This window comes from Acomys minous (assembly GCF_964271855.1).
Source record: "Acomys minous genome assembly, chromosome: 5".
Taxonomy (NCBI): Eukaryota; Metazoa; Chordata; class Mammalia; order Rodentia; family Muridae; genus Acomys; species Acomys minous.
Window position 1 is genome coordinate 80546906 of NC_140494.1, and position 72089 is coordinate 80618994.

The following is a 72089-nucleotide window of genomic DNA, read 5'->3' on the forward strand; positions in this document are numbered from 1 at the left end:
ATAATATTGTATTGGGAACTCTAGATGTTAGACACGTATATGATTAATTTTTTAAAATATATGTTAACTATTGTTTCTTTTGTGTTAAATTTAAAGATAAACCGTTATATCAAGTCTAATTATTTATTCCTAGTCTTATTTGCTCTTTGTTTGTAATCTAGCCTAATTTAAGCCTTGTGTCTGTGGGTACATTTTATAACTTAGCTTAATTAACTTTCTGCAAACATGAAATTTTAAAATATGTAATTGTTTTCCCTTAAGTTGAAAATGGCCTTAAAAGATAGGCAGTTTTTTTATAGGCCCCCGTATGCTTTCAGTGTTCATAAAGTCATACACTGAGGTAAGTACTAAGAAATAAACAAAAACCTAAGGTGTATACATGAAAACCAACCAAATATATACTAAAAATTAAAATTAAAAACAATGTTATATACAACAGCTCCCTACATGATATAGACACATAGAAAACTAACAAAATATATGCAGTGTCTGGTAAACAGAACACTATATACAAATCTAATGAAAGAAAGCCACATTAAACCTAGATAAATGAAGTGTGCATGGGTTGAAAGATTTGCCATGGGAGGAAGGCTGTTAGTTATGTCCAAATTTAATTAACCCAAAGTCATTCAAAGTCCTGGAAAGAAATCTTATTTCTAAACAAGTCAAGCCTAAATTCCATGTGGAATTTCCAAGTTTTAAAACACTAGAATGAATTTGGATAAATCACATAATTTACTTATAAACCATACTATAAGGGTAATAATTTAGTTAGGTTTTGTAATGCTGTGATAAAAAAAAAAAAACATCATGGCCAAAAGCAGCTTGGGTAGAAAGGCTTACTTGAGCAAACACTTCCATATCATAGTCCATCAGTGAGGCAACTCAGGGGAAGAACTCAAGGCAGGAACCAAAAAGATAAACAGTTGTTCTTAATATTGATAACTCCATTGAGTTTTCAGTTAATAATACTATGGACCTGTCATACAAATTTTCAAATAGTTTAACAATAATTCAGAAGAAATCCTTTAACAATTTTATTCCAATTATTTTACAGACCTTATCTATGTTTTTGTATATATAGATGTGACTACTAATTCTGTAGCTTTACAACACACACACACACACACACACACACACACACACACACACACCTCTTTTGTTTCCCAGGTACCTCTGATTTTCTTATCTAGAAATATTTTACTTAGAGCCAGTTCTCTTCCACTGCCCTGGTGAGGGAAGGGTTAGGGTTAGGGTTTAGGGTTAGGGTTAGGGTTAGGGTTAGGGTTAGGGTTAGGGTTAGGGTTAGGGTTAGGGTTAGGGTTAGGGTTAATTTTGGTTGTGGCAGAGTCATTTTGTTTTGTTTAAGGATAGAGGATGAAAGGGCAGAGGGCTGACATGAAGGGACAAGAGGATGAGGGGATTGGGGTACATGTTGTTAAATAACATAGAATCAATAAAAGATTTTTTTTTAAAGAATACATCAAAATGTAGTAAACATAATGCCCATTGAATTTCCATTATAACCATTCCCTTTCATGTTTTTTTTTGATAGGTCAAATGATTTTTAATAAAAGTAAGGACATACACATACTGATAACATGAAAGTGAGACTTAAGCTGCTTATGGTTTTGAGTAAAATGGAGTATAGAGATTTAGGAAAATGGAAAAAATGTACAAGTTTAATTGAGACATTGATGCATGTTGAATTTTAATAATTAATACATTTTCATGAATATTAATATGCTGAAAATTATGGATAGCTTTCTTTTTTTTAAATACATTTTTATTAATTTATACATATTACATCTCAGTTGTTAGCCCATCCCATGTATCCTCCCATTCCTCCCTTCCTCCCACTTCCCCCCTACTCCCCTCCCCTCCCCTAAGTCTGTGTCTGAGGGGGACCTCCTTCCCCTGAATATGCTCATACGGTATCAAGTCTCTCCTTGGTGACCTCTTATCTTTCCTCTGAGTGCCACCAGGCATCTCCGTCCAAGGGACATGTTCAAATATGGGGCACCAGAGTTTGTGTGAAAGTTAGATCTCCTTCTCCACTCAACAGTGGAGAATGTCCATCGGCTAGTCCGGGTAGGGGTTCAAGGTTTTTACTGCCTATTTTTTCCTTGGCTGTTGCCACAGTTTGCGGAGGGCCCCAGGGCCCAGACTCGCCTGTAGTTTTCCAGGACCCACTGGGTCCTTCCATTTCCTCTTTCTCCCAGGCTTCTCACACCTAAAGTTTCAATAGGATGTCCTCCCCTCTTACCCACTATTCTGGTAGGTACAGTTTTTCATGGGGACGTACACCTTGGACTAGTGTCTCGATATAAGTGAGTATATACCATTTAGCTCTTTTTGCTTCTGTGTGAACTCACTCATTATGACAATTTCTAGTTCAATCCATTTGTCCACAAATTTTGGAAATTCCTTGTTTTTAATAGCTGAGTAGTATTCCATAGTGTAAATGTACCACAGTTTCTTTATCCATTCTTCTATAGAGGGACACGTAGGTTGTTTCCAAGTTCTGGCTATTATGAATAAAGCAGCTATGAACATGGTTGAGCATATGTCCCTGTTGTGTAGTAGTACATCCTCTGGGTATATTCCAAGGAGTGGAATAGCTGGGTCTTGAGGAAGCCCTATTCCCATTTTTCTGAGAAAGCACCAGATAGCTTTCCAGAGTGGTTGTACTAGTTTGCATTCCCACCAGCAATGCAGGAGTGTTCCTCTTTCTCCACACCCTCGCCAGCATGAGGTGTCAGTTGAGTTATTGATCTTAGCCATTCTGATGGGTGTAAGATGGAATCTCAGTGTCCTATACAATAAAAGATCCGCTGGAGGAATCTCCATACCTGATCTCAAGTTGTACTATAGAGCAACAGTAATTAAAACAGCATGGTACTGGCACAGCAATAGGCTAGTGGATCAATGGAATCGAACTGAAGACCCAGAGATGAATCCACACACGTTTGCTCACCTGATTTTCGACAAAGAAGCCAAATCCATTCAATGGAAAAACGACAGCATCTTCAACAAATGGTGCTGGTCTAACTGGATGTCTACATGTAGAAAAATGAAATTAGACCCATATTTGTCACCATGCACAAAACTCAAGTCCAAGTGGATTAAAGACCTCAACCTAAAACCACAGACATTAACCCAATTAGAGGAAAAAGTGGGGAAGAGTCTGGAACTCATAGGCACAGGAGACAACTTCCTGAACAGAACACCAACAGCCCAAGCCTTAACATCAACAATTAATAAATGGGACCTCATGAGGCTGAGAAGCTTCTGTAAGGCAGGTGACACTGTCAAGAGAACAAAGCAACAGCCTACAGACTGGGAAAAGATCTTCACCGACTCTTCATCTGACAAAGGTCTAATATCCAAAATATATAAAGAACTTAAGAAATTAAACACCACCAAACCAAATAACCCAATAGAGAAATGGGGCGCAGAGCTAAACAGAGAATTCTCAACAGAGGAATATCAAATGGCTGAGAAACACTTAAAGAAATGCTCGACCTCCTTAGTCATCAGAGAACCCTTTCATGTTTTAATATCAATGAAAAGATAAAGATTCTTTAAAATCTCCATATAGAAATACGGAGATTTTCCTACTATGATGAGTTGCAGCTCGATATTGGACTAGTTTTTATCATTTCTAATTCTCTTGTGTTCATAAACTACATGAAGTAAAAATCAGTGATGATTAATTAAAAAGAAAATTTGAATCATTTGACAGTGTGAACTCTATGCAGACATTGCAATAGGAATGCATTTTCCTCTCATTTAACCATGTTGTATGACTAATGCTTCTTGTAAATTTGTCTTTATTCTTGTTCATGTCTATAATGAACTAGGATCATATTTACTCCCTCTTCCCTTCCATCTCTCCCCATATGTTCCTTAGCGTGCCTTTCTAACTTCACACCTTTGTTTTTTTTATGACCCACAGTGCCCTTAGTACTTCTCAAAGTACTGCTACAGCAGAGTGAGAAAGGGCTTACTGAGCAAAAGACAGCTGTGTGATTCACTGCTCAGTAACTCCAGAGAAAACTGCATTTGTGGGCAACAGCAAGTTTCCTTATTCCTATTTCTGGCCCGACGTGCTAAGCAGTAGTGAAAGGGGAAGTCTTATCCAGACAAGAACTGCTTGGTTTCTAATATGTGTCAGGACAAACAAAACAAGCTGTGGAATCTCATCTGTTAAAATCCCCTCCTAAATCTGAATCAGACAGGAGGATATAAGGACATGGACAGAGCTATAGGTTTGCAGTTTCAGTTAGAATTTAAGGAAAGTGGAGTGGGAAAACATTCATTTATCATCTTAAACACAAGGAAAATAGATGTAGCTAATTTTTATCAGCTAATTCATATTAGCTCATTTAATCATAATAACTATTATGTTCATAATGTAAAATAAATAAAAGGACTTGTTAAAGACAAATTAGTCAGCCCAGAGAGTCCTATTGTTTTTGTATATGTATGATTAATTTGCAAATAACTTTATGCACCTTCATTTCATTTCTTCAATGAGAATACAAGTCTAGACATATTGACCATCAATACACAGCTAAGGAAGCAATGATGTTTCTTATCCAAGCTTTCATAACCCTAGAGTTTATCTGAAGCAGATAAATATTTCATATTTTACATGAAAAAATCACAAAGATGATTTCATCAGAGACAATCATTTGACTCAATCAAAGATTACAGTTAATGGATCTAAGGAGAGAGCTCAGTCTACCATGATGGCATAAGATCCTGGGTTGAGTCTAAAGAAATCACATTTTAAAAAGAGCTGGGAGTTGTGCCCCAGGCTTGTCATCCTAGTGGTGAGGAAGAGGAGAGGCAGGTGGATCTAGTGTTCACTAGCTGGCTAGTCTAGACAAATTAGGACTCTCCAAGCTGATGAAGAGAACTTGATTCAAAAATCAAGATAGACGGTAACTAAAGAATAATACCCAAAGTCAACCTCTGACTACTACATAAATATGTGCATGTCCTCACACACAGAGTCAAGCACACATGAATACACATATGCCAAAATGAATAAACATATATGCCAATTACACAATCACAATTAACATATTTATTTGCCATGACTGAGAAACAGTTGTAAGAGTTATTACTGTGCTCCAGGTAATAATACATTATCTGGGTGGCCAACCAGTGGTCTGAGAGTAAAGTGTGAAGGGTTAGACAATTGTTGGACTTTTCATAGTAGAATCTCTCAACTACCCCAGCTCCTATGAAGCTTTTCTTTCCACTACACATCTGTAGGGACCAAAGGGATTTTTCTTTTAAAAAGTCTATCCTCCAGGTTAGACTCAACCCAAGGCATAAACCACAGAGGATTCTCTTTGACCTTGCAGAACAGAAGAAGTGTTCTTTTGTCTGGTTGGTTTTTTGTCTCAGTTCTCTAGTTTTTCTCCAAAGGTGCTTCTCTCAGTCTGATTCAACATTGAGTGTGGAGATTTCTATGGATTTATGTAGACTTCAACCTTTGCAGTTTTATCATAACCAACATGTCTCACAAGATCTCTGGATTTTTTTTTTTTGTTATCTTTACTTTCAACTTTCTTCCTAATTTATTCTTGATAAGATAATATAAACTGGACAGAAAAAGATTCTAAGAGGAAAGAATAATATTTTCATGTAAAATTCCAGAAAGAAAACCATGTTTTCAGGGTATTTAGCACTAACAGGGAATGCATTTTGTTCATTATGCTTAATTTTCTTTTGTAGGTATTCTACTTGACAATAAATGAACCTAAAATCAATCAGAAACATTTGCATTTGTTTACAAACGACTGTAGCAGAGGAACAGAGTAAAGTTCATGATGTTTCTCTAGACTAGATACAGGGCTTGAAAATAAAAAAGAGGGATTGAAACAGAACACGGAAAACTGCAGCATGGGCTTCTCCAGTGGCTAATCTTCAGTGTCAACCCAAGAGACAATGCTTCTGAATGTGTCTGAGACAGTGTCTGCTAAGGTTTAACCAAGAAGGGTAAAACCTACACTGACTGTGGTCAGCACCATCCTGGATGAAACAAAGAAAACAAAAACAAAACAAAACAAAAAACCAAATAAACAAACAAAAAAAGGAAAATGTGAAGTGAGCACCAGCATCCATATGTTTCTTTCTGACTCTTGATGCAATGTGGCCACCTGCCTCAACCTCCTATCCCCATGCATCACACCCTAATGAAATGCACCTGCACTGTGAGATGAAATAAGCCTGTCTTTCTTTATGTTGCTTTGTAGTGTGTTGTGATCGTATGGATAAAAGTAGCTAATGAATTTTCCTTTAAGATTATTCAATGTGAACAGTAAAATAAAAGCTTCGTAGGGCTGTAATTGCAAAATATTATAGTTATTTTTAAAAATAGATACTTAAGCCCAATATGTATGGTCTAGGTTTGTAGAATGGAATCATTATTCATACATTATATCATTCCTTATATTGTGGAAATAAGGAAAGCATAAAAACAAAAACAAGATATAGCTATCTCATATGCAACCAGGGATAAACCAAAATTTCAGCTTACCAATACTTATCTCTAAATCAGGTGTAGCCTTTCACTAAGTATTGTCCTCAATTGTCATTTCCTCCAGTCATGTCTTCAATTTAAATATGATAGATAGATAAGTATAATTTTTAGGGGTGTGTGAGTGAGAGGGGGAAGACAGAACACGGATCTATGTTAATTGAGAAGTTTTTAGAGTTTTTACAAAATGATTCAGACGCAGGACAGTGAGCCAATGTTGAGGGAAATGGAAGGCATAGACTATCTAATTGTGGAAACTCAGGAAGTATATATACTCTGAGACATTTTGCAGTAGAATCTACGTTCTGCTTTCATTTTCAAAACAACTTCCTAGGCAAGAGTTGAGAGCTCTCGCCTGTGTTATCAGTGACCCACTTTTGTTTTTATTGGAACAAAGTGAACTCTGCCTCACTGGCCCCCAAGGAAAGCACAAGTTACTTGCAAAACCACCTTTACTTGTCTTGTATTTGGTATTATTTGTTTCTTACAAACTGAGGGACCATGTTCATTCAAGCTGACATGCTATTGTAGATTCTGTCTTTTTTCCAAAAACCCTGAAGGCAAAACAACCCCAGGGAAAACTAAAGATATTCTCCATTTTATATTTTCTCAGTTTTTCCATCAATTCTCATGACTCTAAAGCAGTAAATCTGTGAATGATGAAAACTTCCACCTTTTCAATTCTTTATTTTGCTTAATAATTCTAAAGTGTCCCTATAGAATCACTGTGTTGCTAAACGACATTGAGACAGAATATATGACACATATAACAGTAACTTTGGCCATTAGATTCATTTTTAACATTTTCAATTATGAGTCTCAGTTCTGTAGCCATCAGGTTTGGAGATCAGGCTCGTAATTCCAACTGCCCTGGCTGACCTATGTCCTTTATGTACTATGAGGCATGATTCCTAGTATTTAATTTTAACATTTTAATTCCATGTGATAAAATATTTTGTTTCCAGTTTTAAACATATTTCATCCCCACTAATAGGTGCAAAGCACTTTGTTTTAGCATTTACTGTCTAGGAACCAGACACATAGTACTAAATAACAAAGAAGAGCTATGTTCACTGTTTACTAACACTAATCATCAGAGAGCTGCAGCTTGCTTGGCTTCCTAATGGACAAACACTGCACTAAGTCACAAGCAGGCTTTGATTATTATTGTCAATTAGCTCAACCAAGAAAAGGAAATTTTTTGCTTATATTTTATTAATTTATTCACATTACATCTTAATTGTTATCTCATCACTTGTATCCTCCCGTTCCTCCCTCCCTCCCGCTTTCATCCTAGTCCCCTCCCTAGATCTATGGCCAAGGGGAACCTCCTCCCCCTCTATATGGTCATAGGATTTCAAGTCTCATCTTGGTAGCCTGCTTATTCTTTCTTTGAGTGCTCTCAGGCCTCCCGAACCTGAGGAGGTGGTCAAATATGGGGCACCAGAGTTCATGTGAAAGTCAGTCCCCACTCTCCACACAACTGTGGATAATGTCCTATTCATTGGCTAGATCTGGTAGGGGTTTGATGTTTACTACTTGTATTGTCCTTGGTTAGTACAATAGTTTGAGCAGACCCTGTGGGCCCCAATTCACCCATCACCTTGTTCTTCTTGTAGGTTTCTAGGACGCTCTGGGTCCTTTTATTTCCCCGTATCTGTCTTACCTAGAGTCCCAGTGGGATGTCCTCACATGTATCCCAATCCCCTGGTAAGTAAAGACTTTGATGGGACATGCCTTTTGGGCTAGTGCCCAATTATAAGTATACACCATGTGAGTCTTTCTGCTTCTGGGTTAACTTACTTGATATGATCATTTCTAGTTCCATCCATTTGTCCACAAATTTCAGGATTTCCTTGTTTTTAATAGCCGAGTAGTATTCCATAGTGTAAATGTACCACAGTTGCTTTATACATTCTTCAGCTGAGGGACATGTAGGCTGTTTCCATGATCTGGCTATTATGAATAAGGCTGCTATGAACATGGTTGAGCATATGTCCTTGTTGTGTGGTGGAGCATTTTCTGGATATGTTCCAAGGAGTAGAATAGCTGGGTTTTGAGGAAGCCCTATTCCCAGTTTTCTGGGAAAGCACCAGATAGATTTCCAAACTGATTGTGCAAGTTTGGATTCCCATCAGCAAAGAAGGAGTGTTCCTCTCTCTCCACATCCTCGCCAGCATGTGGTGTCACTTGAATTTTTGATCTTAGCCATTCTGATGGGTATAAGATGGAATCTCAGAGTTGTTTTGATTTGCATTTCCCTGATGACTAAGGAAGTTGAGCATTTCTTTAAGTGTTTCTCAGCCATTTGATATTCCTCTGTTGAGAATTCTCCTTTAATTCTGAGCCCCATTTCTCAGTTGGGTTATTTGATTTGTTGGTGTTTAATTTCTTGAGTTCTTTATATATTTTGGATATTAGACCTTTGTCAGATGTCGGGTTGGTGAAGATCTTTTGCCTGTCTGTAGGCTGTCACTGTGGTCTGCTGACAGTGTCTCCTGCCTTACAGAAGCTTCTCAGCTTCATGAGGTTCCATTTATCAATTATTGACCTTAAGGCCTGGGCTGTTGGTGTTCTGTTCAGGAAGTTGTCTCCTGTGCCAATGTGTCCCAGGCTCTTTTTCTTCTAACCAATTTAGTGTCTCTGGTTTTATGTGGAGGTCTTTAATTCACTTGGACTTGAGTTTTGTGCATGGTGACGAATATGGGTCTAATTGCATTTTTCTACCTGTAGCCATGCAGTTAGACCAGCACCATTTGTTGAAGATGCTATCCTTTTTCCACTGAATGGATTTGGCTTCTTTGTCAAAAATCAAGTGACTCTATATGTCACTTCTGGGTGACTCATTTCTGGGTCTTCAATTCAATACCATTTATCAACCAGCCTATTGCTATGCCAGTACCATGCAGGTTTAATTACTATCACTCTATAGTACAGCTTGATATCAGGTATGGAGATTCCTCCTGAGGATCTTTTATTGTATAAGATTGTTTTAGCTATTCCAGGTTTATTGTTTTTTCCATATGAAGTTGAGAATTGATCTTTCAATATCTTTAGAAAATTGTGTAGGTATTTTGATGGGGATTGCATTGAATCTGTAAATTGACTTTGGCAAAATGGCCATTTTTACTATGTTAATTCTCCCAATCCATGAGCAAGGGAGATGCAAGAAAAAGAAATGTTTATAACTTGCCTATAACTTCACCTCAGAAAAAGAAAAGTGCTAAGAATGTAACAAAGTAACCCTTCAATCAGCATTCCTTTGATTGAAGAATTGATAACACTTACTCAGCCTCAATATGTTCAATTACTTAAGTAGGCACACAAAATGCGACATATAATTTATATTAATGCAGAGGCATTTTATAAATTTATAAAAATGATTACTCGAGGCAGTCAATGCTAACTGAATCCCCTGGTACCTTTCTTGTACTTGAAAAATAGAAAATTAATTAAAATACTACTAATAAAAATAAACTTTTATTTAGTAATGTCAAACAGCATTTTCCTGGCAAATTAGTGAAATTATCATCATCTGTATTACTGAGGCTATATAAGGACTCAGATGTTAGAAAAGCTCATTTCATGCAGATTACTGAATGATTTCATCTTGTCTTGGAAAAATTATTAGCTTTCTGGCTGTTCATTTCATTAAATAGACACTATGAAAAGCTTCTGCAAAGGTTTTACATACCAGTTTGACTTAAGTTGCAAAGACAAATTCTCACATATCAATAGTGAAGTGGTATATTTGTGTTGTTATATAGAATTTCTCATATGGGTCCAAAGGTAATTTTATATGTATATATTCTGTATTAGCTATGTTTCTCATACCTATGACAAAATACAAATAAGTGCATTGGCTTACAGTTTGAGGCTGACATCCATATGCCATTAGAATGTCTTTTGGGATCATGATTTCATTTGTTTTCTGGACACTCAAAGAGATAAAAACCTGATACTCAGCTGCTTCCTCATTTGTTTACCCTTTATTCAATCTGGAACCTAGCACAAAGGAAGACCCTGACTATACTCAGAATGGGTCTTTCCTCCATGAAACTTCTAAAAATGCCTTCACAGACAGCCCCAAAGGTGTGTCTCCTAGAAGGTCCTAAATTCAGTCAAGTTACCAGTGAACATAAATCATCACATTTCATTTCCTGTTAACTGGACACTAACTTATTACTTTAAACCATAATATTTCCCCCTGATATAAAGTCTTATTTTCATCTCACAATTCAAGATATATGTTTATTATCTCAAAAGTCCTCATACTTTTTGATAATCCCCATGCTCTTCATAACTCCTGTCTAAAGTTTCTTGTGAGACTTTGGGTAAGTAACTGTGAGTCTGTATAAAATGAAATTCAAGTATCACTCCCAACACACAGTCACGAAGAGTGAACAATGTAGTTTCAAAAGTGAGGAATAGAGGGCTATCAAGAAAAGATCAGACCAAAGGAAACCTCAGACCCAGCAGGGAATGACAACCATATAGTTTCATACACAGAATCAAAGGTTGTGATGGACTCTTAGAGGTTTGTGCAGCTGAGTGTCCCAGCTCTTCTATCTTCTTCACACATAGACTCTATCTTCAGCAAGGCCCACTCCATGTGTACAGTTTCTTTTTCTTGATGTGTACAGTTTTTTTTTCCTTGGGTCTTCCATTGCAACTTAAGTTTCAACTTTTCAGCTTTATGCAATGGTCCCTCAAGGTCTTCTTTTACTGACACTGACCCTGCCACACACCATCTGCTAGAAGAGGCATTATAGAGGCTTGAGGAAAGTATTCATATCCCTTTCACTTTTCCCTCTCCCATGCTTGCAAACTGATTACCACATAGACGGCACTGCTAAGTTCTACCAACTGCTCAAATTATAGTTCAGTCCCTTTGGACATCTTCTATGACCTCTGTGTGTCTTACAAAAAGACTTCCTTGGGTGGTCATTCCAGGTTTTGTAATTCAAATGTTGATTTCTGTATCTGCCATATCTGTTTGCAAGTCTTGTTCTGAGAATCTCCTGTCTCAATGTTGTATAAACTATGTTGTCTCCTTCTATGCCAATAAAGCGGCTTACAGCTAATCAGTGATCAGAGGAGAGAATACGGCTGGATTTCTTGCCAGGTAAGAGAGAAGTTAGAAGAGGAAGTAAGGGATTCAGCCAGGGCATTCAGCCACAGACAGAGGTTCAAGAAAGATGAAGAGGATTCAGCTGGATTATAGGAAGAAGTACAAAGCAAGTAATGTGGGGATTTCGGCAAATGTGGAGTCACGATATCATAGAAGTTTAAGAACCACCTTAAGCTGGTCAAGATTATGTTGCAAAGATTTATAAACAAATATAAAAGTCTCAGTTACTTGTGTGAAAGCTGGATTAAGAGAGAAACAGAGAAACAAACACAGATATATAAAAATAACTGTAACACCAAGTAAATTTAGTTCAGTCTATGTGGATTTTCACCCAGATTATTCCAGGTAGATCTTCACCCACTCCATTACAGATAGATCTTTACTCACCCAATTTTAGGTGAACTTTCGTCCACCTCATTCCAGGTGTCTCTTCAACCCACCTTATTTTACATGGATCTTCAACGACCACATTCCAAGTGGATCTTCACTCACCTATTAGAGGTGGATCTATATTCACTCTTCTTTAAAACATTCTGGAAATGTTCTTGTAACTACACTCTATTTCCACAGTGATTCCAAATTTATTCAAGTTGGCAGCCAAGTTAACCATCAAACACTACCATATGGGCAGACACCTGTATTTTCACACAACACAAAAATGGAAGGTTGTGCTCTTAAATGCTTCCCATCTTCCTAATCCTGATGAAAAAGCTAAAGGCTATAAAGCTTGGGCTCTAATTGAGGCAATACGCAGTTAACCTCAGGACGGTGCTTTGTGCGGCTGCTTCCTGTGTCTTTGGTATAAACATATTTCACTAAGCTAGTGAAGACAGCCTAGGAAAACCCACTGGGGACTCTGTGAGGGACTAAAAAGAGGAAGAGCAGGGAAGGCACCACACTCCATCCTGAGTATTCCTCCGCTCCATTTGTTTCCAAAGCCGATTTTGATACTTTCTTATTAAGTGAGTCTGAGTTTCAGGGGCAATTATGAGCAAATAAGTCGTGAACATCTCCTTCCTGAGAGGATTTAGGGAAAATGCCTTAATTAAATAATTTAGAATTTATTAAGAAAGAAAGATATAGCTGAATCCTTATTAGAAAAAGAGATGCCATTAGAGTGTCTAAACTTACAACATGGTGATACCACTTGCAACATGGTGGTAGTTTATTGGGAGAAGATGACTAAATTTGCAGTGCATGACAGAGATAGGTGGTCAAAAAATGATGCAATGAGTCATCAAAAAGTGTACCATTTGTGTAGGAAAATATTGGTAGTATTTAGAGATCCTTACTGGCCCTTCAAGGAAGTCATGATTGCATCTGACTAAAAATCCAAACTTAAAGTTTTCTCAGGCTGGTCAGTACTAAGAAAAAAGCTTGGCTGGCTGGTCTGCTAAGGTTTCTTATGTCTGTTAGTTTCTCAGAGTGCAACTTTAAATGGTTGGTTGGAGATGAATATTTTTAATATACAGTCATAAGGAAGTGGTACTTTCCCAAGATATGATTAGCAGATGTTTCAGCTTAAATGCATTTGTTATTATCTCAGAGGACCCTAAATGTTTTGGTGCTGCATTAAGGAGTAGAAATGAAACTACTACTCCTTAGAGTAGTTTTACTAAGGTTGAATGCAGATTTGAAATCTCTCTTTTTCCCTGGATTTTCTGCCATCATTTCTATTTGTAATGTGTCTCTGATGTGTCTGTGCCTGCCTGGTATCTGTCTTTCTCTTCCTGTGTCTGTGTCCCTAATGAACTACTTCTGCTGTGCATTTACTGAGCAGCACATGAAGCAACAATTAGGGAGGAAATGACAGATACTTCACAGAAACCGTTAGGGGGCTTATACAAGGAATGAAACTCTACTGACTTAGGTTGACACAGATAAAAAAAACTATTACAAACATCACTAAAGACAGACTTCTCAACCCATATTCACATTGTTTTCAACTTTTACGACAAGCAGTTATTTTATATGGTTATCTCCAACCTATTTCCTATTTTGGGCATTTATTATCTCTATTATTCAGGATTATTTAAATGAACACAACAGATTAAAAATTATATATATATATATAATGTAAGAAAGCTATAAATATAATGCCTTATATTTTTTATAAAAATAAAATAACAAATATATTTTATATATTATCAATAGTACATGATATACTATATTACATATAATAAAATGATATTGAAATATATTATATTAAAGAGGGCTTTATTAAGGGGCTTGTAGTTTACGGCACAAGCAGCTCAACAAGGGCTACCTCTTGATGAAAGGCCATGAATCCTATAGATATCTAAACTCACCATCAATCTACCTTGGAATGATAAAGAAGTGAGTTCTTGTATCAGCCAAGGATTACAGCCGAAGAAGGATAGATAAGCTTTCCCATGAGAGTGAGAGCAACGAGACAACAAAAGGCTTCCTTTTGGGTGTGGTGTTACATGTATTTAATCCCATACAGGGCAGAGGAAGGCATATACCTCCTGATATACACAGTGAGTTCCAGGATAGCCAGGGTTCTCATAAAGACCCTGTCTCAAAGAAAAAGACAGGGGAAGGGAAGGGAGGGGAGAGGAGGAGAGGAGAGGGGAGGAGGTGGAGATGAGAGGAGAGGAGAAGAAAGGAAAGGAAAGGAAAGGAAAGGAAAGGGAAGGGAAGGGAAGGAGAAGAAAGGAAAGACTCTTTTTTTCATGTAGGTTACCACCACAGAGTGGGTGTTTCCAAATCAAATGAGCCAATTTAGAAAATCTTTTCATAATTTATAATTACTAGATTCTGGAAATAATCTAGATGTTGCTCAACTGAACCATGGACAAAGAAACTATGGTATATTTACACAATGGAATGCTACTCAGCTATCAAAAACAAGGAAACCTTGAAATTGTCAGGCAAATGAATGGAACTAGAAAAGATCATTTTTCAGTGAGGTAACTGATACCCTGAAAGACACGTATGGTATATATTCATTTATACATGGATATTAGCCCAACATAGATGTCCTCTGAGAGACTCCACCCAGCAGGGGAATCCAGGCAGATGCTGAGACTCAGTGGAGCTCTGAGAGTTGTATGGAAGAGTGGGGGATGGAAGGACCCAGAGGGGTTAGCAGCTCCACAGAGAAATGACCAAGGCCTGTGGATCTGGGACCCAGGCGGGAAAGAGGCCGCACAAACTGATGCACCAAGCAAGGACAGGGCCTGCAGAGTACCTAGACCTCTGTTCAGATATAACCAATGGACAGCTCATTCTCCATGGGGGAGGGGGGAGGAGATCAGGGACTGTCTTTGACATGAACTCTGGTGTCCCCAATTTGATCTATATCTCTTGGTGGGGAGGCCCTGTGAACACATAGAGGAAGTGGATGTAGGCTATCCTGATGGGACCGGACTGATAGGCTGTTGTCAGACTGTTGGGGAGGAAGGCAACCCCCAAGCCACCACCCCCATCCCCACTGGAGGTCTAGGGGAGGGTGGAAGAGGGTGGGAAGCAGAGGATGAATGGAAAGATAAGATGGAGGGCATAACAATTGGGACGTAATGTGAATCAATGATAACAAAAAAATTTAAAAAAAATAGAAAATCTTTCACAGGCATGACCCAACTGCTTAAATTTTAATAAATTCCAGATGTAGTCAAGTTGACAGCTAAGATTAGTCATCACTTTACTTTACTTTACTTTATTAGTCACTCTACTTTATTAGTCACTTACACACATGCATTGCTCTTTGGGCCAGGGGCATGGAAGAATACATAATTTGAGGTTAAAGCTATACATTATCTTAGGTTATAAAAGTTGACTGCATGGGCAATCTAAGACAAGTGAAGTTTGTTGTTAAAATGTTCTTTAAATAGTCAGAACTGAAGACATACATTCAAGTAACATTATACAGACTAAACAGGTTATATTTAGGCATATACATATATGAATGTAGCAATAGTTACTGAAAAGAAAAGTCATGAATTTCAAAGATAGCATGAAGGGTCTATGAGAGGGCTCAGAGAGAGGAAAGTGAGGGGGATATGATATAATTATAATTTTAAAAATAAAAGAAGCAATACAAACGCAGGTTATTGGGAGTAGAGCTGAGAGTTCTATGGAAGAGTGTGTGTGGGTGGGCATGGGAATGGAAGGACCCAGAAGGGTCAGGAGCTCCACAGGGAGACCACCAAGACCAGCAGATCGTGACCCAAGGGGCCTGCACAAACTTATGCACCAACCAAAAACAATGCATGCAGTGTATCTAGATCCCACTTGTTCAGTTTTAGCTGATGGACAGCTCATGCTCCATGTGTGTGGGGATGGGGGAGAAAGGGGACTGCCTCTGATGAACTCTGCTGATTGCGATTTGATCATTGATCCTTGCCCAGGCAGCCTTTGGGGCACACAGAGGAAGGGGATACAGGCTATCTTGATGAGACCTGAGAGATTGTGATCACATGGTGGGGGAAGCAGATCCCCCATCAGAAGTCTGGTGGAGGAATGGGGCAGAAGAGGGAGTGAGGGTGGGAACTGGAAGTTAAGAGTGAAGAGATAACAATATGGATGTAATGTGAATAATTTATAATAATTTTTTTTTAATTTCAAAAACACAAGTTAAACTGAGTACAGAAGAAGATACCAGTCTTAAGTGACCTCATTATGCAATTATTGATGCTGGCTATGAGGTTCCACAAAAGTTCCAGTCTCTTAGAATGTAAAAGATCTTCTCATAATAGTTCATCACCACAAATGTATATGAAGGGTTATGCAGCAGAATATGGAGTTAATGAAAGGAAGAATGAAGGTGTTTTCTATTTCTACCCCTTTGCAGTTTATCTTTTAAGAAATATCTACACATATAAGTGAAAAGAAAATACTCCTTTATCATCACACAAATGAATTTCCCATGTATATCCCAAAATATACTTGCCATCCCATACTTCTGCACCAGGTGATTGGTCCCTTTCAATTTCTCCATCTCCTTCTTGTTGTGGTGTCTCTTCTCAAGCATTTACTCTATTCCTAGAGGAATAGTTGCTGTCTCCTACTCTTCACCTCTAAGCTATTAGACAATATAGCTAACACTTTCTTCACAGGTGTTTTCAGGCACACATATGCACAATACACATGCACGCACACACACACACACGCACGCACACACATACACTCATGCACACACACACTTATATATTTACTGAAAGACAAACCTCTTTATTCTTTTTGAGACAGTTCCTCTGCATCAGTTAAAAGATAGTTTAAAAGTAAGTAAATGGTATTAATGGTGCAAGCCTGTAATTCCAGGCACTCAGAGGGCTGAGACAAGACACACTCTCGGCTGGCCTAGATACATGGAAAAATAGTACCTCAAAACCAAGAACAAATACATAAACAAAGGCACCAAGACAGAACTGTCATATCGGGAAAATTCTAAGGGAATGGACCACTCATTAAATTGAGACAAATAGCTAGTTACAAATCTTATACTGTTAATTCAGTGAGTTGGTACATTTAAACAGCCAAAAAAAAAAGTTTTGACCTTTATAACCATTTGTTATCATTAATGGTTTCATGGCTTTTAGGTTTTTTTTTTTCCAACTGCAGGATTTTTGCTTTTCTGTGTAATTGATTATTATCCAATTATCTTACTGTTTGGTGCTGTACTTTTTAGGGCACTCTATATTTTGGTGGAAACTGGTTTCCCTGTTTTATAATGAGCATTTTCAGTCATCTGTCTTACACTGCAGACACCTTTTCAAATGGATTCATTGCTTCTGTCCATATTGATAGTGTTTTTGTTCATTTCACTTTTCTACATATGGTGATTACTCAACATGTTGCTGTTAATTTTTTTAGACCAAAAATATTCCTAAAGTGATGTTCTTTTTTAACTTTAATCTGTTCTTTCCACGATTCTCTTCAATTCTTGATTTGTTTCTAATCTTTATCATTTTCCTTTTTTCCTATTCTGAGAAATATTTTGAAGGATTTAAAACAACATTCTATTTTTGAGTAACTACACTCTCACCTCCACAGGCTGAGAATAGAACCCAAGGCTCCAGCAAACTAGACAAATTGATTACCCTACACCTCAGTCTTGCTGTCCCAGTGAGAGCACTGTTACCTGTAGGGGCAAGACTGAGAAAGATGCTGCAAATTCTCAGATTGTTTTGAATGTGATTATGTCATTAATGTTCTACTGGGAAGCTTCCACATACTGAGGAAAAGGTAAGACTGGGAGAGCCCAGTCAGGCCTTGCTCTCTCCATATGGTACAGTTCTTCAAAATTAGTTCTATGGAAACATATTTTAATTTTTATGGAATTTATAGAAGGTTTGCCATATCACATATATTTAGTTCCTTGATAGTTTTCATTTTTATATCAGAAACATCTTATTAGGTTCCTGTAAAACACTGTAGTACATATATACTGAAACACTGCAGTACATGTATTTTCAATCTCTATAGTTTCCTATTGATGAGCACTGGGATTGCTTTCTGCTCTTCTTTGTGCCGAATGCCACCCACTAAAGTGCTCATAAAACTTGCATCCTGGTCCTTAAACAAATAGCCTCTTGTCAATGGCATGTGGCATTCTTTTACAGAAGGCCAGAGGATTTGTACTTTTGATTTTGATATTATTTGAATGGAATGATTCATATTACCACTGATTTGTAGGAAAATTTTGTGTGTTCTAGATTGATTCTTTCCTTTGCTGGACAAAATAGAATTTTACTACTCCCTGTTGTTAGTTCAGTTGTTCTATCTTCTGAAATTCAGAAATTTTAAATAACATAATTTTCTATTACTGGCTTTATATTACTAATTGTATCTCGCCTTTTAAAAAGCCTTCCCAAGCTGGGGAAATGGCCTGGGAGTATAGTGCTTGTCTCACAAGAATGAATTCCTATATTTTAATCCCCAGAAGATATATATGTGATCTAGTAGCATATATCTGTAACCTGTACTCCCAGAGGAAGATGGGAGATGGAGACAGGAATCTCAAAAGCTCAAGGACCAGTTATTTGTATACATGGCTACAGAATAGAGAGCCAGAACACAAGGATCAACACCTGAGCTTGCCTTCTGTGCACTATGACACATGCAGACACACATGTGTATCATATATACCCACAAACATTTGCAAGGCCTTCTCTGGTCCAGTTTTAAATGTACTGTATGGTACCTCCTTTGTGGTTCTCCTTTGTGCCGACTTCTTTAATAAATTAATTAACAGACACTCATTTTTATGATTTTAATTAAAGCCATTTCCATCATTAATAAAATCATAAATTATATGAGACTGACATTAAACAAGCCACTTAAGTGCAACATGAATATAAAATACACAAGATAGCTTAGAAGATCAGTCACTATTCTCACATCTAAGGCCAAACACAAAACAGCAATCAACTTAGAGAAGAAAGGGTACATTTTGTTTGAGGATACATTTCATCATGGTGAGAAGGCATGGGGCTGGAGTACATGAGGCCACCTGCTCACATATGTGCAGAACAAGAAGGGAAGATGGAATAGGAAATAGACCATCTCCCTTCCGTCCTATTCCACTGCCTCGAATTACATACATTTGTCAAGGATTGTACAATCTCCTCAAACAATGTGCCCAACTGAGGACAGGGTTTTCACACACATGCACTGTGAGGGACATTTTACATTTATACCATAACACTTTGCAAAACAGGTGGTTCTTCTTTTCTGAGAACTAGAAGAATATGGTCTCCTGAAGATGAAACCAAATTAAAGATGTTTTACAAAGGTAGACATGAAGAAAGCAGGTTTTAAAGACTGTCTTGGGAAAATTATATGCTTTCATTGCAGCTCAAAGAAAAAATATAATTCTGTTTACTTAAAAGATTGAAACAAAATACAGTCACATAGAAAGTTCTAAAAGTCAAATAGTCTATAATTGAAATTTTTAGAGGTAGAATTTGTGAAGTAGAAAAATGTCTATAGCATGACAGCGGAAAACAAAGTATCAGAATTAGAACTACAACTACATAAATGATAGCACACTGGAGACTGATCTATAATCTATTTTTGCATAGAGTCTTTGAAGAACCTCATCACACTTCCTATCTTACACAACCTCCCTCCCACACACTCTCTTCCTGCGTGCGTTGAAGACATCACTTTGGATTGTCAAATCCAGGCACGTTTGACATCACACACCTGTAATTCCAGCATTCAGGAGATAGAGAAGGCAAGGACTGCCTGAGTTTGAGGCCATCCTGGCTACGTAGTACAACCTTATCCTAAAGAAATAACCATTTCCTTCTGCTTAGGTATGTTACATTGCTTGTAGATATAGTATGGTAACATGAATGTAGACGCTCATTCCACTGCATAAACCACATGGTATTGATGGAAAAAGCAACCTATATATTACTAATGGAGAAGAAGCCAATAAATTTTTTGAGGATCAATAGAAAATTATCTTGCAATGTTTTTCTATTGATATTCGTAAGTGGGATGAAGTGCCATGAGCATATTTATGAGGAGATACTGTAGGGGAAGGAAAGGAACAATAAATAACTGGACATGATTATGTTTTTTAAGGAACTGGAAACCTCAAGCAAAGGAATCGTTAGTCAATCACATCAGTGTAAATTAAAAACAGTAACAAGAACCAGATAATGTAATTACTGGTAACAGTGTTTGCTATGGAAAGGTTAAAAAGTTATAAACAGGACACTGTATTTTATGCTGATTGTGATACATGTCGCTCTTCTTTTTTAATCAGTTAATTTATTTATTCTCTTTACTTCCCGATCCTAGGCCTTCCCTCCTCTCCTCCCATTCCCATCCTCCCTCCATCTTCACACTATCCCCTTTCCCACTCTCCTCGGATAAAGGGAGTCCCCCATGACCAACTCACTCTTGCACATCAAGTCACATCAGGACTTCACATATCTTCTTCTCCTGAGGCATGGTGAAGCGGCCTAACCAAGGCAGGCAACAGATTTCATGTCAGAGAAAGTGCCCTTTTCTCTTTCTAGGGGACACTTATGATGGCCACGCTAGCCATCAATTACACATGTGTAAGGGGCCTAAGGTGAGTCCACATACAGTCTATGGTTGATATATCAGTCTCTGTAATCCCCCCCTGGGCCTATGTTAGTTGGCTTTGTTGGTCTTCTGGTGGAGCTCCTTTTTCCTATAGGTCCTTCATTCTTCATCTAATTATTCCCCAAGATCCGTGTTCTGCCTAATGTTGGCTGTGAGCCTCAGCATCTGTTTCAATCCATTGCTGGGTGGAGCCCCTAAGAGGCCATCTATGCTAGGCCTCCATCTACAAGCATAGCAGAGTATCCTTAATACTGTGAGGGACTGGTTCTTTCCCATGGTGTGTGTCTCAGGTTGGATCAGGCATTGGTTGGACAATCTCTCAGTCTCTGCTCTGTCTTTATCACTATACATCTTGTAGGCATGGTGCGTTCTGGGCTGAAGTTTTTGTCACTGGGATGGTGTTCCCCTTTGTCCACTAGGAGTCCAGGCTACTTAGAGGGTGAACTCTTCAGTTTTCATGATCGCTGTTCGTAGGCGTCTCAGCTAAACTACCTTCCAGGACCCTACCTTGTCTTCGATCTCCTGTTGGTCTCAGAGATGCCCTTGCCATGTTTCCTTTTTTCTTTGCAAGCCTTCTCTTTCCTTCTGCATCCTCTCCCTTACTGTCTCATCTTTTAAACTGTTTCCACTGGGTCTTAGAGTTGTAGTATAGTTGTCCTGTAATATACGCCTAATATCTGCTTTTAAGAGAGTGCATACTATTGTGTCTTTCTGGATCTGGGTTACCTCATTCAAGGTGATGTTTTCTAGTTCCATCCACTTGCCTGCAAATTTTATGATTTCATTGTTTTTAATAGCTGAGTAGTATTCCATTGTGTAAATGTACCACAGTTTCTTTATCCATTCTTTGGCTGAGGGACATCTAAATTGTTTCCAGATTCTGGGTATTGTGAATAAGCTGCTATGATGAACATAGTTGAGCAAATGTCCATATTTTATGGTGGAGCATCTATTGGGTAAATGGCCTGGAGTGATATAGCTGGGTCTTTAGGTAGCACCAGATTAAGTTCCAAATTGAAGGACAAATTTGCACTCTCCCACCAGCAATGGATGTGTGTTCTTCTTCCTCTACAGGATCTCCAGCAAGTGTTGTCACTTGGTCTTTTGATTTTAGCCACTCCTATAGGTATAAAATGGAATCTCAGTGTCATTTGATTTGTCTCTCCCTAATCTCAAATGACAATGAGCACTTCTTCATGTGCTCCTTAGCCTTTTGAGATTCTTATGTTAAGACTTCACTGTTTAGTTCTGTATCCCTTTTTTAACTGGATTATTTGGTTTGTTGGTGTTTAATATCTTGAGTTCTTTATATATTTTGGCAGTCTGTCAGATGTAGGATTGGTGAATATCTTTTTGCAGTCTGCAGGCAGCCATTTTCTTCTATTGGCAGTGTCCTTTGCCTTACAGAAGCTTTTCAGTCTCATTAGGTCCCATTTAATAATTGTTAATCTTAGAGCCTGAGCTGTTGATGTTCTGTTCAGGAAGTTGTCTCCTGTGCCAAAGAGTTCAAGGTTCCTACCCACTTTCTCTATTAGATTTAATGTATCTGGTTTCATGTTGTGGCCATTGATTCACTTTCATTTGAGTTTTCTGCAGAATGATAGATTTGCAACTATTTGTATTCTTCTACATGGCAGATATCCAGTTAGACCAGCACCATTTCTTGATGATACTTTCTTTTTCTCTTTGTATGGTTTTGGCTTCTTTGTCAAAAATCAATGTTCATAGGTGTGTAGCTTTATTTTTGAGCTTTCAATTTTATTCTACTGATCAACCTACCTGTTCTTATACTGATACAATAAAGTTTTTATCACTATTGCTTTGTAATACAACTTGTAATCAAGGATGGTAATATCTTCAGAAATTGTTTTATTGTGAAAAATTGTTTTCATTATCTTGTTTTTTTCCATATGAAATTGATCATTGTTCTTTGAAGGTCTGTAAAGAATTGTATTGGAATTTTGATGTGAATGTTATTGATCTGTAGATTGCTTTTGAAAAGATGGCCATTTTTCTTATGTTAATCCTACTGATCCTTGAGAATTGGAGATCTTTCCATCTTCTAACATCTCTAATTTCTTTTTTCAGAGCCTTGGAATTCTTGTCATACAGGTCATTCATTTGCTTAGTTATAGGTAAACCAAGATATTTTACATTGAAGGCTACAGTGAAGGGTATTTCCTTACTTTATTTTAATTTTTAAAATTTATTCAGACTACATTTCAATTTCTATCCTCTTACTTGTATCCTCCTGTTCCTCCCTCCCTCTCTCTTTCACCCTACTCCCCTCCCCTAGGTCTGTGACAGAAGGAGTCCTCCTCCCTCACCATATAGTCTCAGCCTATCAAGTCTCATCTAGGTAGCCTACCTATTCTTTCTCTGAGTGCCACCATGCCTCCCTACCAAGAGAAAGTGGTCAAATATGGAGCACCATTTTCACATCAGAGTCAGTCCCTGCTCTCCACACAACTGTGGATAATGTTCTCTCTATTGGCTAGATCTGAGTAGGGGTTCAATGTTTACTGCATGTATTATCTTTGGTTGGTGCAGTAGTATGATCAGACCATCCCTGGGTCCAGACTCACCCATTATGATGTTCTTCTTGTAGGTTTCTAGGACCCTCTGGATCATTCTATTTCCCAATTCTCCAATATTTCTCTCACCTAGAGTCCCAATAGGAGGTCTCCTAGTAAGTGAAGACTTTCATAGGATATCCCTTTTGGGCTAGTGTCCAATTATGAGTATATACCATATGAGTCTTTCTGCATCTGGCTAAACTCACTCAGTATGATCATTTCTCATTTCATCCATTTGCCCACAAATTTCAGGATTTCCTAATTTTTAATAGCTGAATATTATTCCATGGTGTAAATGTACCATAGTTTCTCTATCCATTCTTCAACTGAGGGACATTTAGATTGTTTCCAGGTTCTGGCTATTATAAATAAGGATGCTGTGAACATGGTTGAGCATATGTCCTTGTTGTGTCATGGAGCATCTTCTGGTTATACTCCAAGGAGTGTAATACCAGGGTCTTGAGGAAGCCCTATGCCCAGTTTTCTGAGAAAGCACCAGATGGATTTCCGAAGTGATTGTACAAGTTTGCCTTCCCATCAGGAATGAAGGAATGTTCCCCTTTCTCACATCCTTGCAAGCATGTGGTATCACTTGAGTTTTTTATCTTAATCATTCTGATGGGTGTAAGATGGAATCTCAGAGTCATTTTCATTTGCATTTCTCTGATGACTAAGGATTTTGAGCATTTCTTTAAGTGTTTCTCAGCCATTCGATATTCTTCTGTTGAGAATTCTCTGTTTAATTCTGAGCCCCACTTCTTAATTGGGTTATTTGGTTTGGTGGTGTTTAATTTCTTGAGCTCTTTAAATATTTAGGATATTAGACCTTTGTCAGATTTAGGGTTGGTGAAGAGATTTTCCCAGTGTGTAGGCTGTTGCTTTGTTCTGTTACAGAAACTTCTCAGCCTCACGAGGTCCTATTTATTAATTGTTGACCTTAAGACCTGGGCTGTTGGAGTTCTGTTCAGGAAGTTGTCCTTGTGCTAATGAATCCCAAGGTCTTGCCTTCTTTTTCTTCTAACAGATTCAATGTCTCTGGTTCTATGTTGAGGTCTTTAAATCATTTGGACTTGAGTTTAGTCATGGTGATAAATATAGGTTTAATGCATTTTTCTACATGTAGACATGTAGTTAGACCAGCACCTTTTGTTGAAGATGCTTCTTTGTAAACAAACAAACAAACAAACAAACTCAAGTACCTGCATGTGTGTGGATTTATTTATGGGTCTTCAATTCAATTCCATTGATCAACTATCCTATCGCTGTGCCAGTACCATGTTGTTTTAATTACTGTTGCTCTATAGTACAGCTTGAGATCGCATATGGAGATTCCTCCAGAAGATCTTTTATTGTACAGGATTGTTTTGCTATTGTGGTAGGGATTACATTGAATCTGTAGATTGCTTTTGGTAAGACGGCCATTCTTACTATGTTAATTGTCCCGATCCATGAACAAGGGAGATGTTTTCATCTTCTGATGTCATCTTCAATCTCCTTCTTTAGAGAATTAAATTTTTTTTTCAAGCAAGTCTTTCACTTGCTTGGTTAGAGATACTCCTGGATATTTATTATTGCTTGTGGCTATCATATAGCTCCCCTAATTTCTTCCTCTACCCAATTGTCATTTGGATATAGGAAGGCTACTGACTTTTTTTTTTGAGTTAATTTTTTTATCCAGCCATTTTGCTGAAGGTGATTATCAGCTGTAGGAGTTCCCTGGTGGAATTTGGGGTGTCGGCTGTGTATACTATCTGTGAATAGGGATAATCTGACTTCCTCCTTTCCCATTTGGATCCCTTTGATCTCCTTTTGTTCTTTTATTGCTCTAGCTAGAACTTCAAGAACTATATTGAAGAGAAATATCAAAAGTGGGCAGCCTTGGCTGGTTCCTGATTTTAGAGGAATTTCCTTGAGTATCTCTCCATTTAATTTAATTTTGGTTATTGGCTTGCTATATCTAGCCTTTATTATGTTTAAGTATGTGCCTTGTATCTCTGATCCCTCCAAAACTTTAAACATGAATGGGTGTGAGATTTTGTCAAATGCTTTTTCTGTATCTAATGTGATGAGCATGTGTTTTTTTCTTTCACTTTGTTTATATGGTGGATTACATTGATGGATTTCCATATATTAAGCTGCCTCTGCATACCTGGAATGGAGACTACATGGTCACGGTGAATGAAATCTCTGATGTGGTCTTGTATTCGGTTTGTGAGTATTTTATTCGGTATTTTTTGCATTATTTTCACTATAGAAATTGGTCTGAAATTTTCTTTCTTTGTTGGATATTTTGGAGGTTTAGGTATCAAAGTGACTTTGGCCTTACAGACAGTATTTGGTAATGTTCCAACTATTTCTTTCTTTCTTTTTTTTTTTTTTTTTTTTTTTTTTTTTTTTTTTTTTTTTGGAGTAGTTTGAAAAGTATAGGTATTCATTCTTCTTTGAAGGTCTGGTAGAATTCTGCACTGAAACTGTCTGGCCCTGAGCTTTTTTTTCCCCTGTGGGCAGATTATTAATGACTGCTTCTATTTCTGTAGGGAAAATAGGATCATTCAGTTTGTTTATCTGACCTTGATTCAATTTAGGCAAGTGGAATTGATCAATAAAATTGCCCATTTCCCTTAGATTTTCAAATTCTATGGCATATGTCTTTGAAGTAGGATCTTATGTTTCTTTGTATTTCTTCAGTGTCTGTTGGTATATCTCCCTTTTCATTTCTGATTTTGTTAATTTGTATAGTGTCCCTCTGCCTTTTAGTTAGTTTGACTAACAGTTGGTCTATCTTGTTGATTTTCTCAAAGAACTAGCTCCTGGATTTGTTGATTCTGTGAATTGTTCTCTTTGTTTCTAATTAATTGATTTCAGCCCTGAATTTGATTATTTCCAGATGTCTACCGCTCTTGGGTTTTCTGCTTCTTTCTTTTCTAGGGACTCCATAGGTGCCGTTAAGTTGCTTATATGAGATGTTTCCAATTTCTTTAGAAAGGCACTTAATGCTATAAATTTTCATCTTAGCAGTGCTTTCATTGTGTCCCACAAATTTGAGTATGTTGTTCCTTCATTTATTGAATTTCAGGTAGGCCTTAATTAGTTTCTTTATTTCTATCTTGACCCAGGTGTCATTAAGTAAAGAATTGTTTAGTTTCCATGTGTGTGTAGGCTTTTTGTTATTTCTGTTGTTGAAGTCCAGCTCTAGACTATGGTGATGTGAAAGGTTAAAAGGTACTATTTCAATTTTCTTGTATCTGTTGAGGCTTGCTTTGTGACCTACTATATGATCAATTTTGGAGAAGGTTCCATGGGGTGCTGAGAAGACGATACAATCCTTTGTGTTGGATAGAAATGTCTGTTATATCCAGTTGATTCATGACATTAGTTAGTGTCATTATTTCTCCATTTAGTTTCTGTTTCAATGACATATCCTTTGGTGAAAGTGGAATGTTGAAGTCTCCCAGTATTAATGTGTGGTTTAAGCTTTGTTAATAGTTCTTTTACAAATGTGGGTGCCCTTATATTTGGAGCATAGATGTCCAGAATTGTAATGTCATCTTGGTTTACTTTACCTTTGATGAGTATGCAGTGTCCTTTCCCATCTCTTTTTATTAATTTTGGTTAAAGTCTATTTTATTAGATATTAAAATGGCTACAAGAGCTTGCTTCTTGTGACTGTTTGCTTGGAATACTTTTTTCCAGTCTTTTCCCCTGAGTTAATGTCTATTCTGTGCCTGAGATGAGTTTTTCTTAAATGCAGAAAAATGTTAGGTCTTGTTTATGCATTCACTCAATTAGTCTGTGTCTTTTTATTGGAAAATTGAGACCATTGATGTTAATGACCAGTGAGTGTTAAGTCCCTTGATTTTGATGTTGGTTGCAGTAGAGTTTTTGTGTGGTGATGTTTTTGTGATGGTGTCATTATCTATTTCCTGTGTAACTTTGGTTGTAGCTTGTCCCTTTGTGGTGGAGTTTTCCTTCTAGTAACTTCTATAAGACCAGGTTTGTGGATATGTACTGTTTGAATTTGGTTTTGTCACGGAATATCTTGTTTTCTTCATCAATGGTTATTGATAGTTTTGCTGCACACAGTAGTCTCCCTTGGCATCTGTGGTCTCTTAGGGTCCTTCTACCTGTTATGGTCTTTCCTCAGAAGTCAGATATAATTCTGATAGTTTTGTCACTATATGTTACTTGGCCCTTTTTCCTTGCAGCTTTTACTATTTTTCTTTGTTGTTTATATTTTGTGTTTTGATTATTATGTTAAAAGAAGATTTTCTTGTCTCATCTATTCTATTTGGTGTTCTGTAGGCTTCCTGTACGTTTATATATATCTCCTTTAAATTGGGGAACTTTTCATCTATGATTTTGTTGAAAATGTTTTCTGGGCTTTAGAGTCAGGTGTTTTCTCTTTGCTCAATGCTTATTATCCTCAGGTTTCATCTTTTCATGGTGTCTTTGATTTCTTGGATGTTTTATGTCAGGAATATTTTAGATTTAGCATTTTCTTTGATGGTTGCTTCAAGTTCTGTGATTGTGTCTTCAAGTCCTGAGATTCGTTTCTCCATTTCTTGGATTCTGTTAGAGAAGCTCACCTCTGTGTTGCTTACTTTCTTCTCTAAGCTGTCTCATTCCTGTTTTTCTTCTGTCTGTGCCTTTACCATTTTTTCCACTTTCATCTTCAGATGTTGAACTGTTTTATTGATTTTTCTTCATCTGATTGTTTGTATATTCCTGAGTTTCTTCCAGTGCCTCTTTATAGGCCTTCAGAGCTTAAACAGTTTTATTGATTTTCTTCATCTGGTTGTTTGTATTTTCCTGAATATTTTTCAGTGCCTCTCTATAGACCTCTTTTATCTCTTCCACCTGTTTGGCTGTATCTTCCTGCATTTGTTTATGGATTTCATTCGTTTTCTCCATTATCATCTTCATTACCAAGTATTTGAGGTAATTTTCTTGTGTTTTAATTGTGATTGAGTTCTCAGTGTTGCTTTCTTCAGGATAGCTGGGGACTGGAGATGCCATATTGTTTTGGTTTTTTGTTTATGTTTTTACACTGTCCTTAGTCATCTTGCTGTCTCTGATGTTGGGAGGTAGCTTCTGGTGTACTTCACTGGTTGTTAAAAGCAGGTTTTTGCCTGTGGGGATCAGGTAACTCTTCCCTTGTACAGGCAGCTGAACTGGTTTTGGCTCATGAAGTCTTTGCTCCATACCCTGGTGTCTCCACTGGATCAGCCAAGGTAGATACTGGTGCTCTGCAGCTCCAGGACCAGTTTAAGATAGTGTATATAGAGCTTTTGTCCTGTCTTTGGCTCAGCTTTGAATACCCTGCCCTTGGGCCCTGGAGCTTTGGTTCCTAGGTACCCTAGAGTGCCTGAACCCCTGCTGGCTTCTAGTAGTTTTTTTAGGTTTCTGCCTGATCCAAGCAGGCAGTGGGCCTAGATTCCACTTGTCAATGATAGAGCAGCTATTGCCTTCTGATTGTTGTTGGTTGGCTAGATTTCTGCTCTTATCACCTCAGGCTTGCCCGATCTCTTCCTAGAGCTTGGGAGGCCCTGAACTGCTGGTTAGTTTTCTGGCCTGTCTCTTCTGGCCTGTCCAGCCTCTCCTGAGAACGTGGGAGACTCTGCTAGGCTATAGAGCCTGTCTCTGCTGGGTCTGTTCTGGCCAATTGTGGAGTGACAGTCTATGGGGGCTGGTATCTAGGTTTCTGCCTGATCTATTCAGACAGTACACCTGAGCCAGCTCCATCTTACTGTGTTGGGCTGAATGGATAGTTTCCTGCCCATTCCCCTCCGGCTTGCCCTGTGTCTTCTGAGAGCATGAGAGGCCCTCCTAGGCTGTGGATCCTGGCTAGGCTGGGTCTGATCTGATTAATTGTGCAAGGACAGTCCACAGGGGTGAATAGCTACATTCCTTCACCACCCATTTAGACCATGCTGTCTTTGGAACTTCAAGCAGAGCTGTCACCCAGAAACTGGTACACAGAGCATATGAAAGAAACAGAGACACCTCTACTCCTGCTGTTACAAGTCCCATAAAAACACCAATTGAACAACTATAGCATATTTGCAGAGGATCTAGTGCAGACACATAATCCCTTTACCATTGTTTTAACAGTAAAACTGAGAAGAATGCTTAACTTGTTTTGTTTTACAATTTGTAAAATGTAATTTTGAAATTAAGATTATTTTAAAACTACTCAGATGACCAAACACATAACAGCTTCTGGGGCCAAAAAAAGGATGAATATGAGGAATTGATATATTACTATGTTTTGATATCTTTAAAACTTCTTTTAGTCTTAAATTTTAGTTTTTTATTGTATTTTGTTATATTTTGAAGAAATATTCCTTATGCAAGTCAAGGAGCTTAGGTTAAAGTTTCTCATAGGTAAAATTAGATGATAAATGACCATGAGAGCCTATTTAATAATGATAAATTAAACTATTAATACTAAAGTCAATTGCTAGTTTCTTTCTCGTTATAAAATATTTCTGAATTGAAACAATTACTATTTTGTGTGCTTGCTTTTTTGTACCTATTTCTGAGATATTTAATCTTAATTGTCAACTTGAGAAGATTTGGAATCACCAGGGAAATATATGTCAGGGTATGCACATGTGTTTCTAGAGAGGTTAAAAATGAAGGCTCACCATGAGTGTGGTAGCAGGATTACATGGGCTGGGGTACTAACTGGATTCAGTGCAAAACTGAGGGCATCTACCTGAGCACCAACATCCATCATCTCTGTGTTTCCAGGTTGTGGAGACAACGTGAACATCTATGTGCTTTCTGCTGCTATGATTTCCCTGCCATGATTTACTACAAACTAAAACTGAACTGAAATAAACTCTTTTTATTTGTACTTGTTCCCTGCTTCTCCCCCACTGCCCTCCACTGGTATTTTGTTACATCAATAAACAAAATAATTAGTTCGATGTCCACACATTTTTGTTAAGTAAAATTTCAAAATCATGAAATATATGGACAATAGTAGCATAACTCTTATGGGATAACCAACAGTTTCCCAAAGCCGTATCAACAGAAGGGAAGTCATGGTTTGGTACTATAAATTGTTCAAAAGCCCATGGCTAAGAAAGTCATAGGACTGAGGGAACCTACTGTTCTTATTACTATGATCAGAATAAGTTGTGAACTTGATAAGACCAAGAGTCACCTACAAGAAAGAAGTACAGTTGGGAAATTGTCTAGATCAGATTGGACTATGGTCATGAACTGAGAATTTTTTAAATTGTTAAATAATATAGGAGGTATAGGATCACTGTGCACAGGTAATCCTGGGTAATATAAGAAAGGTAGCTGAAAAACAGAGGAAATAAGCCAGTAAACTGCATTCCTGCATGAAATCTGCTTCAGTTTCAGTATCTAGATTCTTGCCTTGTGTTCCTGGCTTGACTTCTGTTGGAATGACCCTGCTGCTTGAGGTTGCAGACTTCCCAGTCTGGATAGCCTTTCTCAGCTCAGCCTTTGGTGAATAACTCACTTTCCCCAGCAGTGCCTCTAGCTCTCTGCCTGACTCCATCTACAGAGTGTCTTTAGACATAGATGCCCCTAACCACATTTGATAGATGGCCCTTGACACAGTTCCCTGATAGCTCTCCATTCCCTGTGCCTATGGAATAATGAGGTACTGTGTTCCCATCAAATGACAGGCATGTGCTGCCAAATGTATAATAAGCATCATAAAAGTGCCGGGATTCAATCAATTCTAACCATCTATCCTGGAAGTCCATACCCACTCCCTTGGGACTATGTAGACTTTATTCTCCCAAATTAAAGTTGAACAATCACCGGAAGTGTTTCCCACAGTGTTTGATCTCTAGCGTGCATACAGCCATCCAGGCCCTGTGTCTCATCTTCTGCTCTTCTTGCCTCAGTGGGCTAGTGGATTTCAGCCCCCCAGGGAGGAAGAGAGTCACAAACTTCACTGAGTGATGGATTATGACCTGGCAGTGTAAGATGAAACGAACCCTTTTCTCCACAAGTTACTTTTGAGCATGATATTTATCACACCAATAGGCACCAGACTAAGGCAGAGACCTTAACACTGTATATTAAAGGGATGTCAACCCCTTTGGTAGTTTCTATTTAATATAGAATGTTGTTTAACATGTCCAAATTTCATTTCATATTTTCAATAATATAGCAAAATTTTATGCTGAGTTTATTGTATACCATACATTTCACAGTACAGAAACATCCTTATTATCCTCCTCTCAAAGCTCAAAGAACATGTGGAAGAAGAGGTGGAAAGATATACGAGCCATAAATTAAAGGAGAGTGCCATGAAATGCTGTCTTCTGGACATGTGGCCTGGCTATTGCATTGATGAACTTATATACAAATCTAGCCAGTAAGAATTCTGGAACAAAATTCTAGAGGAGCTCATGGAAGCTCCATTTCTGACTGAATAACCAGTTGCTGTTGATGTGGACTGGAAGGAGGAGAGTTATTTCTTGTGTCTATAATTTCTAGTAGGTTGCCCGTGTCCAAGTAGATGACCACAAACAGAGCCCTCACTAACTGAATGCAGTGGTACACTTAAAAAGAAATAAGATGACTTAAAGATGCAGGTCCTGATGGGAGTATTTGGAGAGATGGAGGGGGAAGTAGAGATAGGCATAATCATGATATATTGTATTCATAAAATTCTCAAGAAATAATTTTAAAATAAAAATGAAAGACATATAAAAGCTTTAGTTTCTTGCAATTTCTCATTGCAGTATAGGATAAATTTTAAAACCTCTTTTTAAATAATAAGCACTAAAATATGTTGATGTTTAGATAAGATAGGCAAATCATTATCTGAGATAGAAAATACATCTAGCTCTTTGTGCAAGTCAGAGAATCTCTCCTTAGGAAAAATGAAAACTGTGATTTTTATCAAATAGATAATACAAAAGCTGCACAAAGGGAATTACTTTTTCTACATATCTTTTTAAAAAAGGAAAGCTGGTCTTATTTCCAAGGTCAAATAGTTCAGCAGTTATAATTATCATAACTTAATTATGGCTGCTGAAATGCAATTAGATTGGAAATATTTTTTCTGCATGCTGGTATGTGATTTGCTGTCTAACATTACAGAACTTCAGAATATGTGCCCAGGGTATATTTAGTGAACCACTACTGGGTGTATCGCAGAAACCTCCATGGTTCCAGATTAGAGGACTTGTTGCGATCTGATGTGAAGAAGAAATATATTGCAGGAAAATCAGGCTGAGGACAGACACTGCCTTGTCATCTTTACTTGCACACTGAAGTGCACTGACCTACGAGGAACACTGACATGCATCTAAAATGCTATTTTAGATTTTAAAATTAAAACAAACTTCACTGATGGAAACTATCATTGAACCAAGAAAATTCATAACAATTGCCATGTGTTGTTCTATTGGAAAAATGTAAAACATTCCAGGGACCATAAGTGAGGAGAAAACAGTAATTCTGATTTGGAAACAAGTACTTTATCTGGATAACTTTCAACTTGAGAGAAAGTGGAAGGCACGTTTACCCAGGTTTTCAGCTTTAATGACAAATTATAGGACACTGATGAAAGGAACATAAGCTGTAAGTTGGGAGTATAACAAGAGATCCTAAATCGAACTATAGAAGGTGTCCACAGGATCAGCTTCAATGTAAGCACTGGACACCATGAGAAACATCATGTTCTCATTGCAGGCAAGATTGTCTTATCTGAGTGTCTACTAGAAACATGGAGCAGACATACTGCATTTATTTAAAAGTGGCTGTCCTAGCATCCATCCTGGAAAAAATGCAAACAATAGTAAGTATAAAAACCATGTGCTATGAAAATGATGTACTTATATCAAAATGTGAGGTCTCACCAAACAAAGAAGATATGATGGCAGACAACAAAAGCAACAGACCCAGATTATGACCTAAGGTTATTTCCAGTCCAGGTAAAGTGGGTAAGCTCAGCATGCTTAGATAAATATAGGAGAACTGAAAAAGTGAACGTAATAAAAGAGACTGTTTGCATGACTGAATAGATTTGAAACGAATTTCCAAGGGAACATACAGAAGTGACAAGTAGACAGGAATCAAAATTTAAAATGACACAAAAGTTGAAAAATAAATTGGATTTTCTGAGGAGTAGAAGATCTATCCAGAAAGTATAGATTAATAAATTACATGGAAAACATCACAGAAAGATAAAATGATTCTTTAAAAAACTCTTTAAAAGATGGGCTAAAAGACATGGAGTGGAGAGGATGGCAAGAAAAACCATTGGAATGATAAAAATTCAAAAGATTAAAGCTGATAATTTGATTTTAAAAACCACTAAGTGTAGGCTATGAAAAGAAAAACTAGGGCTGGAGAGATGGCTCAGAGGTTAAGAGCACTGTCTGCTCTTCCAGAGGTCCTGAGTTCAATTCCCAACAACCACATTCTGGTTCTCAACCATCTATAATGTGATCTGGTGCCTTCTTCTGGCCTGCAGGGGTACATGCAGCTAGAGCACTGTATACATAATAATAAATGAATAAAACTTTAAAAAATTCTTAAAAAAAAAAAAGAAAAGAAAAACTAAGATCGTAGCAACCAATCGGTAAATGTTGTGTGTGCTCACATCCCTCTCACTACAGGATAACAAATATATTAGAATTACACTAAAATCATTAAGACAAAATAAATAAATGATTTGATAAATGAACAAATTAGCTTCCCCCAAAAAACAACATTTAAAATTAATATTCATAAGCTGGGCATGATGGCGCACGCCTTTAATCCCAGCACTCAGGAGACAGAGGCAGGTAGATCACTGTGAGTTCAAGACCAGCCTGGTCTACAAAATGAGTCCAGGACAGCCAAGGCTACACAGAGAAACCCTGTCTCAAAAATCCAAAAAAAAATTAATATTCATTGTCAAATAATAAGCTTTTTATTATGGAGAAATAATATTTAAGGAAGATAGGAAACATAGAAATAGAGAGACAGAGACATAAAATAGACAAGCAACAAGATGTACCATTTAAGAGCATGACCCCCAGGTAAAGTTGAGTTACCGTGGTTGTACAGGAGTGTGAAGATAGAACCCCACCCGCCTTATTCTGAGCCCCACCAGTCAGTAGTTAATACTCCTGTCATGTGGAACTGTGGATATGTATGTTCTGTGCTAAATGCTAATTAAATTTTTAGGCAACATTAATATTGCTAATTAGCCATAAGAAACCACTTTAAAGTGTCTGTGTGGATCTGATTCTATCACAAGTGTCCTTTTTGGATATTTATTCTTTTACCATTTTTTTAGATTATTATACAAAGTAATGGGTTTCATAATGGAATTTTCTTACACATGTGTTATTCTTATTCATCCCTCTCCACCACCTTCCTTACTCTACTCATCTTCTTCCCTTTTGATGACCCCATTTCTTCTCCAACATTGCCCCTCCTTCTGCTATTATGTCACATACATTCCATTAATAAGAGTATTTGGAATGTAGAAGAGAGATGCAGAGCAATTAGTGTCTTGCTGAAAAAGTTCTAGAAAGATTTACGGCGTTGGAGATCAAGGGCCTAAGAGATGAGAAGGAAGCAACTCCAGAGCTGGAAAAACAAATTCTTCTGTGTTCAAGAAAAGAGATAGAATCCTGAGGACGACATAGGCTAGTCAGCCCTGACTCAGACACCAAACTCAAAGAACATGACATAGGCTGTGCATAGATTTAGCCAGAAGCTTGTACTAATTTTAACAGCATGATGCATAGAGCATAATGTGAGATCTGGTGTAGTGCAAAATGCCACATTTTGCCTATGTTTAAGAAGTTCTGGAAAGTCTACTATTCTAATAGAGAAAGAGAAGATGATGCATAAAAATTTTACTTTTATAGTTATATGAGACTATACAATCACTTCAAAATAAGTTTAAATATTTTATATATAAATATATGTACAAATATGCTTTAATAACTGGAGCAAATCTAACTTTGTAGTGTTATTAATATTCTATGAGTTTAAATGCCAAATTTTTTTCATCTTAAAACAATTCTTTGGAGGAACATTTATAAAGTATAAACCATAGCACTGATAGTATTAATCTTGATATAGAATATTTTCCAGTAATCCTAATTTCACTTTGGGATGAAGCTATGACTTGCTTACCAGAAAAATAATGTATACCACTTGTATTTTTCAGGACTGTACTTTATAGAAATGTGCTATAATTCAATGTGCAATCTGGATTGAAAACACACAGTTCATATTCAAAAATGTAAAATTTATTTAAGCTTCATGGGCCTCAGTATTTTTCTCTACAAATAGAAGTAATTATAGGGCTGTGGTTTGGATACAGATGATCCCTAAACATGCTGATCTAGATGGTTGGTTTCAGGCTTTTGAGAAGGGTAATGTCACAAGGGATCTGACTTTTTCAGTGGAGAAATCTGTTCAAGTGCTCAGAATTTGTTGCATTATTGGGATGTGAAAGAAGACTAGAAGGCAGGGCCTAGTTGACCAGGCATGGAGATCTCTTCATTCTCACCCTCTTTTCTAACTTTGCTTTTGACTGTTGTTCATGTCAGAGGCAGCTAGCCAGGAAATGAAGCAACACAAGCCTTAAGTCTTGATCAGACATATTTAATAATTCTGTGGTCATATTTTGAATGTATGTGAGAGGAGATGAAAATATCTACATACTCTCTCATGCTTTATCAGTCACAAGTTCTGAGCAGGTGGTTCTGCTCAGAAAATATTTTGAGGTTGTCCCACTAGGTCTTTATCATAATTCTATATTTTTTTTTATTACTTGAGAGAGTCTGGAGATCTAAATCATTTAAATTAAACTGATTTTGACTTAATGGCAAGTGACTGGGTAGAAATGTGTCAATACTTTGAAGATAATGTGACTATGTTTATTTTTCCCACATTTTAGAGTGTATCTGAGTAATTTACACAGCTTGTTTTCAAAGGTGTGCGACTTCTTTAAAGATCAAGTAAACCTCTTTCCTATGCAAAGAGGAGAATTGCAGTTTGTCTTCAGAGAGTATATGGGCACATGAGATACTGAACTTCTAGATTCAATATCATTTTAGGGAATAAAAGATGTCCATATAAATTTAATTCTAACTGACATGGCTATAAATTAGTTTTTAAGCCTTTTAAATGAAGTAAGTTGAAATAACTAAGCTTTCCCCTGAGAAAGAAAAAAAAACAATGAACAATAATTTGATTTTTAGCCTCTCTGCAGTATTTCATTGTATCATCAATGCTATTGCATTTTCAGGGTAGTGTCATTCTGTATAGCTTCATTATTGTGTGTTCAAAACACTCTAGCTGAAAAGCAATTCCTCATTTTTTGAAATAAGATGTCAGAGGGTCCTGGAGAGAAATATCAAACTGAAATTTGGCCATCTCACTCTCTTTTACGCAATGATTCTGCAAGAAGAAAACAAAATTCAATGAGATGAAGGGAAAATGAGCAACCAAGCAGCATTGACAATTTCAGCCTATGATATCATCAGATTACTCCTTATGACAAGCATATGAGTAGCTTTGCATCTTGGGCCTTGTCACACCAATAAGTATGGAATATATCACAAGAACACAGTTGTTAATAATAGTAATAAAAGAATAATAGTGAACACATAACTGAATATGGCAGACAATCATTTAAAATATTATTCCTGGGGCTGAGAGGTGGCTCAGCAGTTAAGATGACTTGCTGACTTTGCAGAGGTCCTAATATCGGCTTCCAGCATCACCATGGCAATCCACAACTGTTTGCCATTCCACTTAAAAGAACACCCTCTTCTGTCCTCCTTTCATACCAGACATGTGCAACATATACATACATGTAGGCAAAACACATATTCATAAATTTAAAGTAAATAAATCACATATGTTTATATTGTATGTATATTATTTTCATCTGTCGCTAAGAAAATTACTCTTAATACATGTATTTTGTTGCTAAGTGGGGAGAGGCAAGACAGAATCATTAAGTAAACTGGAGTTCTACAAATCCTACATTTTGTGATAAGGAAAGTAAGTAAAGGAGAAATAAAAAAGTAAAGTATGTACTATTTTACATGGTGTGGTACTCAAGGAAGTTTCTGCTAGTGACAAGTATTGAAACTCAAATATGAAGAGAATACAAAAGCATCTGAGACAGAAGAAACCTGCTCATTGCTTCAAGGAGCAAAACGGCAAGATTGAAATACAAGGGGTAGAGGGTAAAAATGACAAAAATCAGAGCATGTGAGTGTTAAGAGTATCTGGAATGACAAGTATATCAATTAACCTAGGAGGATAACTGATAACAAACGAAAAAGCTTCAATGAAACTGTCTTGGATGATGATGTGAACAGGACCAAAAAAAAAAAAAAAAAAAAAAAAAAAAAAAAAAACAACAGAGATGAGTAAAAAGGAGGCATGGCTTTAAAGGTGGGAGACTATGAGGACCCTAGAGCGATGGCTGAGGGGCTAAAAGTTCTTGTTCTTGTAAAAGACCTGGAGTCAGTTCGCAGCTCTCACATTGAGCAGTTCACAACCGCCTGTAACGACAATTCTGGAGGACTTACTGCTGCTCCCAGAGAGGTAAAAAGCCACACACCACTACCTGCAGCTTTCCATTCACACCTACAGGGTCCTAAAGGCCTAGGACTTGGAGAGAAAGCCCTGGGAAGGGTCCTCTACCCTCCTACAATTAACACCTCAGAAGAGGAGCTGGGTCCTGCAGGGATGGGTTAAAAAGTGGGGACATTTCACAGTGGAGACAAGAGGAAGAAGGTAGGCGAGCAATGGAGAAACTTCAGGAGAACAAACTTTCCAGGGAACAGACTTTGAGGCCCAAAGGTCACACAGACGAGAGATGCAAACTGGAATGGAGGAGGAAACGACGTCTAGAAAAGCAAGCCAAGGTTCTGTGACCAGAAGGAACGTGCATTTCGTATATGAGAACACTGATCTATTACTGGCAGGGATTAGCCCCTGGAAAACCCACGTGTCTGGATGCGTTTTTGAGGAGCGAGCCTTCAGGACATCAAGCCCTTCCTTTAGCTCCTCATATTACATCAGGACCACATTACAGATATTGGCACTGGGTGGAGAGAGAAGAATACAGAGAAGGGTAGTGAGTCACGGATGGCCTCTGCAGGCGCCAGGCATGCATGTGGTGCATATGAACATACTCAGGGATGCATACACACACATAAAAGACAATAAATAAATACATAAACAATAAATAAACACATTAGTGACAGAAGGAAGGAAAGGAAGGAAAATTAAAGTAAGAAATGGTGTTAATTTCATATAAAATGACAAGAGTGGAGATGGCAGAGTTAGAGGCACATGTTCTCTCTTGATTATAAAGATTTTATGAGTGAAATATGTCAAAAGGAGAGAGAAAGAAACAGACACAGAGAGACAGAAAGGCAGAGAGAGAATTTTTTAGCTCAAATGAATGTGGCCTTATTGGGATGCTGATTAATCAACAGGGAAGAAAGCTCAAAAACCTGTCTCAGAAACACTCAGATAAATGTATACACAACTGAAAAATGTTAAGTGGGAGGCCTAATGAGTCTGGAGTTTCACATTAGGAAATTATCAAAATATAGATAATATATAATGATTCTACAAGATAATATCACCTAGAAAGTAAATAATAACAATAAAGTGATAAGTTGTTATGGCTCATCTTTTGTTTAAATACAATGAACTGTAAGAGATCATTAGTTTAAGAGTTTAGGATCAAGACAGTCTGGTAAGAGAATGCCTAATTGGTATATTAAAATGTGGCTACAAAGAACTTTCATTCCAAACAGAATGGCTGAGCCACTCCAACACCTTTAATGAAGAGAGTAATGGTAGCACTGTTACAGAGAGGATCTTCCTCCTCACTGAAGATGAGAATGGTGCAAAATATCACATTATAAATCACTTAATGGGTGGGTTTGTTTCTGTTCAAATAGGATAATAAGGATACAAAGATACAGGTTAGAAAACCTCCTGTTCTCATGGACTGGACATTCTCCACAGTTATATGGAGAGCGGGGACTGATTCTTACATGAACTCTGGTGCTCCATATTTCACCACTTCCCCTTGGTGGGGAGGCCTGGTGGCACTCAAAGAAAGAATAAGCAGGCTAGCAAGATGAGACTTGATAGCCTATGACCATATAGTGGAGGAGGAGGTCCACCTTGGTTCTTGACATAGAGGAGGGGAATAGGGTGAAAGCAGGAGGGAGGGGAGGAACGGGAGGATACACGTGATGGGATAACAATTGAGTTGTAATCTGTATAAATTAATTAAATAAAAAAACAAAATAAAGAAAGAAAACCTCCTGTTCTCAAGATTTCCATAGTGCTGAATTCTAGGAAAAGAGTGTACCTCCCTATAAACTAGAGAATGCATGTCTGGACCCATATTAATTTAGAATATAATGTTATAGTAAAATTGAAATATGATAACAAAAATAGGCTACAAAACTTATATCAGTATTTTCAGTTAACTGTGAAAATCTCTGATTTTCAGAGAATTTATGTCAGTGGTGAGCTGTTCATCATCACTGGAATCAGTTAAGGCTGCTCTTGGGACCCTGAGAACTCTTCATTTTTATTCTAAGGAAGAGCCTGTTCCTCCCTTGCTCTGGCTGGGTGATAAAAATGTGATAGCTTCCTCTTGTTCCAGTTCATTTCTTGATTCTATCATCATGGTATCACAAATTCCAGTTCTTCATCAGAACCTAGGTAATTCTCCTTAGCCTCCAGAAACATAAGCTAAATGAATACATTTTATTAGAAACTATCCAATCTCATGGAACTAGAAAAAATCATCCTGAGATAACCCAGATCCCCCGAAAGGACAAATATGGTATGTATTTGTTTATATGTAATAAGTAATGATGACAAATCTACACTTCATACCACCATAGACATTAGTTATAGAGCAGGGGACTGGAAGGGTTAGGTACAGAGAGATCTCTGTAAACAAATAAGGGAAGGAAAATAGAATCTTATACATGGGGACAGGGCACTAGAACAGAAGGATCAAATGGGAAGGGAGAGAAAGAGGGGGGTAAGAGAGGAAATACAGGGAAAGACAACTAAAATTAATGGCCTCTTGAAAGGTCATACTGAATCCTGATACAATACAAGTTTCCTAAAATATATTAAGATATGAAAACTTTTTAAACGCGTCACCAAATTATGGGGGAAACAGAGCCTTAACTAGACATTTTTTTTTAATCACCAAATGGAGATTCCAAAATTGGGATTGGGCAGTTGTAATTCAGTTGTTAGCTAAAGCGGTCTCATGGGAACACCCAAACAACCCAAACTGTTGCCAAAACTACGTATGTCTTTCTACAAACTGAAATCGAGGTTTTGTTGCTGAAGACAACACCCATAACGCTCACGGAAGCTAGCTAAGTTAAGCTTATGCCTATACAGAGCCTTCACCCTAGCACACCAGTGTTTTTGGTACAGAAATGTTCTCTGCATGCAACCAAATGAGAAACGTAAACACAGCACTTTAATCTACATACTAGTGCAATGGTGGGACAATCCTTGTGGGAGTAACCAACAAATATCTTATTTGACTTAGTGCATACTCCCAGAGATTAAACCCATACCAAGCATTGCCTTGGTGACCAGGAATGAGAGACTAGATTTTCCAGGGACCTAGAGTAACACCCAGTATTCCTGTCCTTGAAAAAGGTAGTGAAATGACTCCTAATGACATACTCAGAGATCAGGGCCTTACTAAGCCATCATCCTCTCATCCTACACCAGATGAGAACGAAAGCAGTGACCAGTACCTAGACAATATGCAGAGAGTGAGAGACACTGGAACAATTAAGCCTAAAAGTGATGTCTCCATCACTTTCCCTCCCCTCAGGGAACACTTCAAAAGAGGATGTGGAAAAAAGTGTAATAGCCAGAGGGGATAAAGGACTCTCAGGAAGCAGCGCTTTGTAAATCAATGGATTGCTGATTGATCCACGTATAATGTCACAGAAAATGAGGCATGGGTCCGCACCAGATGGAGTCCTAGAGCTGAAATAAAGGACACATGGCCCCATCCTTGACCTGGAAGCTATCTCTAATTGACAACCACTTAAGAGTGAAAATTAAGTCTTTTCCAAGGAAGTCTATTGGGAAAAGAAACTGTTAGTGTAAGCTGAGGCTGCATTCCCAGCAGTAGATGCCCAACAGAAAATGAACTCAAAGTCATCTTTGGAGACTACTTGTCATGTCATAATGTTATCTCCTATATGTTTTTTTCATAAATATTATGGCCTCCAGCTAAGTGGTTTTATGGAAATCCTGAATGTGTAAAAATGTTAGGACTCTACATCTATATCTTCCTTTTGCCTTTTCTTGACCTCTTTTTCTTCTGGTTGTTTTGTCTTATTCAGATGTGTTAGTTTTTGTTTTATTTTACATTTTATTTACATTATTATTATCCCTTAAAAGCTTATTTGTTTTCTAACCAGACACAAAAAGGGTACAGATCCAGATGAGGAGGGAGGTAGGGAAAAATGGGGAGGAATAAAAGGAGAAGAAAACTTAATCAGGATACATAATGTGAGAAAAAACTCTCTTTTCAAAAAGTGGGGAAAGGCTTATACTATTCAACAAAAATTTTCAACCTCAGATATTCATTATAGTAGAAGAAAACAGATGAGCAGTCTTTCTTTAACATCTTTTGTATATCCCATTGTCATTATAGACAAACTATACTAAAGAAAAAATGGCAGTGTCTGACTAAACTGGTATGCATAGGGCTCTGGTGCCATGTCCCACTTTAAAAGTCATTTTCAATCATCATTGTTCAAACAAAATGCAGACCCAGTGAAATAAATTTACCTGTTTTAGACATCAATACAACAGCACAGCTTGGGTAAAATTCTCACTCAGGAATTCCATAAACACATTAATCTGGAAGCCAACATTCTGTTACTGGTAGTAATGTAGTCAACACATCCAGACACCTATACTTTTTTTAAATCTCTATTTCTTCAATTTGAAATTGTTCTCTTTTTGGAAACCTTCACTTTCACATGTCTTTTTCCATAAAGTATATTTTGATCATGTTTTTCTTCTTTCAGATCTTCCCCAGTCCCTTACCCATTCAACTTTATAGTCTCCTCTTTTCTTTCTCTTTCAAAAGACAACCAAAAATCAAAACAAACAAACAAACAAACAAAAATGAGAAAAAATACTCTCAAAACAAAAAGAAAAAAATCCAATCAAAATTTCTTCCAAGAAAAACAAAAATAAAAGAATATGGAGTTTATATTGTGTTAGCCAGCAACTTCTGTGCATGTGTCTCCTATTCAACAGTGGCATAAATGTTATAGAAATAAACAACCACTTCTTGATTGAATTCAAGACATGGAATTCATACTTGGCACTGCTAAAGTGGATAAGAATCTGAGTAGATGGATTATAGGTCTAAGGAAAACCTACTATTTTTATTCTATTTAAGGAACATAGGAATAAAATGGCTCCTCGTGACCAGTTGCTACGCCCATAGGTCAATACATAACTAAAGCCCATCAGAGAAGCTGTTGCTTGCTGTATATGGGACTCAACAGAGAGACCCACAACTAGAGAATGTTCCGAGAGCAAGAGACTTTGGAGTACTCAGTTATAAATGGGGTTTATTTATCAAACACCTCTCTACAAGGCTTAGCGACCTATATAGAAGATGAGACAGAAAGATTGTAAGAGCCAGAGGTGGTGGATAATATCAAGAAAATAGTGTCTTCCAGACACAACAGGAATAATGCACACAGGAACTTATGAAGACTGTGGCTGAACATCAGTAAGAGCTTAATAAAGTTCCAGAAAATTTGAGTCAGTGTCTCACCCCTAACCAGTAAGCTATTTGCAGTCAATACCTGCTGTCAAAAGGAAAACCAGTTCTCTTCAATGTAGTATCAGTGGGTATTTAAAAAAAAATGCACTTTACTTTTATTTCTAACACTTGCAGAGAAAGGTGGAAACCCCTAGATATGTCTGGAATTTCTGCATAAATGTAGTGGTGACTCTATCAAGCAGCCCCTTTGCTTAGTGACAAAGCTTACCACATAAAAATCTATAGATCTTTTGCTTATAGAGCACCTTCAATATCATTCTCTTTGTTCAGGCAATATCACTAGTGAAGGTGAAAATAGTCACAAATTAGGATCCTTTAAAAAGAGATTTCAATTAGAAGGAGACTTCACAATGAAGTTAGAAGCCAGTCTAAAATGAAGCAGGCTGGCATTCAATAATAATGGTTTCCTGTTGTTATGTTACTGATTGTTTGACTATAAGGTCAGGAAAGTTCAATAATTTAACATGATGTTGTATATAATGATGTTATAAGAAAATAAATAAAATTTAAGCATGTTATAAGAATGATGAATTAGCTTACCTGTGGCATAGCAAAGCATCAGGCAAATTACATTCTCAAACACAAGTTAAGTATTTCTGACTCATAATATTGACTTCCTTTACAGTAGCCAAAAACTTGAATAGTAAGAAATATACCTACTCATTTACTTTCTACATAATCTATTACTTAATAAAACCAATTTACTTCTTAATTTGATGTATATTAACTCACATCTGACTGAGTCAAGAGTTTTCCCATCATCCTTGACAACTTTTACTTCAGACAATGCACTTCAGGTGCACATCTGTATCCTTATATTGAGATTTCTGCTTGAAGGAAGTCACTCGCTCTGTGGGTGGACAGCTGGTATTCTACTAATCATATCTTCAATAACATATAAAATTTTAGGTACAGACATCATTTTAATGGCAATGCCCTAGAAGTATCACAGATTACTCCACAGTATCAGAAATCACCACTTTGGCTTTGTGTTTCTGCTATAAGTTGTATCCTTTGAAAGGCTGAACTCGCTCATCAGAAGCAAAGGCATAATGACAAACAGATGTCAAAATTTGTTAACAAAGTTATAATTTACCACAGTGAAACATAGAAAATAGAAATTTATCCTTAGGGAATTGAATATTTATTTAAGTCTATAATCTTAATGCTATAACATATATTATAGCACTTAAAAAGAAATGAAAGTTTATGATTCATTTAGAGAATGTGCTAGATTTATACAATGTAATTTCAAATAATATCAAGCCATTGGGGTTCACAGTAAGTCTAATAAAACTGGCCATAGGGGAAAAAGGTGGAGGTAGGGCTATGATGGAAAAATATCTCAGTGGCTAAGCAGATAGAGCAGAGATTGATGTACTCTCCAGTCAATACATTGCCCAACCCAAGACCCACCTATGAAAGACCCAACTCCTGACACTAGGAAATATACTGTTATTCTTGTGGACAGGAGCCTATCCAAGTTGTCCTCTGAAAGGTTCCACCCAGCAGTGGTTCGAAACAGATGCTGAGACTCACATCCAAACACTGGGTAAAGCATAGGGAGTCTAGTAGAAAAGTGGGGGAAGGTAAAAGAATGTAAAGTTGACAAGCACTCCATAAGAACACAAACAGAGCCAAATAACCAGGACTCAGAGAGGCCTGTGGAGTCTGAAACACCATCCAAGGACCAAGAATGGACTGGACCTAGGTCTTCTGCATAGATGTAGCAGATGGGCATCTCAGGCTTCATGTGGGTCCACTAGGAAGGGTAGCCAGTACTATTTCTGACATGGACTCTGCTGCCTGATTTTTGATCACTTCCCCTTGGCAGGAATGCCTAGCCAGGACACAGAAGAAGAGGATGAAGTCAATCCTGAGGTGACCTGATGAGCTAGGGTAGATGGGTGGGAGGCTCCCCTTTTCTGAGGAATAGGGGAGGGGGGAGGGGTAAAGGAGCGTGATATTGGAAGGAGAAGATGGTGGGGCTATGATTGGGATGTAAAGTGAATAAATAAGTTAACTTTTAAAAAGAAAAGAAAAGAATCCCAATAGTTTTGTATAACAACAACAAAGAAAACAGAAGAATGTCTGTGGTTACACTGAAAAAACAAAAACAAAAGCAAAAACTTGCTGCCATTGAGGATAACCCTAGTTTGGGTTACATAGTCGATCCTAACACCCTGCAAATCTAGTTCCAGGAGACCTGAGCTTGAAGTCTCAGTTGAGTCAGGCATACACATGGGACACATACACCGCACACAGGCTCACACCTATATCTGTAAGTAAAAATAATACCTAAAATTTCAAACAGAGAGAAACAATGAAAACAGATAAAAAAGAAACAAAACAGAGAAGAAAGTACTGGAAAGAGAGAAACAAAAACACATAGGGAGTAGACAGGGATGGAAAAAGAAGAATAATATAAAATAGAATATAAAAAAGAAAAATGAAGAAGCCAGGAAGAAGGCGTAATGAATAAACGTATTTGCTGCCGAATCATGCAAGAATGAAAAGCTAAATTTGGTCCCCAGAAACCACATAAACATGGATGTAGAAAACATATTTGTATGTATATGAATGTATATATTTCTGGACAAACACACTGGAAGGAATATCTTGCTGTTAAAGTTCTGGTGCTCAGGCAATAAGATCTGTGTTTCATATCTAGAAACCATGTATATATATTTAAAAAGCCAAGTGTAATGCATGATGCACTCCTCTAATGCCAGTCCTGGGGAGCTGGAAAAAGACAGACTCTGGAGCACTCTGGCCAGCCTGCCATGGTAGGACCCAGGCTGATCTAAACTGTTCCAAATAGCAACACTGAAGGTTGCCTGTACCACATAAGTAGACACAAGCATGTTCAAGAGCACACACATGAACCCAAACAAATATGCATACAAAGATAGGTTATATAAAGACATAGGTAGAGATACATATGTAGACCTCATACATGGTAATTAGTTTTCTAATTACTAACTACCTTGCTAGATTATACAGCAGGCATTAATTATCTGCAAGGATGGAAAATACACCTGAAATATAAAAAAAAAATCAGGATTTTTTTTAATGTAGAAAAGAAATTTAAAAATTCACAAATCCTGGGAGAATTTGAGTGTAGTGTGTATTGAAGTCCTCCCAGAGGTCAGAAGCACAAGGAAAAGACAAGACAGAGGAGAACACTTTGCCATCATGCACATTTTTACAATATTGTATTGGCTTCTTTACATCTATCCTGGGAAGAATGATGACATAAGAACAGGAAGACTGCCATTACTTGTGAGTATGTTTTGTCTGCATCTACCAGGGCAACACAGCATCTCTTTGTTGCCAAAGTGTTTTCTGCAATGGTGCTGCTTTTATTCTAAAGCTGAATATTCTGGAATTAATTCTATTTCTCTCAAACTGATCATGTCTGTGTGGTTTGAGATCACCAAAGTACTTATAAATGTTTGAAAATGGAATTGAAATTTAATTTTCAGCATTACCTTACATCTTTTGCCCTAGATGGTGAATCTGGGGATACATTCAAAGCAGTTGAGTTCTCTTAGGCAATGCAATGTAGTAGTTTCTCAGTGAAAGAAGTGTCTGGTTTTTATCATTTTCATCATTTTAATCTAGTCTGTACAGGCCACTGAGGAAGAAACTGAAAGACTGTGTCCTAACTAAACGCTAAAATGCACCTATATCCAAGGTTTATTCTATATAATTTGGGTAAAACTAACAAAAGTGTCTTGGGTATAAATCTAAGGGTAAAAAACACCCATAGATATATGCCCAAATAAGCTGGTCCAGACATGAATCTAAGCTAGAAAACATTGCACATTTTAAATAACTAATGAGATCATTATACTTTGACACATAGTACTGAGAGAGAGAGAGAGAGAGAGAGAGAGAGAGAGAGAGAGGAGAGAGAGCGCGAGCAGACACTCTGATGACAGCACAATAGAGAGAATGCTTCTCTTGGGGTTTCTTAGTGGCATGTCCTACATTGTCAATTTTGTCACCTAAATCTTTTAATTTTCAACTCAGATGGCCAAAGTGAAGTACTCAGAGACTTTCCATTATATAAAGCAGGAAGCTTTCTGCCTTCTCTGCTGAATTCATAGTATCTATTTCCCCCCCTCTCTCTCTCCTCCTCTCTCACTCTCTCTCTCTCTCTGTGTATGTGTGTGTGCATGTGTGTGTGTGTGCGTGTACATGTGCGTGTGTGTGTGTGTGTGTGTGTGTGTGTGTGTGTGTGTGTGTGTATTTGAGTGCACTCTGCCTCCCTCTGCTGTAGATTACATAGGTGCTAGTCAGGACTCACTATGGAAATTTTGATCTGAAAATATTTGTTTTCAATTCTTTCACTGATTTGATAGGATACTAGGATACATAATTGTTTCTGATGGGCATGGCACTTAGGAAGAGAAACAGAGCTGTTGTGACTGGAGGTAAGCCCATAGACATGCAACCGTCTCTAAAGTGAAAATACTAGATCACCTCTTTGTAATTTACAGATTAATGACTCAAGAAATAACTGCTACAAATTTTCTGATCAAATTGAGTAGCTAGTACAGTGAGTAAACAGTGAATAAAGTTCATTTGCAGCATTGGTAAGTCAAATCCAATCTTGTCTTCATTTGGTAGGAGATAGTCAGGCTATGTAAGTCCATAGGCAAAGATCGCTTTATAAACTGCTATCACAGGACAAACCACCTTTTTCACTATATGCCTTTTTTTCCCAACATTTGATTATATAAGTCTTGGAAAACCAAGGTGTGAGAAATACACCTTATAAGATCAATATTTGTCTTATTTTAAGGCAATATTTACAGAATGCTTTTCCATACTTGGAATAATTTCAGATTTATAAGTAACTTCACAGACAGTATAGGAGGCTTACATATGTCTTTCACCCAATATTGCCTCTTTTCTTTAAATGTAAACATTTGGATATATTTATTCACTTATTTTGTAAGGGGGGAGTGTGAGTCAAGTTGAGATTATGTTCTTTGCCTTTACCCTGATTTTCACTGTGCCCACTGGTTAGTGACTTGCACATATCCCTTTTTATTCCACCTTTTTTAAAGTTAACTTCAAACTATGACACCAACTTAGCAAAAACTCATAGTCACAATAGAATTGATAGCTACTTGTATTACTAGTCTACTGAAGAATCATCATTATGTGTGGCAGGTATTAAGCTTGGACAAATTAGGCCATATCTGAAGCATGTGGTTGACATTTCCTCATCACAAATGTTAGCTGGGCTCCAGTTATAAAAAAAAAAAAAGGTAGCAACTTAATTCAATAATATCCTTCAGTAGTGTAAAAAATTATGATGTCTTCAATATAATTATTTAATATATTTTACTAAAATGATCAATACAATCAACAGAAGAACCTAGTTTTGGGCCCTTACTTGATCCTTAAAGACTAGGGGAGTGAGGGGGGAGTTATTTGATGATTTTGTTTTTGTACATGGTCACCATTAATATGAGAACCAGATAATATTCTTGCTTGAAAATCAGATTTGACGCCAACTGATAACACTACCTTGACGAGATATATGAATAATAGCATACTAATTGAATTCTAACACAAACTCAGATAGAGCAATCAGAAGTCTTTTTCTCTCCATTCTTAGGAAATAAGACTTTACCAAACTGCAAACAAAAGTTGTTCATGGACAATTCCATTTTCTGGTTTCTCTGTGGGAAAGTTTGAGCTCCTGAATCAAGAAGTTAAGAAACAAATTGATGAGCATTTTCAAGAAGAAAAATTAATGTAAACATCTTTCCGATCTTGTTGAGTTTAAATTTTGGAATGGAGATTAATATCTCTCATATCTCATCTCTATTAACTTAAAACATCTATTTTGATCTAAAAACATCTTAAACCCTAACCTACTAAGCTTAATTGAAAGACTAAACTATCTGGTGTTCAAACCCATCAGAGACTTGAGAAGGGATAAAACTTAAATAGTTGAGTGACCCTGGAGTATGGTTTAGCAGCTTCCAAAATGAAAAAAGAAAAAAGATGACTGAGACACTCTCTATAATGTTAGAGCATCATCTTCGGCCTTCTGGCCCAATATATCTGGCAGACATATTTGCCAGGCAGGAACTATTGAGGACTTGCTTACCCTGTGTTGGCAGAGTTTGCCCTTGACTCTACCTGCATCCAAGCTTGCCTTCTTTTAAGCAGAATTTTGTCTGTGGTAGAAATGAGGACATTTTGCCCTGTGGCTTGTTTATTCCTTCTCAAGTTGGGTTCTTCAAGATTGCCAATACAAATAGCCAAATCACTATGAATGTAACATTTATATAATTCCTGATATTGTTGTGTGGTTCTTCCTGCTGTACATAGTTTATTTTACCCATGTCTAATAATATAAATGTGTATTTTAAAAAAGAAACATAATAAAAAAGGAAAGAAAGAAAAAGAAAGAAATACCAGGTACCAAATTTTGGCATATTATTGTAGAAAAGCCCACAATTTTCTCAAAATGTGGTTTTAAAAACTCCTACTGTTTTAAACTATGCATATAATATAAGGCCTTAGCACAAACAAATAAAAAAAACTACTTGAACTTTAAAAAATGAACAACAACAACAAAATAATGGCTGTCCTGGGCCTCCAAGACTGATAAAGATGGTCAATGAAGACAAGGTCTGGGTCAGAAAGTATTAGGTTACACAGATCAATTATTTCCAGTGTCCTGGGAGGAGGTACTAGTTCAGCCATGGCTGACTGTAACTGGGAGGCACTGTGGCTTAAAAATATTGGGCATCCAGGACTATCAGAGTTGCTTAAGCAGTAAAGCTCCTTATCACCCAAAGACAGGGACCTGAATTTAATCCACAGGTTGTGGTTCAAAGCTGAGTGTCTATCCAGGCAAGATGAGCCCGTTAGTTCAATAGTGACAAATGTATTATGGGAGTAGTCAATCATTTTCTGGTGGGATCTGACACTGCCTCAACAGAAAAGAAATCATAATTTGTATAATAAACCTGCTCAAAAATCTTATGGGTAGAGAATTCATTGGCTCTAATAGTGAAGTTACCTTTTTGATAAGTGAATATGATGTAACCATCAACATAACTTCTAAATAATAATGGTTATGCCCATAGAATAGTGCTGCTGCCCTCTTTGTTCAGGAACCTTTTTTACTGTGGTCACTGAAGAGAATAATAATTGCACAAAACATAGAAAGTAATTGATTGTTGGATGACTATCCATAAATGATGCATCTTATTTACACCTCCAATGCTCAGGAAATATTATCAAGGAAGGAAAGGATAGACTGCGAACAGGTATAGAAAGGCACAGAAAAATATGCAATGCTGACCTCATGGGTATTGCATTCTTGAACTCATAACAACTGTGATTACTCATATTGATCACCACAAAATTGTGCCTGACTACATCCTGTTATGGGAAGGAGTGGATCTAATGAAGTACCACCCTCTTGAGAATTCATTTCCATTTAATGGGCAGTGAGAAAGGGAGAGCCAGTTTTATCTGTTGTGTACCACCTGGTAAAATGTCTATCCTTCTGTAAACAACCCTTAAGCCCATGTTCCTGTAAATAGTCCTATATAAATTCAGACACACACACACACACACACACACACACACACACACACACACACATTTCATGAAAGAAGAAGGGACATAGTTGGGAAGAAAAAGAGAACTGACTGTCCTGCGGGAACATGAGAGGACAACAGAGTAAATGCATTATGTACATTACGAAAACATAATAGTGAGACATGTTATCATAATTAACTTAATCTATATATTTTTTAAAAAACAGGCATATGTGCTTGAAATACCATCACTGGGAAGACAGCATTCCTGGAGCTGACTGGTTGTAGCCAAATTGGTGAGAGTCAGGTTCACTCACAGAGCCCATTTCAAAAATATGGTAAAAAGTAATGGGGAAAGAAATCTGACCTTGACCTATGCCCTTTGCACATATGTAGATGTCTGCACACATATGAGTGTGCACATACAATCTGACATCAACATCTGTCTTCCTAACACACACATATGCACACACATAACCAGGCACAAATACCCTGACATTGAACTCTGGCTTCAACTCACATGCACACATACACATAAGCATATACATATACTGTAATGTCAACCTATGGTCTCCACAGGCATGCATCCATGCATGTACACACAAATAACCATATTAATAAGCACCCACATATACATAGGAAAAAGTCTTTTGAACTACTGAGAAAACACAGGAGGGAGAAATGTAAGACTTCAACACACCATGGAGAAATATGCAGTGAGTGTCCACCAAAGGAAACACAAAGGATTGCCTACTTTTATATACAAGATTCTCCCAAAGTTGTCACACTATTTAAAAAATAACTATGTATAGTTTATCAGAAAGAATAATATGTGAATTCAATTTAGATGAACTAAGAAATAAAATTTGAAACCCTTGTTTATTTTTATCTGTATAATAAAACACATATGCTATGATAATACAGAGAATCCTAGTTCCAAAAATTCATCAATCTTCTCTTCTAAAACTTAAAATTAAGCCTAGAAATTGAAGGTAATAGAGAGGAAATCTAGAGTTAAAAAGATGGCACAATTATCAAGCATGTACCTTGCAAGTAATACCTTATTTAATTCCTAGCATCCACTTAAAAACAAAAACAAAAACAAAAAAAGCCCAGACACAGTGGCATATTCTTGTAATCCCATAGCTGGGCAGGCAGAGACTGGCAGGTCAGGGGCGGCGGCACTCTTTTTAATACTAAAGCTCTTCATTCTGACTCCTTCCACAAAATTGAATGTCAAATAGCTCCTTAGCTTCATCTAATCACTTGTAACTTGGATTAAAGTTTTTATATTCTTTAAAGAGCTATTTAGAATATGCAGGCACATATACAGATATTATATGGACTGGGCAGGCTATATTTAGTAATGTATTAATATACACATGCACATGTAATAACAATGATAAAAAGAGGACCATGAATTTGAAGGAAAATAAGGACAGGTATATAGGAAAGCTTAGAGAGAGAAAGAAAAATGTAGAAGTATTGTAATTACATTGTAATCTCATAAGAGGAATAAAATAATGAAAACTAAATAAACAAAACATGTAAACAATGTAAGTAAGTTTAAAATGAAAATCAAAGAGTAAACAAAATCACACTTCCATCTAGTGTCCAGTGTTTAGTTTGCTGGAAAAAAGACAATCTGAGATGGGAAAACAGACAGCTAGCTTTGTCTTTCACTTGGACTCATGTCTCAGCACATGCTGGTGCTGAGTGCATGGGGCCTCTATCTAACTGACCCAGACACTTGTCATAGACTTACACCAAGATTGTAGTTCTGAGAAATGGATGTCCTTCTCTTGGTGCATCTAAGGCAAGTGAAAAGGCTAGTGTTAGCCCAAAGAAGAGTATCAGTGTTGGGCAGCTGGCGTGTTTCCCTTTCTTTATGAGATTTTGGTTCCCAAGTAGCAGACAGCTAGGTTATGCAGTAAACCACAGGAGACTGCAGATGGCAATTATAGAATGAGCTGGGAAGGTTAAAACACCACTAACATCAGTGCCTCCATAAGTAGATGGAAAAAATCCCCCTTCTCTCTTTTCCTGTTTTCTGTTTTGGTGAATACATTTTCAAAGTAGTACTGAAGGTAGAGGAGAAAAAGCTGGAGAAATGAGAGATGGCAGAGGAAGGAAGGACTGGAAGGAGGAAGAAGGCAGAAAAGGTAAACTTTCCAATTTAGAAATGTTTGCTCAAAGCCCCAATGATGGTATGATTTCTATATTTTCCTTATGAGAGGTAACAAGGTAGAGACATTAATAAAAAGTCATTCACACATATATATATATATATATATATATATATATATATATATATACTTATGCAAACCATATATACACACGAATACAGACTAACAGACACACACACACTCATGCATATGTGTAACTTACACACACAGAGATATACAGGACTGTCATTGGTCATGTGCTCAAGCATTTGTTCACTCATTAAAACTGCATTTTAATTATCACATTAGTACTTCAATAACTCTTATGAAGAATGCATGACAACTAGTCATAGGTTTGAAAGTGGTTGAGTTATACAGTGTGCCTGCTTCACACCAAGACCAAGAAAGGCAATATTGCCTTTTTTTTTTCTGTTCTTCCATGGCATGGCCCATAAACTCAATCTCATGCTCTATATAGGACCACATTTTCAAAATGTGTGTAGAGGGATACATGTTGCTTTGGTATTTGGTTTGTTTAATGCAGGTCCCACACACGACTTTGAGGGGTTGTGTGGCATCCTAAGTGCAAGCGGGTTCTTCCATGTCTTATAAAGACATACATGTTAGATATGCTTCAGTCAGACATGAAATACAGCTATGAGTTTAATATTAATACCTCAAAACTTTTAGTAAATATGGTACCGTTAGGTAGATTGTCTATGGATTTAATAGTTAAAATATCTAGAACAAAGGTTTAAAAGAATGCAGCTAGGTATTCTGATTTTTGTGTTTAATTTTGTTTTTACCTTAAAATTCTCATTCACATTTTCCCACTCAGGTACATGCATTATTATTTGTATGGTTTGTATTCTCTGTCCTTCAATTATCAGTTTTACTCTTACATCTTTACGTCTGACTTCCATGTCTATACTAATATTACCTGGCAAAAATTAAACTGAATCAACTAAACATTTTGTGTCACATAATGATATTACATATTTAATAGTGAATGACATATTTTTGTTTCATCAGTGACCATCTGGCATCTAGATTATCATTCCAACCATGAAATGATTAACAGATATTTAACTACTATGTAAAGCAATAGATTATTTTAACTAAATAAAAGGATATTAATAAGATCATATTTACCTCTTTATATTAAGTAAAATAAGTAATTTGATGTTTTACATAAATATTCTTTATATATGCAAAATGGAAACTCATGGAGTTTTAATACCCCAATGCTTCTTAGGGATCATGGCAGAAGAGAATGCAGAAAGATAGTCAGAGCGGGAGGAACAGAAAGTTTACTGTGATGTTGCATGTCCTAGAAATGTCACAGAAGTTACACTCATGAATTCTCAACAAAACTGCCTAAAAAGCCCATCACAAGGATGATACCAATAGATACATGTAACAAGAAATGGGAAAATTTCACAGGGCCTCAACCCTAGACAAATCTACAACAGCTAAGGAATGTTGGAAGCATAATAAGTAGTGTTCACCAGGGAAGCCGCCCAGTTCATTATCTAATATGGTAATCAATACATACAAATAACATAAGATAGACTGAACAGGATATGTGTGTGTGTGTGTGTGTGTGTGTGTGTGTGTGTGTGTGTGTGTGTGTATAATTTTAATTTATTACAATTTATTCAGATTAAATCCCGATTGTTATCCCCTCACTTGTATCTTCCCATTCCTGCCCTCCTGCCCTCTTCTGTAAGAACAAATATTAATATGTTTAGAAACAAAAAAGAGGCATGAATTTGACAGAGCACGAGTTGGGTACATCGCAAGGCTTGAAGAGACATAAGGGAATGGCAAAATGATTTAATTATATTTTAAATATGAAAACACCCATGTTTAGGTTTTGAAAATGTGTAGCTCTTATTCAAACTATATGTTTACTGTATCAATGTTCCATATGGAAAGCATACTTTTCAGGTGTGAATAACTGCACTATGCCTCTGCTATTACAAATACTAAAATTAAGCCTTTTGTCTAAAATACAACAGCCAGGCCTGACTTTACCCTATTAGATACTCGTCTGTTTATTTACCACTTTGACATATTTTCTTTAAAGTTGGTCTCCTTGGGAGTTGTAAATCTCTGAAAACTCACAAAAGAAACCAGCATTTACCTGATCCAAACTAATAAAAGTGCAGAAAAATCAATAATGGAAAAAAAAACACCTAGTCTCCAATTTTGTTCCCCACAAACAACAGCAACAAAGAGAAAAAGACACGAATCAGTAGGTGCTGCTCTTTTATACTGAACTGATATTATTATAATTTGCTTTCTGTAGGAAATTGGTCAATTTCAGCTTTGAGTTACAGTAAAGATGCGGTAAGTTTAACATATCCTTGGGTCTTGTGAGTTCTATGTGTACAGGAATTAAAGTCCTAAACAGTAGTAGTAAGGCATCATTAGTAGGGACAATAATATCTGAGTAACATACAGATCTATTTAAAAAAAACTATTTTCAAATTTAGAATATATAGACACAGTGTGTAGTGTGTTTAAATTATTTAAAATGTAAAATCCGAATTATTTTCAAAAATGACTCCATAAAATATTACATAATTCATGTGGTAACAAGTGGGATTCAATTACTGAAATTATTGAAATTCCAGTGTTTTTCTTAAGAAAGAGTTTCATAGAGTTGGGAGAGGTGTTTTGTGTGCCAGCGACACCACCTGATATGTTACTGCTTTACAAGTTGAGAGGGGCTGTTAGAACCAGAGGTGGGAGGCTCAGAAATCAGAGCAAAAAGATCTTGTTCCAAGCTTCCCTAATATTGTCAAAAAATTAAAAAATCAATGTTATTATAAATGATAAAGAAGTCACATAGGTTAATCAATCTCTAACAAATGTGATGTAGATAAACAAGCTGATTGGCATAAAACTATTTGAAGCAAAGGACGTTGGGAAAAAATGTGTACGGTGTACACTGGTAGCCTCTATTAGGTAAGGAAGGAAAGGAAATATTCACACTAGAGAAAAAGAAAGAAGAATATATTAAGACTGAGCACAGGGGTCCCGCTCAAACTAAGGCACCAGCCAAGGACAATACAGGCGGTAAACCTTAAACCCCTACCCAGATCTAGACAATGGACAGAACACTCTCCACAGTAGAGTGGAGACTGGGATGTTATTTTCTCACATACTCTGGTGCCTCACCTTTGACCATGTCCCCTGGAGGGGGAGACCTGGTGGCACTCAGAGGAAGGACAGCAGGTTACCAAGAAGAGACTTGATACCCTATGAACATGTACAGGGGGAGGTAATCCCCCTCATAGGGGAGGGGAATAAGGGGAAAATGGGAGGGAGGGAAGAATGAGAGGATACAAGGGATGGGATAACCATTGAGATGTAACAAGAATAAATTAATAAAGGAGAAAAAAAACCAAAACACAACTACAACAACAACAACAAAAAAAAAACAAAAAAAGAACATCTCCGTAATCAAAGCTTCTTCTAAAGTCACTCCTATAAACTCTAAGAGCTTGATAAATACATTTTGCAAGTTACAAACAACAAAGAGGGATAACTAAAAAAGTTGAAGATGCTATGATCATCAATATTTTAAATTTTTTAAATTTTTAATTAAAATCTAATTTAATTTTAAATAACATTTTTAATTTAATTAATCTTTAACAGAAAGAGTTATAATTTTTGTAAATGCTTAATCTTTGTATATGCTTGAATTTAAATTCTTGTGTCCTAAATTAGCAGTGTGTAAGTTGCTACTTGAATAAAGTTTTAATGGTATTTCATGTTCATATTAACTTGAATTTTTGTAATGATAATGATGTTGAACATCTCATGCCTTGTTTATAGCAAATGTTTTCTTTTAGTGTGCAAAGATTATTCAAATATTTGTTTCATTTTATTTGTGTTGTTTTCTTAACATGTTTTTTATTTGTATACATTTTTTGCTTTCGCTCCTTTCTCAAATATGTGACTCATATTTTTTGTTACTCCTTTGCTTTTCACTTGTATGGTATTCTTCAGATAGCAGGAGTTCTTAGTTCTATGAAAGCTAACATGTTTTCCTTTTATTTACACTTTTGATATTGATTTACTAACCACATAAATCAACATCATAAAAGATCTGATGAACTTCTCTTTATTGTTTTGTTCTTTATAGATAGATCTGTAGACCACTTGAGTTCAATTTGTAGATTGTAAGAGGTGTTTTTACAGGTTTCCTCTTATTTCTGGCTGTCCACTTGTTCCAATATGGTTTGAAGAACACAATGTCTGTTCTCTATTGAACCATATTTGTGCCTTTATCTGAAATAAAGTGATGATCATTAAAGATGTAAAGTTTACTCACTAGACCTTTGGTCAAAACTACACTAACTTAACAAGGACAGTTTATTTCTGTTCTAAAATTTTTTTAAAAATTAATTATTTCTGGATTATAAGGACTCAGTCCTTCAATCTATGGTCAGACATAAAGTCTCTTTGATATTCTTGATGAAATATTCCCTGAAACAATATCCAAAGACTTTTAAACAAGTGGATATAAAAATATGACAAAAATACTTTGTATCCATTAACAATAGAATATGCTATATTCTTTTAGTAATATAGTAGAAAATAACATTTGTTTATCAGATTTTAATGTTGTATTTAATTTATAGCATGAAGATATTTAGACACAATGTGTCCTTTCATTTAAATATTACAGCATTCATTTCTTTGTTTATTGAAATGTTTCAGATTGATGCTCATGAAGTTTTAACATCAAGGTAATTTTGGAGTTATGGTGAGCATGGTCTATGCTCTTGTCATCTGTTATGAACAGGAAACGCCGCAGACTTAAATGAACTATTTCTGCATTATTTGTCAAGACGCCACAGAGGAGAGGTATAGGACAATTCAGATAGTGATTTTTTTGCAGAGTTTTAATAATTTGTACTTTTATTATTGTATTTTAATTTTTGAGATTATAAACCACCTTATGAAGTATCAATATATGTTGATATTTTTACTCTTATCTAGTTTGATTTATGTATTTTGGAACCCTATATTTGCTTTATTTAGTTGGTTGATCATTCACCACTTTTAATATTAACTGTTTTTGCTAATATGAATTTTTTGGAAGTATGCTTGAATTGATATTAGTAAATAGTTTAGAACTTTATTTTAAAAATGGGTACAGCATGATATTTATTTAGCTTCATTTTACTTAAATTATTATGAATATTAATATTCATTATTGTTTAGTGTATTGTTTAGAAACTGTATAGTAAGGTAGTATATTGCGTACATATGCATGTGCCTATGGGAACAGAGGGTGTTATTGCTCTCTGCCTTATTCTCTTCTGTGTCTTTCTGAGTTGTATCTCAATGTTGTAGACAGACAGGCTTGGCAAGAAGCCTTTGAGATCCACTTGTCGTTTTTCCTCAACCCCAGTACTGAAGTTGGGGTGCATATTATGGGTGCTGGGGATCTGTACCTGGGTCTTCATGCTTCTATAGTTAGTAGTTTAACCTCTAAGACGCCACTCAAGCCACAGAATCTACCTTTAAAAATAAAATTCTTATACTGCTACTTTTTGATATGATATTTATTCTTATTCAAACTCCTCTCCATTTTGACCTGCAGCTGCATGGAGCTTCTCAGAGGAAAGTTACCTTGGCTCATGTCTGTAAATATAGATGAGTATCATTAACAGTGGCAGGAGCTGGCTCTCTCTTGGGGTGGATCTCAAGTTGGGCGAGCCATTGGCTGGCCATTTTCTCAAATTCTGACACATCTTTTTCCTCGCCTATTTGTCAACGGGGTGAATTTTGGGTCAAAAGTTCTGTGGGTGGGTTTGTGTGCCCCTCCCTCCATTAGGAATTCTGTCTGGCTGTAAGATGTGACTGCTTCAGTCTCCAATCTCCTGCTGCTAGGAGTCTCAGCTAGAGTCACCCCCATATCCTCCTACCCTGACACGATTTTTCAGCTTGTCCCACAGATCCCTACCCATCCTCTTCCCACCTCTCTCCCAGCTCCACTGCCTCCCAACCTCGTTTTCCTGGACCTGGTCTTCACTCTGTTCTCATTTCCTCCTCTCCCACACAGTTCCTTTCCTCATTGACTTCCAACGTCTGTTTTATTTCCCCTTCTGCATGACATTCCATGTTTCCTCCTTGGGGGTCTTCTTGTTGCTTAGCTTCTTTGGGTCTGTGGATTGTAGCATGGTTATCCTGTACTATATGGCTAATATCCACTTCTAAGTGAGTACTTACCATGTGTGTATTTCTGGATCTGGAGTTCCTCACTGTGGATGATTTTTTTTCTGCTTCCATGCATTTTTCTGTAAATTTCATGATTTCTTTGTTTTTAGTATCTGAGTAATATTTTATTGTATAACTGTACCACATTTTCCTTATCCATTCTTCAGTTGATGGGTTGTTTCCAATTTCTGGTTATTATAAATAAAGTTGTTATCTGCCAAGCAGCAGATCAAAAAGATGCTTAGACAAACAGCTGAACATTACAAAGAGATCTGGGAATCTTCTGGAAGAGTTGGGGAAAAGATAGAGGGACCCAAAGGAGACAAGAACTCCACAAGAAGACCAACAGAGCCAACTAATCTAGGCCCATGGAGGGAGGGCTTATAGACACTAAATCACTAACCTAACTGCATGCATGGACTGGACCTAGGCACCATACAGTGTGGAACTGATGACCACCTCAGTCTTCAGATGGGTTCCTTAGCAACAGAGGTTGTCACTGACATGGACACAGTTGCCTGTTACTAGGTGACTTTCCCCTCACAGGGTAGGAATGTCTGACCTCAGTGGAAGAGGATGCACTTAATCTTGATTTGACATGAAATGGAGGGCTGGACAGCAGGTGGGGGTAGACTCCCTTCTCTGAGAAGAATGGGAGCAGGGGAGAAATAAGGCAGGAGGTGGCACTGGAAGGAGAGGAAGGAAGGGGCTGCAATCGGTATCCAAGGTGAATAAGTAAACACATTTAAATTTTAAAAAAGAAATTCCTCCCAGAAAATGTTTTAATTCTAGATTTCACCAGCCATTTAAAATTGCTAGGTTAAAAGCAGGCCTGCCAAATGGCAGCGACAGGAACAATATCCTATGACAGTTTGGGTTCAGCTCAGGCAGAACTCTAGATAAACAGTGTTGAAGCTTGCTCCTTTGCGGTAGCATAACCATAAGCCATTTTTATTTCAGGCCTACCAGCCCCATCGTCTCAGCTTGTTGATTTAAAAAAGCACTCTCTGTGCAAGGTCAGGTTGACCAAAAGCCTTGTTTATGTTCAGCATACTCTGTGGTCTTGCTACTCCTATGAATTCCCTAACCGTAAGTGCAGCTGCCCCTAGCTATAAACTCCGTTGGGACCAATAAAATGAAAGGTCAGCTAGAACTTCTTTGTCTAATTAGCAAAGTGAACTTGAGTCAGAGGTGACTACCCTCCTCCACTGACCCCTTTGTGAGCTAATTGATGCTTTTGCCTTTCTACGCTAACTCTGAAAAAACACACAATGTCATCATTTGCCTATTGAATCCACTCTTTGTCCATGACCATGGAAATTCTTAGGGTGCTGAGTTCAATAACCTATCCATATCTACCTGAGATTTGGTATCTGAATAGTCTGTGGGGATTCCTCTCAACCCTAACAAACAGATGGATCAAGTTCAGATAAATAAAAACTTAAACCTAAAAGTATTACACACCCTACCACTCCCCACACACATGTACTCCATGCGTGTGCTACAGTCAACTACGTCCTGCAAAGAGCATCTAATTTTTTTTCCTTTATTCATTTATTCTTGTTACATCTCAATGGTTATCCCATCCCTTGTATCCTCCCATTCTTCCCTCCCTCCCATTTTCCCCTTACTCCCCTCCCCTATGACTGTTCCTGATGGGGATTACCTCCCTCTGTATATGTTCATAGGGTATCAAGTCTCTTCTTGGTAACCTGCTGTCCTTCCTCTGAGTGCCACCAGGTCTCCCCCTCCAGGGGACACGGTCAAAGGTGAGGCACCAGGGTATGTGAGAAAGTAATATCCCACTCTCCACTCTACTGTGGAGAATGTTCTGACCATTGGCTAGATCTGGGTAGGGGTTTAAGGTTCACCGCCTGTATTGTCCTTGGCTGGTGCCTTAGTTTGAGCGGGACCCCTGGGCCCAAATCTGCCTATCATAATGCTCTACTTGTAGGTTTCTAGGACCTTCTAGATCCTTCTACTTTGTCATTCTCCCATGCTTCTCTCATCTAGAGTCCCAATAGAATGTCCTCCCCTCTGTCTCAGTTTCCCAGTAAGTGAAGGCTTTCGTGGGACATGCCCCTTGGGCTAATATGCAGATATAAGTGAGTATATACCATTTGAGTCTTTCTGCTTCTGGGTTAACTCACTCATTATGATCATTTCTAGCTCAATCCATTTATCCACAAATTTCGGGAATTCCTTGTTTTTAATAGCTGAGTAGTATTCCATAGTGTATATGTGTCACAGTTTCTTTATCCATTCTTCTACTGATGGACACTTAGGCTGTTTCCATGTTCTGGCTATTATGAATAAGGCTGCTATGAACATGGTTGAGCAAATTTTCTTGTTGTGTGCTGAAGCATCTTCTGGATATATTCCAAGGAGTGGAATAGCTGGGTCTTGAGGAAGCCCTATTCCCATTTTTCTGAGATAGCACCAGATAGATTTCCAAAGAGGCTGTACTAGTTTGCATTCCCACCAGCAATGAAGGAGTGTTCCTCTCTCCCCACATCCTCGCCAGCATGTGGTGTCACTTAAATTTTTTATCTTAGCCGTTCTGATGGGTGTAAGATAAAATCTCAGAGTTGTTTTGATTTGCATTTTCCTGATGATTAAGGAAGTTGAACATTTATTTAAGTGTTTCTCAGCCATTTGATATTCCTCTGTTGAGAATTCTCTGTTTAGTTCCAAGCCCCATTTCTCAATTGGGTTATTTGGTTTGGTGGTGTTTAATTTCTTGAGTTCTTTATATATTTTGGATATTAGACCTTTGTCAGATGTAGGGTTGGTGAAGATCTTTTCCCAGTCTGTAGGCTGTAACTTTGTTCTCTTGACAGTGTCCCCTGCCTTACAGAAGTTCTCAGCCTCATGAGGTCCCATTTATTAATTGTTGACATTAATGTCTGGGCTGTTGGTGTTCTATTCAGGAAGTTGTCTCCTGTGCCAATATGTTCCAGGCTCTTTCCCACTTTTTCTTCTAAGTGACTAATTAATCCAAAGAAGCATGTAACTGATCAGAGTTCCCACACTAGCTCACACACTAGATCCCACATTAGCTCCCACACTATCACACTATCTCCCACATTAGCTCCCACACTAGCTCCCACACTAGATCACAGACTACCTAGCACACTTGTTCCCACACTATCTAGCACACTAGCTCCCACACTACCTAGCACACTAGCTCCCACACTAGCTAGCACACTACCTAGCACACTAGCTCCCACACTAGCTCCCACACTAGATTCCACACTAGCTTTCACACTAGCTCCCATAGCTCACACACTAGCTCCCACACTAGCTGGAACACGAGCTAGCACACTAGCTCGCACACTAGCTAGCACACTAGCTCGCACACTAGCTCCCACACTAGCTAGCACACACGCTCCCACACTAGCTAGCACACTAGCTAGCACACTAGCTAATACACTAGTTCTCACACTAGCTCCCACACTAGTTCAAACACTAGTTCCCACACTAGCTCCCACACTAGCTAGCATACTCACTCCCACACTGGCTACCACACTACTTCCCACACTACATAGCACACTAGCTCCCAAACTAGCTAGCACACTAGCTAATACACTAGTTCCCACAGTACCTCCCAAACTAGCTCCCACACTAGCTCCCACACTAGTTCTCACACTAGCTCGCACACTAGCTCCCACACTAGCTAGCACACTAGCTGCCACACTAGCTCACACACTAGCTAGCACAGTAGCTCCCACACTAGCTAGCACACTAGCTCCCACACTAGCTAGCACACTAGCTAGCACAGTAGCTCCCACACTAGCTAGCACACTAGCTCCCACACTAGCTCCCACACTAGCTAGCACACTAGCTCCCACACTAGTTCACACACTAGGTCCCAAACAAGCACAAACACTAGCTCCCACACTAGCTCCCACACTAGCTTTCACACTAGCTAGCACACTAGCTCCCAAATTATCTAGCACACTAGCTCCCACACAAGCTAGCACACTAGCTCGCAAACTAGCTCCCACACTAGCTAACACACTAGCTCACACACTAGCTAGCACACTAGTTCACACACTAGCTCCCACACTAGCTCCCACATTAGCTCCCACACTAGCTCCCACACTAGCTAGCACAGTAGCTCCCACACTAGCTAGCACACTAGCTTCCACACTATCTAGCACATTAGCTAGCACACTATCTCCCACACTAGCTAGCACACTAGCTCACACACTAGCTAGCACACTAGTTCACACACTAGCTCCCACACTAGTTCACACACTAGGTCCCATACTAGCTAGCACAGTAGCTCCCACACTAGCTAGCACACTAGCTTCCACACTATCTAGCACATTAGCTAGCACACTATCTCCCACACTAGCTAGCACACTAGCTCCCACACTAGCTCCCAAACTAGCTCCCACACTAGCTAGCACAGTAGCTCCCACACTAGCTAGCACACTAACTCCAACACTATCTAGCACACTAGCTAGCACACTATCTCCCACACTAGTTAGCACACTAGCTCCCACACTAGTTAACACATTAGCTCCCACACGAGCTCCCACACGAGCACCCACACTAGCTCCCACACTAGCTAGCACACTCACTCCCACCCAAGTTAGCACACTAGTTCTCACACTACCTAGCACACTAGATCCCACACTAGCTAGCTCACTAGCTAGAACACTAGCTAATACACTAGTTCCCACACTAGCTCCCAAACTAGCTTTCACACTACCTCCCACACTAGCTAACACACTAGCTCGCATACTAGCTAGCACACTAGCTCACACACTAGCTACCACACTAGCTCCCACAGTAGCTCCCACAGTAGCTCACACACAAGCTCGCACACTAGCTAGCACACTAGTTCACACACTAGCTCCCACACTAGTTCACACACTAGCTCCCACACTAGTTGACACACTAGCTCCCACACTAGATCCCACACTAGCTCCCACACTAGTTCACACACTAGCTAGCACACTAGCTCCCACACTAGTTGACACACTAGCTCCCGCTTGAGCTCACACCCTAGTTCCCACACTAGCTCCCACACTAGCTTTCACACTAGCTAGCACACTAGCTCCCACACTATCTAGCACACTAGCTCCCATAATAGTTCACATACTAGTTCCAAGACTAGCTCCCACACTAGCTCACACACTAGCTAGCACACTAGCTCCCACACTAGCTCCCACACTAGCTCCCACACTAGTTCACATACTAGATGCCACACTAGCTCCCACACTAGCTCACACACTACCTAGCACACTAGCTCCCACACTAGCTAGCACACTTACTCCCACACTAGGTCCCACACTAGCTAGCACACTAGCTAATAGACTAGTTCCCACACTACCTCACACACTAGTTCACACAATAGCTCCCACACTAGCTCCCACACTAGCTCCCACACTAGCTAGCACACTAGCTCCCACACTAACTAGCACACTAGTTCCCATACTACCAAGCACACTAGCTCCCACACTAGCTCCCATACTAGCTCCTACACTAGCTAGCACACTAGCTCCCACACTAGCTAGCACAGTAGCTCCCACACTAGTTAGCACTCTAGCTCCCACACTATCTAGCACACTAGTTAGAACTATAGCTAGCACACTAGCTCCCACACTAGCTCCCACACTAGCTCCCACACTAGCTAGCACAGTAGCTCCCACACTAGCTCCCACACTAGCTCCCACACTAGCTAGCACAGTAGCTCCCACGCTAGTTAGCACTCTAGCTCCCACACTATCTAGCACACTAGTTAGAACACTAGCTAGCACACTAGCTCCCACACTAGCTAGCACACTAGCTCCCACACTAGCTAACACAATAGCTCCCACACTAGCTCCCACACTAGCTCCCACACTAGCTCCCACACTAGCTTCCACACTAGCTCCCACACTAGGTAGCACACTAGCTCCCACACTAGCTCCCACACTCGCTCCGACACTAGCTCCCACACTAGCTAGCACACTAGCTCCCACACTAGCTCCCACACTAGCTCCCACACTAGCTAGCACACTAGCTTCCACACTAGATCCCACACTAGCTTTCACACTAGCTAACACACTAGCTCCCATACTACCTATCATACTATCTACCACATTAGCTCCCACACTAGCTAGCACACTAGCTCCCACACTAGCTAGCACACTAGCTCCCACACTAGCTAGCACATTACTTCACATACTAGCTCCCACACTAGCTCCTACAGTCGCTCCCACACTGGCAAGCACACTAGTTCACATAATAGCTCCCACACTAGCTCCCACACTAGGTAACATACTAGCTCCCACACGAGCTCACACACTAGCTCCCACACTAGCTCCCACACTGGCTAGCACACTAGATCCCACAATAATTCACATACTAGCTCCCACACTAGCTCCCACAGTAGATTCCACACTAGCTTTCACACTAGCTCCAACACTAGCTCACACACTAGCTCACACACTAGCTCACACACTAGCTCCCACACTAGCTGGCACACTAGCTAGCATACTAGGTCGCACACTAGCTAGCACACTAGCTCACACACTAGCTCCCACACTAGCAAGAACACTCATTCCCACACTAGCTAGCACACTAATTCCCACAATACCTAGCACGCTAGATCCCACACTACCTAGCACACTAGCTAGCACACTAGCTAATACACTAGTTCCCACACTACCTCCCACACTAGTTAACACACTAGCTCCCACACTAGCTCCCACACTAGCTAGCACACTCATTCTCACACTAGCTAGCACACTAGTTCCCACAATACCTAGCACACTAGCTCCCACATTAGCTAGCACACTAGCTAGCACACTAGCTAATACAATAGTTCCCACACTAGCTCCAACACTAGATCCCACACTAGCTCCCACACTAGTTCTAACACTAGCTCCCACACTAGATCCCACATTAGCTCCCACACGAGCTCCCACACTAGCTCCCACAGTAGCTAGCACACTAGAACCCACACTAGCTAGCACATTAGCTACCACACTAGCTCCCACACTAGCTCCCACACTAGCTAGCACACTAGCTAGCACAGTAGCTTGCACACTAGCTCCCACACTAGCTCCCACACTAGCTCCCACACTAGCTAGCAAACTAGGTCCCACACTAGATCCCACACTAGCTTTCACACTAGCTAGCAATCTAGCTAGCACACTAGCTCCCACACTAGCTCCCACACGAGCTCCCACACGAGCTCCCACACTAGCTCCCACACTATCTAGCACACTAGCTCACACACTAGCTCCCACACTAGCTCCCTCACTAGCTACCACAGTAGCTCACACACTAGATCGCACACTAGCTAGCACACCAGCTCCCACACTAGCTAGCACCTAGCTGCCACACTAGTTCACATACTAGCTCCCAAACTAGCTCCCACACTAGCTAGCACAGTAGCTACCACATTAGCTAGCACACTAGCTCCCACACTATCTAGCACACTAGCTAGCACACCAGCTCCCACACTAGCTAGCACACTAGCTCCCACACTAGCTAGCACACTAGCTAGCACACTAGCTAATACACTAGTTCCCAAACTAGCTCCCAAACTATCTCCCACACTAGCTCCCACACTAGTTCTCACACTAGCTCGCACACTAGCTCCGACACTAGCTCCCACACTAGCTCCCACACTAGCTAGCACACTAGCTCACACACTATCTCCCACACTAGCTCCCACACTAGCTAACACACTAGCTCGCACACTAGCTCCCACACTAGCTCCCACACTAGCTACCACAGTAGCTCACACACTAGCTCGCACACTAGCTAGCACACTAGCTCCCACACTATCTCCCACACTAGCTCCCGCACTAGCTGCCACACGAGCTCCCACACTAGCTCCCACACTAGTTCACACACTAGCCAGCATATTAGCACCCACACTAGTTCACACAATAAATTCCACACTAGCTTTCACACTAGCTCCCACACTAGCTCCCACACTAGCTCCCACACTAGCTAGCACACTCGCTCCCACACTAGCTACCACACTAGTTCCCACACTACCTAGCACACTAGTTCCCACACTAGTTCACATACTAGCTCCCACACTAGCTCACACACTAGCTCCCACACTAGCTCCCACACTAGCTCCCACACTAGCTAGCACACTTACTCCCACACTACCTAGCAGACTAGCTAATACACTAGTTCCCACACTACCTCCCACACTAGTTCACACACTAGCTCCCACACTAGCTCCCACACTAGCTCCCAAACAAGCTAGCATACTCGCTCCCACACTAGCTAGCACACTAGCTCCCACACTAGCTAGCACACTAGCTCCTACACTAGCTCCCACACTAGATCCCACACTAGCTAGCACAGTAGCTCCCACACTATCTAGCACACTAGCTAGCACACTAGCTCCCACACTACCTAGCACACTAGCTCCAACACTAGTTCACACACTAGCTCGCACACTATCTCCCACTCTAGCTTCCACACGAGCTCCCACACTAGCTTCCACACTAGCTCCCGCACTAGCTAGCACACTAGCTCCCACACTAGTTCGCAAACTAGGTCCCACACCAGCTCCCACACTAGCTCCCACACTAGCTAGCATACTAGCTAGCACATTAGCTCGCACACTAGCTAGCACACTAGCTCCCACAGTAGTTCACACACTAGCTCCCCCACATGCTCCCACACTAGATCCCACAATAGCTATGACAGTAGCTCCCACACTAGCTAGCACACTAGCTCCCACACTAGCTAGCACACTAGCTCCCACAGTAGTTCACACACTAGCTCCCACACTAGCTCTTACACTAACTCCTACACGAGCTCCCAGACTAGCTCCCACACTAGCTCCCACACTAGTTCACACACTAGGTCTCACAGGAGCTCCCACACTAGCTCCCACGCTAGCTACCACACTAGCTTTCACACTATCTAGCACACTAGCACCCACACTATCTAGCATAATAGCTCCCACACTAGCTAGCACACTATCTCCCACACTAGTTCACACACTACCTCCCACACTACCTCCCACACTAGCTAGCACACTAGCTCCAATACTATTTCACACACTAGCTACCCCGCGAGCTCCCACACTAGCTCCCACACGAGCTCCCACACTAGCTCCCACACTAGCTCCCGCACTATCTAGCACACTAGCTCCAACACTAGCTAGTTCACTAGCTCACACACTAGCTCACACACTAGCTAGCACACTACCTCCGACACTAGCTAGCACACTAGCTCCCACATTAGTTCACACACTAGCTCCCACACTAGCTCCCACACGAGCTCCCACACTAGCTCCCACACTAGCTTTCACACTAGCTAGCACACTAGCTCCCACACTATCTAGCACACTAGCTCCCACAATAGCTAGCTCACTAGCTCACACACTAGCTCCCACACTAGCTAGCACACTAGCTCCCACACTAGCTAGCACAATAGCTCCCATACTAGCTAGCACACTAGCTCCCACACTAGTTCACACACTAGCTCCCACACTAGCTCCCACAATAGCTAGCACACGAGCTCCCACACTAGCTACCACACTAGCTAGCACACTAGCTTCCACACTAGTTCACACACTAGCTCCCTCCCTAGCTCCCACACTAGCTCCCACACTATTTTTCACACTAGCTAGCACACTAGATCCCACACTAGCTTTCACACTAGCTAGCACACTAGCTTCCACACTAGCTCCCACACTAGCTCCCACACTAGCTCCCACACTAGTCACACACTAGCTCACACACTAGCTCACACACTAGATCCCACACGAGCTCCCACACTAGCGAGCACACTAGCGAGCACACTAGCGAGCACACTAGCTTCCACATTAATTCACACACTAGCTCCCACACGACCTCCCACACTAGCTCCCACACTAGCTTTCACATTAGCTAGCACACTACCTCCCACACTATCTAGCATATTAACTCTCACACTAGTTCACATACTAGCTCCCACACTCGCTCCCACATTAGTTCCCACACGAGCTCCCACACTAGCTCCTACACTAGCTCCCACACTAGCTAGCACACTAGCTCCCACACTAGCTAGCACACTACCTCCCACACTAGTTCCCACACTAGCTCCCACACTAGCTAGCACACTAGCTCCCACACTAGCTCCCACACTACCTTTCACACTAGTTCCCTCAAAGCTAGCACAGTAGTTCCGACACTAGCTAGCACACTAGCTTCCAAAGTAGCTAGCACACTAGCTCGCACACTAGTTCACACACTAGCTTCCACACTAGCTCCCACACTAGCTCCCTCACGACCTCCCACACCAGCTCCCACACTAGCTCCCACACTAGCTCCACATTAGTTCACACACTAGGTCCCACACGAGCTCACACACTAGCTGGCACACTAGCTAGCCCACTAGCTAGCACACTAGCTAGCACACTAGTTCCCACACTACCTAGCACACTAGATCCCACACTAGCTAGCACAGTAGTTTGCACACTAGCTAATACACTAGTTCCCACACTAGCTCCCACACTAGTTCACACACTAGCTCCCACACTAGCTCCCACACTAGCTAGCACACTCATTCCCACAGTAGCTAGCACACTAGTTCCCACACTACTTAGCACACTTGCTCCCACGCTACCTAGCACACTAGCTAGCACACTAGCTAATACACTAGTTCCCACACTAGCTCCTACACTAGCTCCCACACTAGCTTTCACACTAGCTAGCACACTACCTCCCACACTATCTAGCACATTAACTCTCACACTAGTTCACATACTAGCTCCCACACTAGCTCCCACATTAGTTCCCACACGAGCTCCCACACTAGCTCCTACACTAGCTCCCACACTAGCTAGCACACTAGCTCCCACACTAGCTAGAAAACTACCTCCCACACTAGTTCCCACACTAGCTCCCACACTAGCTAGCACACTAGCTCCCACACTAGCTCCCACACTAGCTTTCAAACTAGATCCCTCAAAGCTAGCACAGTAGTTCCGACACTAGCTAGCACACTAGCTTCCAAAGTAGCTAGCACAGTAGCTCGCACACTAGTTCACACACTAGCTCCCTCACTAGCTCCCACACTAGCTCCCTCACGACCTCCCACACCAGCTCCCACACTAGCTCCCACACTAGCTCCACATTAGTTCACACACTAGGTCCCACACGAGCTCACACACTAGCTGGCACACTAGCTAGCCCACTAGCTAGCACACTAGCTAGCACACTAGTTCCCACACTACCTAGCACACTAGAATCCACACTAGCTAGCACAGTAGCTAGCACACTAGCTAATACACTAGTTCCCACACTAGCTCCCACACTAGCTCCCACACTAGTTCTAACAGTAGCTCCCACACTAGCTCCCACATTAGCTCCCACACGAGCTCCCACACTAGCTCCCACACTAGACTCACACTAGCTTTCACACTAGTTAGCACACTAGCTCCCATACTACCTAACATACTATCTACCATATTATTTCCACACTAGCTAGCACACTAGCTCCCACACTAGCTAGCACACTAGCTCCCACACTAGCTAGCACACTAGTTCACATACTAGCTCCCACACTAGCTAGCACACTAGCTCCCACACTAGCTAGCACACTAGTTCACATACTAGCTCCCACACTAGCTCCCACACTAGCTAGCACACTAGTTCCCACACTAGCTAGCACACTAGCTCCCACACTAGCTCCCACACTAGCTCCCACACTAACTAGCACATTAGGTCCCACACTAGTTCCTACACTAGGTCCCACACGAGCTCCAACACTAGCTCCCACACTAGCTAGCACACTAGCTCCCACACTAGCTCCCACACTAGGTAGCACACTAGCTCCCACACTAGACCCACACTAGCTTTTACACTTGCTTTCACACTAGCTAGCACACTAGCTAGCACACTAGCTAGCACACTGGCTCCCACACTCGCTCCCACACTAGCTCCCACACTAGCTCCCACACTAGCTAGCACACTAGCTCCCACACTAGACTCACACTAGCTTTCACACTAGCTAGCACACTAGCTCCCATACTACCTAACATACTATCTACCACATTAGCTCCCATACTAGCTAGCACACTAGCTCCCACACTAGCTAGCACACTAGCTCCCACACTAGCTAGCACACTAGTTCACATACTAGCTCCCACGTTAGCTCCCACGTTAGCTCCCACACTAGTTCCCACACTTGTTAACATAATAGCTCCCTCACAAGCTCACATACTAGCTCACACACAATCTAGCACACTAGCGCCTACACTAGCTCCCACACTAGCTAGCACACTAGCTCCCACAATAGATCCCACACTAGATCCCACACTAGCTTTCACACTAGCTAGCACTCTAGCTAGCACACTAGCTCCCACACTAGCTCCCACACTAGCTCCCACACTAGCTCCCACACTAGCTAACACACTAGCTTTCACACTAGCTAGCACACTAGCTTCAACACTATCTAGCACACTAGCTCCCACACTAGTTCACATATCAGCTCCCACACGAGATTTCACCCTAGCTCCCACACTAGCTAGCACACTAGCTCCCACACTAGCTCCCACACTAGCTAGCACACTATTTCACATACTAGATCCTACTCGAGATCCCACCCTAGCTCACACAATAGCTAGCACACTAGCTCCCACACTAGCTCCCACACTAGCTAGCACACTAGTTCACATACTAGCTCCCACACTAGCTCCTAAACTATCTCCCACACTATCTAGCACACTAGTACACATACTAGCTCCCACATTAGCTCCTACACTAGCTCCCACACAATTTCACATACTAGCTCACACACTAGCTCACACACTAGCTCACACACTATCTAGGACACTAGCTCACACACTAGCTCCCACACTATATACCACACTACCTAGCACAGTAGCTCCCACACTAGGCAGCACACTTGCTCCCACACTAGCTGGAACACTAGCTCCCACACTAGTTCACACA